At 43.8% G+C, this 54368-nt stretch overlaps 2 protein-coding genes and 2 pseudogenes across 2 annotated transcripts; all 4 read left to right on the top strand.

The window, feature by feature from the left end:
• The first annotated feature begins 11829 nt into the window (after nucleotides 1–11829).
• Nucleotides 11830–14143, top strand: LOC147984637 (uncharacterized). Its single transcript, XM_087541191.1, has 10 exons — nucleotides 11830–11896; nucleotides 12162–12209; nucleotides 12292–12453; nucleotides 12528–12644; nucleotides 12829–13023; nucleotides 13123–13341; nucleotides 13446–13505; nucleotides 13779–13844; nucleotides 13933–14010; nucleotides 14100–14143. The coding sequence occupies exons 1-10, from the start codon at nucleotides 11830–11832 to the stop codon at nucleotides 14141–14143; spliced, it is 1056 nt and encodes a 351-aa protein (XP_087397317.1).
• Nucleotides 14144–14152: 9 nt separating this feature from the next.
• On the top strand, nucleotides 14153–15497 carry LOC147984636 (uncharacterized; annotated as a pseudogene).
• Nucleotides 15498–15599: 102 nt separating this feature from the next.
• Nucleotides 15600–18852, top strand: LOC147984635 (ATP-dependent DNA helicase PIF1-like). Its single transcript, XM_087541189.1, has 4 exons — nucleotides 15600–15662; nucleotides 15754–15895; nucleotides 17210–17409; nucleotides 17881–18852. The coding sequence occupies exons 1-4, from the start codon at nucleotides 15600–15602 to the stop codon at nucleotides 18850–18852; spliced, it is 1377 nt and encodes a 458-aa protein (XP_087397315.1).
• Nucleotides 18853–22479: 3627 nt separating this feature from the next.
• LOC147984634 (uncharacterized) lies at nucleotides 22480–50782 on the top strand (annotated as a pseudogene).
• Nucleotides 50783–54368: the final 3586 nt, after the last annotated feature.

Raw genomic sequence — 54368 nt, 5'->3', positions numbered from 1 at the left:
TCTCCTCGAGGGTGCCGCCAGGCGCGTATCTTGCCTCAGCGAGATGTGTTGCTCCGTGCGTCTTGTACGTGCTGCGGGGGTTGCCTGGACGCCGCCGCCACGGGCGCGCCTCCTTCTCCCGTGCCTCTTGTCTCCTCGACGCTGCCGCCAGGGCTCGGCGAGATACCGTGCTCCCTCCTGGTGCGTCTTCTCGCGTGAAACCTGATAAACAATGAGACAAAACACAACCAGTACCATAGGAACAAGAGAGAGATGAGGGCGTGCTAGCTAGCCAATGCATCCAGCCGCAAGCACCTCCTCGTGCGTGGCTCCCGTCGTCGACGTGTGCTCCTGCTTGGGTCAGAGGGGCGCCATTGCCACGGCCGACGCTCCGACCAGGCTTACGCCATATCGTCCGCTGTCGTTTCTCGTCATCTGATCAGCCATGGCACTGCCATCTCCGGCGACGCTGCCGCCACAGGCGCTGTTTTTGACTTCATCCCCTGTGCGGGATGTGTTCTCCGGGGTGAGCTCCATCGGCCGGATCTCGTACGAAGGCCATCCTGCAAGAAAATATAACACAAGAAGGAGATATGACGTTACGCCTCTCCCAGCGCGCATGTTGCCACCGGTGCGTCCGTCCAGCCGGGCAGAGTACTACCGGGCGCTACCGCTGGACAGGGCCGAGCACGCATGTTACCCGGCGAGTCCGCCGCCACAGTCGGATGGTCCTCCCGATCTGCTGGGCGCGACCGCGCGCTGCAAGAGCGTCCTCCTTCCGTCTCCTCTGTACGTCAACGCTGCCGCCCTCAGGCGCGTCGTCCTCCTGGGTCTCCCTTCGTGTTCTTGTTGCGGTGGCTGATGGGTTCCTCGCCTCTGGTCTTTGCCTCCTCCCCTTGCGTGAGTCCTCCCCCTCTTGCGCTCTTGTGTTTATATAGGGCACGAGGAAGCCAGGTACTCACGTAGCCTCTGGCCGTCCCCATCTTCTTTACCAAGAAAACGTCTTCTTCTTTCCTTGTTTAATCTCTTCAATAGTACTTACTTTGTTCGTTGATCTTCTTGACATACACGCCAGCTCAAAGAAAGGAAAGCCACGCTCGTGCATACCATACCAGAATCTGAGCGGTAATTGCAGCAGATGGTACTTTCTTTGGCAACGACGGTGCTTGTAAAATCCCTAATCAGCCGTAAGGTTTTATTCTGAATTAATCTTTACTTGCCAAATCAAACCTTGTACGTGCTCATCAAAGTGTTACTAGCCAAAAACTCAGCCCCGTACGTGTGTAAGTGCATATTGGACCCAAGGCAACACTAGCTTTCATGTATTTCAAGTATCGTATTCATGCGGGTACTCGGAGAAGTATACACGCGCTTGCCGGCCGGCCGTAAATACTCGAACACATATTTGTACAAACTCTACGTACATGCATGTGCTGGGCTAATTTTAATTAGCCCCCCATTAGCCCATTAACAATTACATTGGGCTAGGAGTAGTTCATACATGCAGACATGCAATACAGGCGCCATCCACATGCAATATAGGCACTTCTTGCTCCATGTGTACAACTAAATAATATTGATCCAAATCACCACCATTTAGACAACTTTTATTTTGGAATTATCCTCCCTCCTTATTTTCGTATTGTAGTGCAAAAATCTCATCGAACAGACGGCGGGGCGGCGGCGGCGGCGGGCGGGCGGCTAGGGTTAGGGTTGGGCGGGGCGGCTTGGGCTATGGCGGGGGTCTCGGGGCGCTTATAAGAGGCCCGGCCAGGAGGAGTCCTGGCCGGTTACGGCCCAAGGTCGGTTCGGACCTTTTTTTTAAAATAATTACGCTCGGGAAAAAAACAAAAAAAAATACTAAACGGACTCCAAAAATCCCGAAATAAATTTTCCCCGGCTTCTAAAATCAAGCCGCACAGGATGAACATTTATTTGGGGCCTAAATGCAATTTTGAAAAACGCGCATTTTTCCTAAATTCAAATAAAATAGCAAATAAAACCAAAATAAAATCTTATTTGATTTTTTTACTAAATTATCAATATTTCTTTATTTTGGGAAAGTCATTTTATTCCCTCTCTCATATTTTTTGTAATAGAAATAATTGAAGATAAAATAAATAAAATCAAACGATCCTATTTTCAAAATTTGAGACAACTCAAATATGAAAATAACGAAATCCCCAACTCTCTCCGAGGGTCCTTGAGTTGCGTGAAATTTCTAGGATCAACCAAAATGCAATAAATATGATATGCAATGATGATCTAGTGTATAACATTCCAAATTGAAAATTTGGGATGTTACAAACCTACCCCCCTTAAGATGAATCTCGCCCTCGAGATTCGGGTTGGCTAGAAAATAGGTGAGGGTGGTCCTTCAGCATATCTTCTTCTCGCTCCCAGGTGGCTTCAACCTCCGTGTGGTGGCTCCACTGAACCTTGCAAAACTTGATAACCTTACTGCGGGTGACTCGACTGGCATACTCTAGAATCTTAACTGGTTTCTCCTCATAGGTCAAATCACTGTCCAACTGAATTGCTTCCAGTGGTACCTATCTCTCAGCGGTATATCAGCCATCTCTGCGCGGCACTTCTTCAACTGGGAAACGTGGAACACGTCGTGAACTCCCGACAATCCTTTGGACAATTCCAACTTATAGGCTACCTCTTCCATATGCTCCAAAACTTTGTATGGGCCTATAAAACATGGCGCTAACTTTCCCTTAACTCCAAAGCGCTTAACTCCTCGAAGTGGTGATACTCGAAGATAAACTCGGTCTCCGACTTCGTAAACTGTCTCATTACGTTTAGAACCTGCATAACTCTTCTGCCTGGACTGGGCTACCTTGAGCCTATCGCGAATCAATTTCACTTTCTGTTCAGACTCCTTTATCAGATCCGGTCCAAACAACTGGCGGTCTCCAACTTCATCCCAAGACAATGGGGTCCTGCACCTCCTTCCGTACAAGGCTTCAAAAGGGCCATCTTCAAACTGGATTGATAACAGTTGTTGTAAGAGAACTCTGCATATGGCAAACTCTCGTCCCAGCTAGATCCGTAATGTAGCGCACAAGCTCTCAGCATATCCTCCAAAATCTGATTGACTCTCTCGGTCTGTCCATCTGTTTGTGGATGGAAAGCTGTGCTAAACTCCAGTCTGGTACCCAAAATTTCATGCAACTGATTCCAGAACTTTGAGATAAATTGGGTTCCTCTATCTGATACTATTCTCCTTGGAACTCCATGCAGACAAACGGTTCTGGTCATATATATCTTTGCCAACTTTGCACTGGTATAGGTAGTCTTCACGAGAATGAAATGAGCTACCTTTGTCAAACGATCGACTACAACCCATATCGAGTCATAGCCTGAACGTGTTCTGGGAAATCCTGTAATAAAATCCATGCCTAGCTTATCCCACTTCCATTCGGGTATCGGCAATGGTTGTAGCAATCCTGCTGGCTTCTGATGCTCTGCCTTCACTCTCTGACATACATCACAAACTGCTACATACTCCGCAATATCCTTCTTCATTCCGGTCCACCAGAATATATCCTTCAAATCCAAATACATCTTGGTATTTCCTGGGTGAATCGAATATGGTGAATCATGGGCCTCTTTTAAGATTAACTTCCTGATCTCTGAATCATTTGGTACATAGACATGGTCTTCAAACCATAAGGTATCGTGCTCATCCTCACGAAATCCCTTAGCTTTTCCTTTGCTCATTTTCTCCTTAATAGAGGCAATTTCCTTGTCAGTCTTTTGGGCTTCTCTGATCTTATCCATCAATGTAGACTGAATCTCCAATGCTACTACATAGCCTCTTGGAACTATTTCCAAACATAGCTCTCGAAGATTTTCGGCTAACTCCCTTGGTAAATCTCCCGTCATTAAGGTGTTGACATGACTTTTATGGCTCAACGCGTCAGCTACTACGTTAGCCTTTCCGGGGTGATAATGCAATTTCATATCATAATCCTTGATGAGATCCAACCATCTCCTTTGTCTGAGGTTCAACTCCTTCTGTGTGAAAATATACTTCAAACTCTTGTGATCTGTGTACACCTCGCAATGGTTTCCAATCAGAAAATGTCTCCAAGTCTTCAATGCATGCACTACGGCTGCTAACTCCAAATCATGCGTAGCGTAATTCAACTCATGGGGCTTAAGCTGTCGTGAGGCATATGAAACAACTCTTCCTTCCTGCATAAGCACTGCTCCAAGTCCTCGACGTGAAGCGTCGCAATACACCTCATAATCCTTGGTCTGATCTGGAAAAATCAACACTGGTGATGTAACCAAACTTTTCTTCAACTCCTGGAAACTAGCCTCACATTCCTCAGTCCATATGAACTTGGTATCCTTCTTCAACAACTCCGTCATAGGCTTCGCAATTTTTGAGAAATTCTCAATAAACCTCCGGTAGTATCCTGCGAGTCTAAGAAAACTCCGGATCTCTCCAACTGTTGTTGGGGCTTCCCACTTGGTCACAGTATCAACTTTAGTGGGATCTACTGCTATACCTTTCCCGGATATAACGTGTCCGAGAAATCCAACTTCCTTCAACCAAAACTCACATTTGCTAAACTTGGCATATAGTTGACGTTCTCTGAGTTTACCAAGCACCAAACGCAAATGCTCCCTATGCTCCTCTTCATTCTTCGAGTAAACCAGGATATCATCAATGAACACTACGACGAACTTATCCAAAAACTCCATAAACACTTTGTTCATCATGTTCATAAAATATGCAGGTGCGTTAGTCAGACCAAATGACATAACGGTATACTCGTACATCCCATACCTGGTGGTAAAAGCCGTCTTAGGTATATCCTGTTCTCGAATCTTCAACTGCTGGTATCCTGATCGCAGATCGATCTTGGAAAATACCTTAGCTACTTGCAATCAATCAAACAGATCATTGATCATTGGTAGTGGGTACTTGTTCTTGATGGTTACTTCATTTAATCCTCGATAATCAACAACCATCCTTAACGATCCATCCTTCTTTTCGACTAGAAGTACTGGCGATCCCCAAGGTGAAGAACTTGGGCGAATATATCCTTTATCTAGTAACTCCTTAATCTGCTTCTTAATCTCAACCAAATCCTTTGCGGGCATCCTATATGGTCTCTTTGATATTGGCCCTGTGCCTGGCAAAAGCTCAATCAAAAACTCAATATCTCTATCCGGTGGCATGCCTGGCAATTCCTCTGGAAATACATCCGGGAAATCCTTCACCACTGGTACTTCCTCCTGCACAACTCCTGTTAAACAATTTACTTGAGTCCTCTTTGGCACATGTCGGGATACATACTTGATCCTTCTTCCTTCGGGGGTGGTAATCAAGATAGACTTACTGGCGCAATCGATGTTTCCTCCATACATCGACAACCAATCCATGTCTAATATCACATCCAATCCTTGATTCCAGCACTATTAGGTCTGAGGGAAATACGTAGTTACCAATCCTTAATGGCAACCGATCACACCATAGGCTAGCCATATATTCTGCTCCAGGCGAGGTTACTAACATGGGTGACCTAAGGGCTTGGGTTAGCAATTTATACTTATCCACAAATCCCCTTGATATGTATGAATGCGATGCACCAGTATCAAAAAGAACGAGTGCAGTAAATGACTTAACCAAAAAATTACCGATTACTGCATCCGGCTGCTCTTCAACCTCCTCCACGTTAACGTGGTTCACCTGTCCCCTATTGAAAGGGTTCGACTTCTTCCCAGAGCTTTCATTGCCATTTCCATTCTGTGATTCAGGACATTCATTGGCATAATGTCCGGTCTTCTGGCACTTAAAACAAGTGACTTGGCTCAGGTCTCTCTTGGCTGGGGTCGATAGGTTGGTACGGTTCTGGCCGTTACTTCCTCCATTCCCATTACCATTCTTGGTGCCATTGTGATTGTGTGAGCTACCTCCTCCATGGGTATGCTGAAAATGTCCTCCCAGTCTAGGGGTAAAACGTGGCTTCTGCTGAGCTCCTGAAGTGTGCTTCCCTTGTCCATACTTCCTCTTGCGATTCTCAATCTGCTGCTGCTTCCCTTCAATCATAAGAGCACGATCTACCAAGTCCTGGTAGTTGTTGAAGGTCGCTACCATCAACTGCATGCTCAACTCATCATTCAGTCCTTCCAGAAACTTCTCCTGCTTAGCTGCATCCGTAGCAACGGCATCTGGGGCATAACGTGCTAGCTTACTAAAGTCCTCCACATACTGGCCAACTATCCGTCCTCCTTGGCGCAAGTTGCGAAACTCTCGCTTCTTCATGGCCATAGCTCCTGCTGAAACATGGGCAGTTCGAAAAGCCTGCTGAAACTGGTCCCCCGTGACAGTGTCGACAGGGAAAGTGGTTGTGAAATTCTCCCACCATGATGCTGCGGGTCCTTCAAGCTGATGTGCGGCGAACTTCACCTTTTCCGCATCCGTGCATCCTGCTGTGGTCAACTCTCTAGCTGTCTTGAGGAGCCAATCATCTGCTACTATTGGCTCGGTGCTACTGGAAAACACCGGCGGATTCAGCCTAAGAAAACGGGCTAAGTGATCAACAGGTGGTGGTGGTGGGTTGTTGTTGTTGTTATTTCCCTGATTCTGATTCTGGACTAGCAACTGCGTCAATGTGTTCTACTGCTAGATCAACTGGGTGAGCTCCCGTGGGAAAGTAAACCCGGGGTCACATCTCGGAGGCATCTGAGGGTTTAGAAAAGATGAGATTTAAGAATAGAGGGGGTCTAAAGAGAAAACACTACCCATATGCACATGAGGCAAAAGCAAACAATTCACTTCATTCAATCAATCAATCAAACAAGGGCATACAATCGATCTAACTACCGCAAAAGTGCTCGGACTACTATATTTACATGGTGGACTACTACTACTGATGAGGTGGTCTCCTAAAAATATTCTTCGGTTGCCGACTCCATAATATCTGCTCCAGCTTCATCAACATAGTCATCATCGCTATCATCTGGATCCGAGTCGGTGTCGTCGATTATGATGTAGTCTTCCGGGCGAATCTCCTTGGGTTCTTCCTCTTCTTCTACTAGTGTAGGGCCTCCCATAAATATTCCGATCTTCTTGATCAGATCGTCATTCTTCTCCACTAATACTTCTATTTCCTCTTCATAATCTTCACGTGTAGCCTTGAGTTCTTCCTCCAGTTCCTTGATTCTTGTCCTTGCCTTCTTCAGATCTATCATGTCGGCGCACATCTGGTTCTCCTGACATCGAATGTGCTGGTTTAACTCCTGGATAAAAGCTGCAACTGATCTATCCTTCCTGGTGCTGATCATCTCCCAGTGCTCATCTCGGTGCCCACAAATCTGGTAGATAGTATCCTTGAGATCATTGCGGTAGACTTCTCCAATACGTCCCATGGCGATGTGAGCCGCCATGCTCTTTCTTAGACTCCGTGTTGGTGCATCAAAAGAAAACTATATGGGCTCAGTGACTGGCATGAACGTCCTTCCTGGAACTTGAACTTGAATTATCCAACGCTCTTCTTCAGGTAAAGTGGCGTTGTAGGTTCCAGTGAAGCTTGGTACTCCTATGTTCAGGTATCTAGTGACTCCCTTCAAGTGACGCCCGAAGGGTATATCTTCATCCGGTTGAGTGAACTTGTTCCTTGCATCCGCCATCCTAAAAGAGTAGAAAAGATAAGAAGTAAAAAAAGAGAGGAGAGTGAGTAGTGATCTAGGTCTTTAGCTTAGTGGTCGTGTTCTACAGTCAGCGTGTGCTCTGATACCATCTTGTAGCGACCAGACCTCAAACGGTCCAATCTCTGTGCTCAGGTGTCATCCCTGGATCAGTAATGCTGACACCACACAGTACTTGAAGGATTTATAACAGAGTAGCAATCACACAGTTATTACATCAAGAGTCTCAAAAGAGAACTTATTACAATAAATATGGCTTAAGGCCATCTAATAATGATAACAGCGGAAGGCTTGGAAGATAAGTGAGTCCATCAACTCCAACGGCATCATTGAGTATAGAACCACGACCTAAAACTCCTTAATCGTCGTCTGAAAAGTCTGCAACATTAATGTTGCAGCCCAAAACGGGTCAGCACATGGAATATGCTGGCAAAGTAACACATAGAGAGTAATGGAATGAAATATGCTATTCTATATGCATATTTGGCTGGTGGAAAGCTCTATGGTTACAGTTTTGCGTAAAGCCAATTTTTCCCTACTGCAAAGGAATAAATTTTATTTAACTATCATGGTAGTTGTTAAACATTGAGAATGGTTGACAGCATTATCAATCCCAATTAAGCATCATCATTAAACAAAACCCAACAAAATTAATTTTTTGAGTAACATGTTGAGATTCACATGATAATCTAGGTACAAGATACTCAAGATGCCCATAACCAGGGACACGGCTAATCATGATTAGTTTATACACTCTGCAGAGGTTTGCGCACTTTTCCCCACAAGACTCGATCTCCTCCGTTGGATTTCTCGCACTACAAGGTGTTTGAGAAACGGATGACCGAGACATAGTCTTTCAGAAGCGCTAGCACCTTACGAACGGGTAGACCGTACCAACCTACATCCCCTACATCTGCTAGTCTACCATTGTAAGAGTTCGCATGACTTAGTGAACTATGCTAGAGCCCATAGTAGCTTGTGGCTGCACATGGAAGTTTCTAGCATGAACAATCTCATGATCCCTTTGAGCCTGGGTGGCGGTCCATAAAGAAAAACAGGCAATCGCTGGAATACCCAGGTGCCTCAATCCACCAAATGTGTATTTAAGTTGCCACCTTAAGTAAACCATTAATTAACATCTCACATCTGTCATGGATACACTCACCCAATCCACGTCTACTATCATAGCATGGCGTAATAAGCAAACGTAGAAGTAACTCCCAAAGGTTTGATAATAACAGGTAATAGGTACTACCTCAACTACTTCCCAAACCCACAATTTAATTAGATCCTGATCATGCAATGTGTGAGGATTGATCTAATGCAATAAAAATGGGTAGAGGGAAAAACATGATCAAAGTGTTACTTGCCTTGCTGATGATCCGGGAAACCTAGCGATTCGAAGTAGCAAGCGGCGCACTCCAGGTACTCTATCGCAAACAAACAAGCATACACTAAGTACTCAATTAATGCACAAATAAAACTCAAATAAGAGATCTAACCAGAAAGTTCAACTTAAGAACTCCGGTTGGCAAAAAGAATCAAATCGAACGAAGCAACGAAAGATAAATGGTAAAAGAAACAGGCTTCATTTACTATTCTGGATCTAGGGCAATTTTTACAGTGGCAAAAACTTGTTTGAGTTGGTTAAACGGAAAGAGGGTTTCGAGACGAAACTCCAGGCGCTTGAATCGCCTGATTCCGATAAAAGAGCGAAAAGTTAGACTAAAACAAAAATCGGATCAGAAATCGCGATCAGAAAAATCGCGGATTTAATCCGAGAAAAAGAAAAACGACGAACGTTCGTTAAGACGAACGAAAGGACGAATGCTCGCTAATTAAATAAATCGGAAAAACCGATCTATTTAAAAAAACCAAAACTAAAAAAATGAACAAAACCGTCGGAAAACCGAACGGTTTTTCGAGAAAAACCGGAGGCGAAAAAAACTACCTCCGGCGAACGGCGGCGGCGGTCCGGCAACGGCGGGGCGGCGGGGCGGGCGGCGACGGTGGGGTTAGGGTTGGGCGGCCGGCTTGGGCTATGGCGGGGGTCTCGGGGCGCTTATAAGAGGCCCGGCCAGGAGGAGTCCTGGCCGGTTACGGCCCAAGGTCGGTTCAGACTTTTTTTAAAATAATTATGCTCGGGAAAAAAACAAAAGAAATACTAAACGGACTCCAAAAATCCCGAAATAAATTTTCCCCGGCTTCTAAAATCAAGCCGCACAGGATGAACATTTATTTGGGGCCTAAATGAAATTTTGAAAAACGCACATTTTTCCTAAATTCAAATAAAATAGCAAATAAAACCAAAATAAAATCTTATTTGATTTTTTATTAAATCCTCAATATTTCTTTATTTTGGGAAAGTCATTTTATTCCCTCTCTCATATTTTTTGTAATAGAAATAAATAAAATCAAACGATCCTATTTTCAAAATTTGAGACAACTCAAATATGAAAATAACGAAATCCCCAACTCTCTCCGAGGGTCCTTGAGTTGCGTGAAATTTCTAGGATCAACCAAAATGCAATAAATATGATATGCAATCATGATCTAGTGTATAACATTCCAAATTGAAAATTTGGGATGTTACAGACTGTGTCTCGGTCATCCGTTTCTCAAACATCATGTAGTGCGAGAAATCCAACGGAAGCGATCGAGTCTTGTGGGGAAAAGTGTGCAAACCTCTGCAGAGTGTATAAACTAATCATGGTTAGCTGTGTCCCTGGTTATGGACAATCTTAAGTATCTAGTACTCGGAGTATCTTAAGTATCTCATCACTCTTAATTAATATTGTTGGGTTGTTAATCACTTTAATTGGGATTGAGTTGGAGGAACCTTCTCAATAATGTTTCAACTATCATTATAGTAAAAATTAAAATCTATTCCTTTGTTGTAGGGAAAAATTGGCTTTTCGTAAAAAATGTAACCATAGAGCTTTCCACCAGCCATATATGCATGTAGTGATAGCAGTATTCTGTTCTTGCTCTACTGTGTTACTTTGCCAGCATATTCCATGTGCTGACCCGTTTTCGGGCTGCAACGTATTATGTTGCATACTTTTCAGACAAGGAGTAAGGTTCGTTAGGTCGTTGCCGTGCGGCTCAGCAATGCCGTTGGAGTTGATGGACTCACTTTATCTTCCAAGCCTTCCGCTGTTATCGTGTTAGATGGCCTTAAGCCATATTTATTGTAATCAGATCTCTTTTGAGACATCTGATGTAATAAGTGTGTGATTGCTACTCTGTTATAAATCCTTCGAGTACTGTGTGTGTCAGCATTACCGATCCAGGGATGACACTGAAGCACAGAGACTTGACCGTTTGAGGTCAGGTCGCTACAATCATTCATCTAATTGATTTACGGTGTGGCCGTGGCAATTTACAATGACTGACCCCACTCCACCATCCCATAAGCCTTCCCTCCACCTATCCAGTCCCGCGTCCCCCAACAATCACACAATTCTAATCACATACTAAGGAAGGAATTGATTCCCCTCCCCAGGAGCATCTCTGCCTTGCGTCACCATCGCGCCAACACCGTATTTTCCTGCACGGCGACCTCCCGCCACTCCACCGCGCAGTCGCCTCGCTGCACGGTTGACGTAGCGGGCGCCCAGGAGGCCGCCCCCTCGCAGGGTCGCAGAAATCCGCCGGATCGCCTATGCCCAGGAACCCACCTGGCACCCGCGTGGCCGCCTCCACACTGCACGGCCCCTGGACCAGCGGTGAGTCTTCCCTGCACTCAAGATTGGAATTGTAAGAACAGATATACTCTACTATCTATCTTCATAGAATAAGAAATCAAACATTAGGACATTAAGCATACCATTCAGATCGTAAAAGGTGCACACCATTCTAGCGTACCTATGGCACATGAAAGATACATCGCGGCAGAATTACTGATTGCACAACAGAATTATTAATTTTCCATCTGTGATTATTAATTTCTATGTAAAACATGGTTACAGTTTTCGGTACTGCAATCTTCTAACTGAATGAAACATGCATCCTACTGTAGAACTCTGTGCACATACAATATATCAACAAAAGGATACTGTAGTATTTTAACACATGCGAACCAAATACTGCTTATCTTCTGCATCTCATGTTCATATGCACAAATACATGCTTCTAATAATTTCATGCCATGAATATTCACATGAAGGCGACGGTATGTCCTCTCCCAATCGTGCGGGCCCACGCACCCCATTTCAAGATATAAGCAACAACCACACATTGGGTAACTTTCAGCAACCAATTCCTACTTTGTTCTACTATTTCTGTTGTTGCTTGTGTGCTCACTTAAGCTATGTATTTTTATGGCATGCCATGAATATTCACATGAAGGCAACAGTATGTCATGTCCCAATCATACGGGCCCACACACCCCATTTCAAGATATAAGCAACAACCACACATTGGGTAACTTTCAGCAACCAATTCCTACTTTGTTCTACTGTTTCTGTTGTTGCTTGTGTGCTTGCTTAAGCTATGTGTTTTTACAGACCCAAGCACCCCATTTCATCAGGATATAAGCAACAACCAATCATTGGGTGACTAACATCAACCAGATCCTACTTTCTGTGACTTTTTTGTTGTTGCTTGTGTTCTTACTTGCAATACTTATTAAAATAGACCCTAAAGAATTAAAGAGGCAAAGGAACAAGGAGTATTATGCACGCAATAGAGATGATATTCTTAAAAGACATCATGAAGCCCGTGAAAGGAAACATGCTTCAACGGCATTGCTTATTGATGAGCAAATTCTAGCACATACACTCCTGGCCATGACCCAGGGTAAAATACCCTTGTACTGCATGCTTGTGTATTATCTAGATAGTACATTATATGCTAAATGTATCATGTATTAGACGCTGAGGAGATCAAGAGGCAACATCAAGCCTACAGTGAGACAAAAATGGTTGTTGTTTGTGCCAATATCAATGGCCAGGAAAATGAAACACATACACCGGTGTCCATGTCCATTGGTAATGACGCTCAACAAAGTATATACAAACCATGTGTGTTACAGGACAATCCAGTGTCACCCAACTCCAAAAATTGACATGTGCAGGTACTACTGTTCTACCATAAGATTTGATTGCATCTTCTTACCTCATCAAATATGCCCATAAATGCAGGGTACTCTAATTAGTTTTATTATCTACGCAGATCCTAAGGAGTTAAGGAGGCAGAGGGACATGGAGTGGTATGCACAAAACAGAGATGAAATATTAAAACGACAACGCCTATCTCGTGACAAGAGAAAGGCTACAACTGCCATCCTGAACGACCATACCACTGTATCACACACACCAGCTACAGGACAATCCGGTGTCACCCAGCTCCAAGAATTGACATGTGCAGGTAATATTGTTCTACCATAAGATTTGATTGCATCTTCTTACCTCATCAAATATGCCCATAAATGCAGGGTACTCATGTGGTACTGCAACTCTCTTGCAGGCTTGTCGAATATACCAAACTCATCTCAGTCACGTGTATGTGTTCCCCACTACAAGGAGAACAAGGAGAACAATTTAACACATGAAGATGAATCCAGTTGGTTGCACAGGAATGATGCCTACCAGATGCAACAAATAGCAGGACGAATTAGAGCTGTTACTATACCTCTTGCCAGTAAAACCAAACCAACTGGACCCATCGTCATAGATATTGCACAAGGTATTTGAAACTGGCTTTGGTAGATAGTGTTCATGGCATTCTAACTCTAATAAGCTTTTGTATGAAATTTTTTGTGACCACATATCCAAATGTACCAATTTCAGGAGTTAGTGAACCACATTACAGCACAATACGTGACCCAGATTTCACAATTGAAGATGCAGGTTAGTTGTCGATTTAATTATGTTGCATGTGTGTCCACAATGTTTATTTGACCAGCACACTCCGGATTCTCTTTCCTTTGTTCAGTTGTACAGCCTTTTTCCAGCTCCAAACTACATGATAATTCACCATATAATGATAATATAGGCCCTACTGAATTGGACACACCTGATACTGAAAACACTCAATGTCTGCAACACACTTTTAAGCAACCTACGCCCATTAAGAATACCTATATTGCTATCCTCTACTGATCTTATGATTTTCTATGGTAGGAAACGACCAGACAGATGATCCATACGGAATTTTTGAGCCTGTTGTTGAACAAACCAATTTAGAAGGTATGTTATATATAATTGTTATTCACATATCAAGTTCTTCATCAATAAATTTTCTGCATTTATGATTGATCAAGGTATTGCCTACTAGACTACATGGAACCATTGCCTAATCTACAAGCTGCATACCATGAGCCTGATGAAGAAGCTAGAATATTTATTGATAGAGGTATGCACATTGTGTAATTTCCAATTTAGCACACTCAAGTGCACGTTTTATTACTATGAGAATTAAATGCATGTACTCTTCTCTGCTAGATGTTGCTTTCGAATTGTACCAACTTGGACGCAAAGCTACATGAGCACCACCCATGTCAAATACTGATGAATTCGTATACCAAAACCTACCTGCAAAGCACCATGTCCTAAGAAAGGTTGCAGACTGCCATCACTGTGGGGCATTGCGTTTTCCGTTCGAGGGGCCAACGTTTTGCTGTAGAAAAGGGAAAGTCAGTATATTTACTCCAGAAAGTCCAGAAGAATTGAAACGGTTGTTTACAAGTCAAGACGATGAGGATGCTAAATATTTCAGAGAGCATATACGATATTTCAACTCGCACTTCTCATTCACAAGTCTAGGAGTCACCCTTGATCGCCGAGTAAGCACTGCCGCAGGAACTGGCGTGTATACATTCCGTGCATTTGGTGGGTTGTACCACACTCTTGATAATCTGGTGCCGGCTGATAATGGCCCTCGGCATTTGCAGCTCTATATTTATGATACAGATCAAGACTTGGCTCACAGGGCTACTAGGTCTCCAGATCTTAATATAGACCTCATACAGAAGATTCTGCAAATACTAGAGCGTAACCCTTATGCGCAAACTTTCAAGAACCTTGGGTCTGTTCCCAATATAGATGAGTATAGAATCTCACTAAACACGGATAAAAACTTGGATCAACGGAGGTACAATGCCCCAACGACTTCCCAGGTGGCAGCTATATGGGTTGAAGGGAGCGACCCACAGAATTGCTTTGACAGGAGTGTAGTCATGCATGGAAAAAAAGGAGACCGGCCCCTGTATATTAAAGCATACTATGGGTGCTAAGACCCATTGTCATATCCACTATTCTTCCCATATGGAGAGACTGGTTGGAATCGTTGCATGCCATATGTTGGAGCCACGGATGACACGACCCAAAATACAGTAGATATGTCAGCAGCACAAGGAAACCAAGCCTCTGATTTATATATAGGTATGATGTTCACAATTAATTATATACCTACTATTTATGAATGATGATGAAAACTTATGTTTGCATCTTATTTTTCATCTATATCTATCACAGGAAAACTTGATTACATAAAGAGAACAAGGTGAGAATTTTGCACCGCACGAACCGGATAATCCTGCACCGCAAGTAAGCCCAGCCCCTGATTTATATACAGGTATGATGTTCACTATTAATTTATATGCTTCCTATTTTTGAATGATGATTAAAACACATGGTTTCATCATTGAAGCCCACGCCACTGATTTACCCGCGGGTCTATCGGTAAGCTTATTCTTCAATTCTTATGTTTATGTTCCAAATACTGATATTTATATTGTCAATCTTGTAGATGACAACGAGGATAACCCAGATGAGGATTTTGGTGACGATGAGGTCAATGAAACACAGTCCAGAAAATTTGTTGGTGCAAGGGAGTACTAATGCTTCAAGCTGCAGGTCAGGAAGAAGCTTTTTAACATCATCTTGTTTGGGGGTCGCCTTTTCCAACAATGGGCTATTGACATGTATATCAAGATTGAGACTATGCGGCTTGACTGGTACTCAAAGCCGGAAAATCAGAAGGTTATACGCGCTGACCTCTACCAGGTACCATGCTTGTGTTTATTTTAATACATCATAATACAACGACAAAGTGGCTATGACCCATGCTTTTCCATAACCTTGTATAGTATTGCAGGGTCTTGTTGACACCGTCGTTGCCGGCGAGTCGTGCGGTGATCGAATTGGAAAACGAATCGTGCTTCCATGTACATTTCCTGGTGGTGACCGCGACATGCAGCGGAGGTTCCTGGATGCGATGGCAATAGTGCAACGGTGGGGTAAACCGGATTACTTTGTCACAATGACTTGCAATCTCTATTGGGAGGAGATAACCGAGAAACTGTTGCCTGGACAACTCCCGCAAGACCGCCCAGACCTGGTGTCAAGAGTATACAAAGCTAAACAGCGAGATATGATGGACTTACTAACTAAGGGTAAGCATTTCGGAGAAGTCGCAGCTTATGTACATGTCACAGAGTTTCAGAAGCGAGGTCTCCTGCATGAGCATATACTCCTAATCATGAAATCAAAGAGCAAGTTAGCAACCCCAAATGACTATGATCGGGTGATATGTGCTGAGATACCTGACAAAGAGAAACACCCTGTTCTGCATGATCTGGTCGTGAAACACATGCTGCACAGACCATGTGGTGAGTTGAAAAAAAGCTGCCCTTGCATGATTGATGGACAGTGCCTGTTTCATTACCCACGAGATTTTTGTGATGCCACACAACAAGAAAAAGACTCATATCCCATCTACAGGAGGCGGGACGAGGGGTGCCGAATTAGGATCAGAGGAGCAGATTTGGACAATAGATGGGTGGTTCCTTACAACCCTTCACTACTTATGTGATACAACTGCCACATTAATGTCGATGCATGCTCCAGTATCAAGGCAGTCAAGTACTTGTTCAAATACATCTACAAAGGGCATGATCGGACATCCTTTGCATTCGAGCAGGATATCATCAATGATGGTGGAATCATCAATGAAATCCGACAATATAGGGATGCACGCTATGTATCTCCACCAGAGGCAATTTATAGGATTTTTTGGTTCAAGATGTTTGGTGTCAGTCCATCTGTGCTCCAGCTCCAGCTTCATCTGCCAAACATGCATACAGTTGCATTTAAAGCTTCTGAAAATCTGGAAGATGTTGTCGCTCAACCATCTTCTTCCAAGTCCATGCTTACAGAGTACTTTCAGATGAACAAAAAGTTTCCAGCGGCACGAAAATGGTTGTATAGATAGTTTCCAGAACATTATAGATGGATAGCTGGTAAAAAGGTGTGGCAGAATAGAAGAAATAAAAGAGCACAGATTGGAAGACTTGTGTATGCACACCCTGCTGAAGGAGAGAGGTACTACTTGCGTGTGCTCCTAAGTCATGTCCGAGGTGCCACTTCATTTGATGATTTGAAAATAGTAAATGGCAAGCCATGCGGTTCCTTCAGGGAGGCATGTGAGCACTTAGGCCTCATTGAGCACGACAGGAGTCTTGATGATTGCATGATGGAGGCTGCCACATTTCAGATGCCTTGTGCCTTGAGACGGTTATTTGCGACTATACTGGTATTCTGTGAGGCTACAGAAATCCGTCAGATGTGGGACAAACATCTGGCAGTGATGTCCGAGGACTACCGGCGTAATCAATCCAATGAGGCAATACTTGAGCAGATGGTCCTCAGAGATATCAGGGATATGTTGCAATCCATGGGAAAGGATATTACAAACTATGGACTTCCAGAATTGGTTGACACCGATGGTTCTTATGACGGTGTGTACAGAGAGGTAACGGAGGAGAGGCAAATCAGCGTGGACAAAGAACACCTAGAATTATTTACCAGTTTGAACAGTGAGCAGCTGGCTGGTTTCAATCACATAATGGATCATGTAGTCAACCAAACAAGTCAGATATTCTTTGTAGATGGTACAGGCGGCACTGGGAATACATACTTGTACAAGGCATTGCTTGCAAAGGTGTGTTCGATGGGCCAAATAGCCATCGCAACCGCTACATCAGGTATTGCGGCGTCGATAATGCCTGGAGGACGAACAACACACTCCAGGTTCAAAATACCAATCAAGCTCACTAACAACAGCATGTGTAGTTTCACAAAGCAGAGTGGTACAGCTGTGTTGCTTAAGCAAGCGTCCTTGATAATTTGGGATGAAGTTGCTATGATAAAACATCAAGTAGTTTAGACGCTTGATAGATCACTATAGGATATAATGGAAAGTCGTTTGTCGTTTGGGGGAAAGGTTGTCGTATTTGGTGGTGACTTCAGGCAGGTCCTTCCTGTTGTGACACGTGGGACAAGAGCACAGATCACGGATGCTATACTTCTGAGATCCTACCTGTGGGATAAGACACGCAAGATAAGGCTCACGTGCAACATGCGGGCACAGTCTGTTCCTTGGTTCTCCGAATACCTCCTAAGGATCGGCAATGGAACGGAAGAGACAATTGGAGATGACTATGCCCGTCTCCCTGATGACATTGTGATCGGCTATACCGAGGATGAAAAACCTATTAACACGCTCATCGAAAAGGTCTTCCCATCGTTGCATGCCAATGCTAGATCGAGAGAGTTCATGAGCGCACGTGCTATTCTTTCGACCAAGAACGATCATGTCGATGACCTGAATGACAAGATGATCTCCAGGTTTCCAGGCAAAAAAAATTTATACCATAGCTTCGACTCAATCGAGGATGACTTGCAAAATAATTACACAATTGATTTTCTAAACTTGATCACACCAAATGGCTTGCCACCGCATGTATTGAGATTAAAGGTCAACTGCCCGGTCATTCTGCTCCGGAACCTCGACCCTCATAATGGCCTATGCAATGGGACACGGCTTATGATTAGAGCCTTCCAGGATAATGCAATCGCGATTGTTGGTGGTCAGCATGCTGGAAAGAGGGTGTTCATACCTAGGATCCCTATGTTGCCCTCCGAGGACATCTCACTTCCTTTCAAACTTAAGAGAAAACAGTTCCCCATCCGCCTGAGTTTTGCGATGATAATTAACAAGGCGCAGGGTCAGACTATCCCAAACGTCGGTATTTACCTTCCCGAGCCAGTATTCTCACATGATCAGCTATATGTTGCATTGTCAAGGGGAGTGTCCAGACAGACGACACAAATTTTGGCCAAGCAAAACAAGGAGGTTGATAAATTCGTAAAAAGCAAAAAGAACATTGTCTACAGAGATGTTTTGGGGAGTTGAGGCAATTGTGTTATTTGAATATTTATTTGCAGATAACACTATGTCAATTTATCTTTAAATACTCCTAGATCTAACATTATTTGTTTTTCATTTGCAAGTTTATCGAATGAGAAGAAGTGGAAGAGGAGGTAAAGTGGATGAACACAAGAGTATCTTGTTCGATCCAGCAAAAGGTGAGAGCTTTGCTTTGCTTCTACATCTGATCCCCCTCTGATAATATAAGTATATAACATGTCACATGTGGTATGCACATGGTATGTAATGATAAGATGGGGTACGCATATATACTGATGGGGTACGCATATATAATGATCAATGGCTACGCCCTTTTCAGATAATATGGGCAAAATGTATGCAACTGTGTTCTTCTGCTAATGTTTTCAGCTGCTGCGCATCTTTTTTAGCTATCATGCAAAATATTTATCTATTGTTTGGAGAATGTGCTGTTGTGCTCACGCTCTCAAATATTTCAGGGAGCTTCAGGATGTCAGGTGAGAAACCGTGCAAAGAAAAATTAATGAACAAAAAAGAACTTATGGAAGCGGCAAAGGAAAAACTGATTGTCGAGGTACTCCGCGAGACAGAGGACAAAGAAAGGAATCGTCACATGAAGAGAGGCACCCATAGTTAAAATGTTGCAGTACTAAAAACATCAAGAATCTATCATAGTTATTGCCTTTTTCTATTCACTCGCTGACTAGACTATACTTCAGCATCAGCTAGGATTGTGCACATTTGGATTACATGGTTTCATGTTTGAGAGGACTTTGTTCTTGTTAATGTCAAGCGTTATTACTTATTATTACTATTGTGACGCCCTCGATTTGACCGTACACTAATCATACACACAAATGTGTACGATCAAGATCAAGGACTCACGGGAAGATATCACAACACAACTCTAGACACAAATTAAAATAATACAAGCTTTATATTACAAGCCAGGGGCCTCGAGGGCTCGAATACATAAGCTCGAATACACAAGAGTCAGCGGAAGCAACAATATCTGAGTACAGACATAAGTTAAACAAGTTTGCCTTAAGAAGGCTAGCACAAACTGGGATACAGATCGAAAGAGGCGCAGGCCTCCTGCCTGGGATCCTCCTAACTACTCCTAGTCATCGTCAGCGGGCTGCACGTAGTAGTAGGCACCTCCCGAGTAGTAGTAGTCGTCATCAACGGTGGCGTCTGGCTCCTGGACTCCAACGTCTGGTTGCAGCAATCGGATATAGGAAAGGGGAAAAGGGGGAGAAAAGCAACCGTGAGTACTCATTCAAAGTACTCGCAAGCAAGGAGCTACACTACGCATGTATGCATTGGTATCAAATGGAATAAGGGTATCATATGTGGACTGAACTGCAGAATGCTGGAATAAGAGGGGGATAGCTAGCCCTTTTGAAGACTACGCTTCTGATAACCTCCATCTTGCAGCAGGAGAAGAGAGTAGATGGTAAGTTCAGCAAGTAGCATCGCATAGCATAATCCTAACCGATGATCCTCCCCTCGTCGCCCTGTGAGAGAGCGACCACCGGTTGTATCTGGCACTTCGAAGGGTGTGTTTTATTAAGTATCCGGTTCTAGTTGTCATAAGGTCAAGGTACAACTCCAAGTCATCCTATTACCGAAGATCACGGCTATTCGAATAGATTAACTTCCCTGCAGGGGTGCACCACATAACCCAACACGCTCGATCCCATTTGGCCGGACACACTTTCCTGGGTCATGACCGGCCTCAGAAGATCAACACGTCGCAGCCCTACCTAGGCACAACAGAGAGGTCAGCACGCCGGTCTAAATCCTATGGCGCAGGGGTCTGGGCCCATCGCCCATTGCACACCTGCACGTTGCGTACATGGCCGGTGAGCAGACCTAGCCTCCCTTATACAAGAGTAGGCATTCCAGTCCAACCAGGCGCGCGTCGCACAGTCGCTGACGTCACGAAGGCTTCGGCTGATACCACGACGTCGAGTGCCCATAACTGTCCCCGCGTATATGGTTAGTGCGTATAGGCCAGTAGCCAGACTCAGATCAAATACCAAGATCTCGTTAAATGTGTTATCTTGAAATAACCGCGAACGCCGACCAGGGCCAGTCCCACCTCTCTCCTAGGTGGTCTCAACCTGCCCTGTCGCTTCGCCACAAAGATCCACTCAGAGGGCCGTCGGGACAAACGTCCTTTCAGACCCAATCCGTGAATCACTTTGGGTACTCCTACGAGCCGATCCGTCTTTAGTCACCGCAAGTATCATATATTATGTATATGTATATACCCATGATCAACTCCCGAGTGATCATGGCCCAATAGTATAGCATGGCAGACCAACAAGAATGTATGGCCACTGATGATAAACTAGCATCCTATACTAAGCATTAGGATTGCAGGTAAGGTATCAATAGTTGTAGCAACAATGACAGGCTATGCATCAGAATAGGATTAACGGAAAGCAGTAACAGGCTACACTACTCTCATGCAAGCAGTATAGAGGAGAGTAGGCGATATCTGGTGATCAAGGGGGGGCTTGCCTGGTTACTCTGGCAAGAAGGAGGGGTCATCGTCGATGTAGTCGATCACGGGGGTATCGGCGGCGGTCTCGAGGTCTACCGGAAAGAAGTAACAGAGGGGGAACATAGTAAATAACAGAGCAATCAAAGCATAACATGGCATTATGCGGTGCTAGAGATGACCTAACGCAGTACTAGGTGATACCGGCGAAGGGGGAAAACATCTGGGGAAGTATTCCCGATGTTTCACATTTTCGGACAGACGGACTGGAGGTGGAATGTTGCACATTCGCTATGCTAGGGATGTGTGGCTGGCGAGCGGGCTACGTATTCGGGTTCGTCTCATTGTTCTGAGCAACTTTCATGTATAAAACTTTTTCATCCGAGTTACAGATTAATTTCTATGATTTTTCGAAGTTTAAAACAATATTCTGAAATTCCTGGGTTTTATTCATCCGTGGGCGTGAAGCTGCTGCGGGCGGCGCGGGCGAGGCTCAACGGTAGCGCGAGGTGGCCGGTGGCCAGGGGCGGAGTGGAGCGGCGGCGAGGAGTAGTAGGTAGAGCGGCAGCAGAGGGTGGCGAGGCCGGGGCGAGACTAGCAGCGGCAGCAGCGCTGCGGGTGGCGAGCGGAAGGTGAGTTGCAGGCGACGGTGGCGAAGTGGAGCAGGGCCCGGGCGGGGCCACGAGTGGGCCAGGGCGCAGTTGGTGCGCGGTGGGGAGCGGCACTAGGGAGATGCGGGCACACACGCGGAGGCGTGACCGGGCGCAGGGTAGGGCTCCGGCGGCTGCGGAAGGCAACGGCGCAGGCAGACGACGCAAGCGGCGGCAGTAGAAGCAGCAGTAGGCAGCGGCAAAAGCAACAGCAGCGGCAGTGGCAACAGCTACGGGCAGAGTAGCAGCAAAGCAGCGGCTAAGCTGCGGCATAGGTGCAGCACAGCACACCACGCGTACGCGAGGTCTCAGACGAGCTTGGTGACGGCGGCTACGGCGACTAATCGACAACAGAGAAAGGGGTTTGGAAGAGCCTCTCACAGCGGTGCCGGAGACGAGGTCAGGGAGGTCGGGGGTGGACCGGAGCGACGGCATCGACGACAAGTTGGTGACGGCCGGTTGAAGAAGGCGATGATGGCGGTGGTTACACAGCTCCTCGACTCGAGCTGGTCCCCGGAACGGACAAAGCCGAGCATGGCGATCCTCCAGGACGTGCCACCGAGCGACAGCGACGACGGTGGCCATGGCAACAAGGGCGAGGCAGTGGTGACATCAAAAATATCAAGCTCGATTTCGAGCAGAAGAAGAAGGGGGCGATGGGGGAAAGAGGGGAGATGGATGCACTCGATCTAGGGTTTTCATTTGGCACAGTTATAGGACGATGGGGAGGACGTGGAGTCCATCCATGGCCAGGATGCCATGGATGCTCGACACGGAGACACTTTGTCTCCCAGTGAAGAAAACGACTGAAGAAGAGGCCCTAGGTGGGTTGGGCTCCTACTATAGCAATGGGCCAAGTGCCAAATTCCAAACCGTGTTTTTCTTTCACTAAAATAGTAAGTAGCTACTGTCTCCTAAATAGTTTAGTGATCAAAAGAATTTTGTTACTTATGAAACTTTGCACAAAAAAAGGTATGCAATAGTCTAGGGTTGCATTAATTTTTTTAGGGCATTTGCAATTATTTAAATTTGTGTTTGAATTTTAAATGGCCAACTTAAATGCTGCTGATCCACTTTATTAATCCCCAGGGGCATTTTTGGAATCCGAATGAGGTTGGTTTCATCATGAAAAATACGTATGGAATATTTGCAAAAACATGAACTATTTTTCGGACATGTTTGTGAAACATTAAATTTCACATACAATTTGAATCTTGAACTTGACTAGGGTTTCGGAGTTGAATTATTTCTTATGGTAATTTACCTATGATGATCATGATGACATGGCCATTACCATGGGATTACTGTAGCATGATTCTCGGGGTGTTACAACTATATGGGCTTTTTCTTAATGCCAAGAGTTATTACTTATTACTACTATATGAACATACGTCCAGGACAGAAGTTTGCTTTACCAGCAAAATTTAATTGCATGGGATCATTGTCATAGAGCTATAGTATGTCCTGTGTACAGGAGCAGCAATTTCATTCACAAATACCTTCTCTTGAAAATCGTGATTAAAATTCACAATTGATACCTTTTTCTTTCTGGTATTGTACCACCAAAGCAGACCCACCTTGATCATATCCTTAACGAATCCAATGACTCTTTCTCCTCGAGATAAATCATTTACCTCCATTTTCATGTATCTCGCCGGTTGGTCCTCATTCAACATCAGAAGCAGACTCACCTTCATCATGTCTGTCTTTCTCAGACTTGGTTACAACCCTATGTACTAACCCTTTAAATATCCCATTTGTCATCATCTGCACCAATAAAAAAACGCATGGTTCAGAGATGGCTACCTCCATTGTCGCATAAAGATGGGAGGAATTTACTTAAGGTTCAGAGATGGCTACCCCCATTGTAACGCCAACGTTGATCAGCAAGGTGTAGTTAGACACAGTTGGAACATTGTACCTTGTTCCATCTCTGATAAACTGCAGTCCAGCGACATCTTTGTCCATTAGAAAAACAATAAGAGCATAGTACACAACAGAGTGAGGCTTGATGCCCAATGAAAAGATCAAACCTTGGCCAAAAAGGATAGTCCTTGGTTCATTAAGCTCCAATAGCACTGGCCATTGCGTGAAGGATGTCGTCTTTGATTCTCTTGCTTCTCAATGTGTACTCATGCAGGTCGGCCCTGCAAATACCACCAAGGTAGTTCAGTTAACCCAGGTATGGCATATGGATGATGGTTTCTTTCATATAAGAAATTATTTATGAAGTTTTTCCAGGCCAGGCTATATTACTAGCGTGCATGAAATATTGCACGTTAGCAGCAATAATAGTAATAATATAACATCAGTACAAAACTCATCTTGATGGTTTAGTACAATGTTTGCGAGATTACGTCGTTTAATCTCAAAGAATTATACTTCTTTACAGAGAAAGGTAAACTTTCTTTACGAAAATAACTCCATTAATTTTGTATGCGTGAGGTATAAAAAAAGAAAAAGAAAAGCATTGGGCCTGAGATAAATCAAAGGAAAAAAGAAAAGCATTGGGCCTAAGATAAATTAAAGGAAAGTGTGCGGCCTGAGATAACGCTCACGATTCCTTTTCCTCACGCTATGGAAGTACTTCCCGTGATTTCCGCCTTCCATATTGCCTACAACAAATGATCTCTCGATCGGGAGCATGATATGTCTCCGTCGTATCTACTTTTCCAAACACTTTTGCCCATGTTTTGGACTCTAACTTGCATGATTTGAATGGAACTAACCCGGACTGACGCTGTTTTCAGCAGAATTACCATGGTGCTATTTATGTGCAGAAACAAATGTTCTCGGAATGACCTAAAACTTCACGGAGCAACTTTTTGGAAAATATAAAAAATACCTGCAAAAGATGAAGTCCATGGGGCCCACCGCCTCTCCACGAGGGTGGGGGGCGCGCCTGCCCCCCTGTAACACCCTCGATGCGACTATAGCTCCCACGTGTCGAGGCACGACTTAGAGACATAATCGCATTGAAGGCATATGTCGCAAGTTAGGCAATCTTCACAACACCCCATGTAATATAATAATGAAAGGGGAGATAACATAGTTGGCTTACACTCGCCACGTCAATCAAGTACATAAATAACATTACATCATCCAAACACTCATGGCCCGACTACGGCGCCAAAATAAAAGAGAACCCAACATGCGACACGGTCCCAATCACCCCCAACTGGGCACCACTACTGATCATCGGGAAAGGAAACGTAGTAACGTTGAGAGTCTTCGTCGAACTCCCACTTGAGCTCATACGCGTCTCCTAAAGCGGAATCATCAGGCCCTGCATCTGGTGTAATAGTAATCTGTGAGCCACAGGGACTCAGCAATCTCGCACCCTTGCGATCAAGACTATTTAAGCTTATAGGTATGGCAAGGTAAATATAAGTGGAGCTGCAGCAAGCGACTAGCAAGTATGGTGGCTAACTTATTCGCAAAAGAGGGTGAGAAGAGAAGGCAAAGCGCGAGCGAGAAACTAGAGAGCAACCTGCGCAAACATTACTCCAACACCGTGTCCACTTCCCGGACTCCGCCGAGAAGAGGCCATCACGGTAACACACTCAGTTGATTCATTTTAATTAAATTAAGGTTCAAGTTATCTATAACCGGACATTAACAAATTCCCATCTGCCCATAATCGCGGGCACGGCTTTCGAAAGTTCAAATCCCTGCAGGGGTGTCCCAACTTAGCCCATGACAAGCTCTCACGGTCAACGAAGGAATAGACCTCCTCCCAAGACGTTCCGATCAGACTCGGTATCTCGGTAATTCAAGACACTTCGACAAGTTAAAACAAGACCAGCAACACCGCCCGAATGTGCCGACAAATCCCGATAGGAGATGCACATATCTCATTCTCAGGGCACACTCAGATGAGCCAGACGTCGGGTAGGCCAGCCCAGAGTTGCCCCTGGTAGCCCCGGACATCGCTCGGTTGGACCAACACTCAGAGGAGCACTGGCCCGGGGGGTAAAATAAGATGACCCTTGAGTCTGCAGAACCCAAGGGAAAGAAAAGGCTAGGTGGCGAATGGTAAGACCAATGTTGGGCATTTCTGGAAAAGCTTTAATCAAGGCGAACTATCAAGGGGTTCCCATTATAACCCAACCGTGTAAGGAACGTAAAATCCGTGAACATAACACCGATATGACGGAAACTAGGGAGGCAAGATTGGAACAAAACACTAGGCGAGATGCCGAGCCTTCCACCCTTTACCAAGTATATAGATGCATTAAGATAACATAGCAATATAATGATATCCCAACAAGTAAGTAAAAGATGTTCCAACAAGGAACGGCCTCCAATCTTCACCTGCAACTAGCAACGCTATAAGAGGAGCTGAGCAAAGCGGTAACATAGCCAATCAACGGTTTGCTAGGACAAGGTGGGTTAGAGGTTTGACATGGCAATTTGGGAGGCTTGCAAGCAAGTGGTAGGCATCGTAGCAATGCCATAGCAAAAGAGCGAGCAAACTAGCATAGCAGAGATAGTAGTGATTTCGAGGGTATGATCATCTTGCCTGCACAGTTGTCAGAGTTGACTGGATCCTTGAAAGCAAACTCAACGGGCTCCTCGTTAGCGAACTCGTCTCCCAGATCTACCCAAACAAGACAAACAAGCAACAAGGATACAATCAACCACGTGCAAGACCAAGCAATATGATGAAATGATGATATGCTATGCGGAATGCGATGCGGGATGCAAAATGCAAGATATGACAGGAAATGCATGAACCTGGCCTCAACTTGGAAAACCAAGTGTGCCACTGGAAAGATGAGACAAAATCGCTTGAAAACGATATAAAGAACGCCGGAATCGGAGTTACGGTTTGGAAATGGCAAGCGATTCAAATATGACACTGGTCTGCGATTTACAACAAGTAGGCATCTAAATGCAATGAGATGAACATGCTACAACACCCAAACATGACAACAAAATACATGGCAGGGATGCACACAAGATTCTTAACAAAAGTCTAGCACTGAGCTATGGCCAATTCATCCATTAACAGGTTCAAACAAGCATGGCAAAAATGCATATGGCAAACATATCTCATACTTAGTGAAATCAACACTTGTCTGGAATTTCAGATCAGGTAGCCCTCTTCGGAGCAACAAAACTACATGCTACAGGATCTGAACATGGAAAAGTAAAGCATGGCATGAAGCTACTCAAAGAGCTTAACAAAAGTCCCTTAGTGACCTTGAGCCAAAAAGGAGCAGAAAATACAATTGCAAGCATGTGAACATAGCAAAAACATAATCAGTTTTCATACTTAGTGAAAACTGGAGCAAGCGGAAATATAGCTCAAGTAGGCATGTTTACGAGCTCGATGCACTCACTACGGTGCAAGTCATGGCAAGGCAAGCATACATCTATCAAGAAGGCACAAAATTCAAGCTAGACATGGCAAGAACAATAGCATAGCATGCACGGATCAACTACAACATCACCAGCAAAATTGCAAACAAGTTGACAATCTGCCCAGATTCACAAAGTAGCAAAAGTAGAGCTCGATTGACTCAAGCTAGGGTGCTCCATAATTGCAAATAAAGACAAGGATGGATAGAGCACTACAAGATTAACAAAACTCCCTTACTGATCATCCTCAAAAGAGGCACAGATCACTAGAAAACAACATGAACATATGGCATCATGAGATAAACAGCTCCAGGACTTGGTGAAATTACTAAGTCCCTGAAAACCGAATTAGCAAGTGCACCACTTTGTAAGCTTGCACTAGTCACTACACACATCCTAAAAATACATGGGTTGCACCTCTGGAGAGATGACAAAGCCCTTAACAAAACATATGTAGAACTCACGGGCATATCATGGACACAATAATCATGGCAAAAATGACAAAAGTGCTAAACGGAGTAACAGATCTGACAATTAACTCAAGTAGCCCTCTTCTAACAGCATTTCGGGTATCAAGATGAACTCAAATGAAAATGATGCAATGGAATGAAATGATGTACTCTCTGAGATGAACATTTTTATATGCCATATGCATGAATCGGAGCTACGAATGCAAAGTTACGGGGCCACGAACATGGCAACTTGCATCTGGAATTCTAGGACTTAGACGAAATTTCAACCTCTTTCAGATCTAGGGTTTCACGGAACCCGAGGCGGCGACGGATTACTGTAGCACGGCGGGGACGAGGACGACGGCCGGCGACGGCGCGAGGTCACTGGTAGCCGGGGAGCCGGGGGCGGCGGCGCAGGGGCCCGCGGCGGCCGGATCTTGGCGCTGCGGCGGCTCGGCGGCGCGCGGCGGCGGCAGGGCAGCGAGGCGGCGCAGCGGCGGCGGAGCGGCGCGGTGGCGGCGGGGCGGGCGAGCGGCCGGGTGGGCGAGGCGGCGCAGCCGGGCGGGCGAGGCGGCTCGGATGGCGCGGGAGAGGGCCTGCCTCGGGCCTGGGCGGGCCGGCGGGAGTGGCGGCGGCGGTGGTGACGTGTCACGCGCCCATTGGCTGCGGGTGGCGGCGCAAAGACGTCCGGCGGATGGCGGACATGTCCGGAGACGGCGGGAGCGATTTTTAGGGTTTCGAGGAGGAAGGAGATCCGAAAATGGAGGTGATCTATTTATAGTCATAGAGGGAGCTAGGAGAGTCCAAATGAGGTGCGGTTTTTTGCAAAGTTTGAAGGAAGCTCGAGTTGATAGGCGAGGTCGCCTCTCTTGCTGACAATCTTGAAAGGTCCCACGTATCTGGGGGCAAGCTTCCCTTTGATACCGAAGCGACGAGTACCTTTCATAGGAGAGACGCGGAGGTAAACATGATCTCCGATCTCGAAAGCCAAATCATGGTGCTTACTATCATAGTAGCTCTTCTGGCGGGATTGGGCTGCTTTGAGGTTATCACGAATGACTTTGCACATTTCTTCTGCCTCTGTGATTAAGTCATTACCCAAAAGCTGACGTTCACCGGTTTCAGACTAGTTGAGAGGGGTACGGCACTTCCTGCCATACAGAATTTCAAATGGGGCCTTGCCCGAACTTGCTTGAAAACTGTTGTTGTAGGAGAATTCAGCATAAGGAAGACAATCCTCCCACTTCATGCCAAAGGAGATCACACAAGCCCTGAGCATATCTTCAAGAATCTGGTTGACACGCTCGACTTGACCGCTAGTTTGAGGATGGAAAGTTGTGCTGAAACGGATGTTGGTGCCCATGGCCTTCTGAAAAGAATCCCAAAACTTTGAGGTAAAGATGTTGCCACGGTCTGAAGGGATCACTTATGGAATACCGTGCAGAGAGACAATACGAGAGGTATAGAGTTCCGCCAATTGAGCTGCAGTGATCGACTCTTTGATAGGCAGAAAGTGAGCCACTTTGGTGAGTTTGTCGATGACAACGAATATAGCATCATTGCCACGGTTGGACTTTGGAAACCCAGTCACGAAGTCCATTTCAATGTGGTCAAACTTCCATTCTGGAATGGCAAGAGGTTGGAGGAGACCTGCTGGCCTTTGGTGTTCTGCCTTCAATCTTCTGCAGACATCACATTCATTCACGAATTGAGCGATTTCACGCTTCATTCGAGTCCACCAATAAGCTTGCTTGAGGTCCTGATACATCTTCGTGCTCCCAGGGTGGATGGAGAGGAGAGAATTGTGAGCCTCGTTCATGATCACTTTACGGAGGTCACCTTTGGGCACAACAATACAATCCTCGAAGAAGAGAGTGTCCTTGTCATCAAGGCGGTAGCACTTGTACTTGGGTTGACTCTTGGCAATCCCAATCTTCACCTTTTTCACCATAGCATCAAGAAGCTGGGCTTGGCGAATCTGGTCTTCTAAGGTAGGAGAGACTTGAAGGTTGGCGAGGAAACCTTGAGGAACAACTTGCAGATTAAGTTTGCGGAAAGCTTCACAAAGCTCGGGTTGATAAGGCTTAAGAATCAGACTGTTGCAGTAGGTCTTTCTGCTCAAAGCATCAGCAATCACATTGGACTTGCCTGGAGTATACTCGATACTCGGATTATACTCTTGAATCATTTCGACCCATCGAGGTTGCCTGAGGTTGAGATTAGGCTGAGTGAAGATGTACTTGAGACTCTTGTGATTAGTGAAAATGTCCACTTTTCTTCCCAATAGAAGATGTCTCCAAGTCAAAAGAGCATGCACAACTGCTGCCAGCTCGAGATCATGAGTGGGGTAGTTCTTCTCATTAGGCTTCAACTGGCGAGAGGTATAAGCAACAACTTTCTTCTCTTGCATCAATACCGCGCCAAGACCTTGGAGAGAGGCATCACAAAAGACCTCGGACAGCTTGGATTCATCAGGCGGAGTCAGAACTGGAGCAGTGATCAATTTCTCTTTCAAAGTGTTGAAAGCAATGTCACACTCTGGAGACCAAACGTACTTGACGTGCTTCTGGAGAAGATTAGAGAGAGGCTTCGCGATCTTAGAAAAGTTTTCAACGAATCTTCGGCAATAGCTTGCGAGACCGAGGAAGCTACGGAGTTGCTTCACGTTCTGAGGAGGTTCCCAATTCACAATTGCAGACACCTTCTCAGGATTCACGGCAATGCCCTTGGCAGAGATGGTATGACCAAGATAAAGAACCTCATCAAGCCAAAATTCACACTTGGAGAACTTGGCGTAGAACTGATGTTCTCTGAGCTTATCAAGAACCAAACGCAAGTGTTTGGCATGGTCTTCCTTGTTCTTGGAGAAAACCAGAATGTCGTCGAGATAGACCAAAACGAAGTCATTGGTGTAGGCATTGAAGATGAAGTTCATCATACGAGAGAACGTCGGAGGAGCGTTGACGCGGCCGAAAGACATGACAGTGTATTCATATGAACCAAAGCTTGTCCTGAAGGCCGTCTTGGGAATATCTTGCTCACGGATTCAAATCTGATGATAACCCATGCGGAGATCAAGCTTGGAGAATACTTGGGCACCTTTGAGTTGTTCGAACAGCTCATTGATGTTGGGAAGTGGGTATTTGTTCTTGATGGTCTTCTTGTTCACTGGACGGTAATCAACACAAAGTCGGTCCATTCCATCCTTCTTCTTCACAAAAAGAACACCACAACCCCACGGAGAAGAACTAGGCCGGATGAGACCCATTTTCTCTTGAATATCGAGTTGCTTCTTCAGCTCCTTCAACTCTTCGGGTCCGAGCTTGTAAGGACGTTTGCACACAGGTTCCGTACCAGGCTCAAGATCAATAACGAATTCAACTGGCCAGTGTGGAGGCATTCCTGGAAGCTCTTCTGGAAAGACGTCTTGATATTCGCAAACGACTGGAATTTGAGAGATTGCATCCAATTCACCCTTCTCATTGAGAGAAAACAGACGGATTGTATTATCCCGAGCGGCAAAGACAATTACATCCTCAGATGAATGAGTCAATTGAATTTGCCTGGCTGCACAATCAAGATGCGCCTTGTGCTTAGAAAGCCAATCCATTCCGAGAATAAGATCAATATCCGAGTTACCAAGAACCACCGGAGAAGAGAGAAACTTGTAATCACCCAATGTGATAGAAACATCCGGGGCAATAGCACTTGCATTCATGAATTTACCCAGAGAAACAACAGATAACTGTCTAGGCAAATCTTGTAAAGACAACTCATGCTTAGAAACAAATGGCCTCAAGATGAAACAATGCGATGCACCCGTGTCAAAAAGAACTTTTGTAGGAATATCATTAACAGGAAGGTTACCCATGATGACATCTGATGAGTCCTCTGCCTGAGCTGCATTCATCAAGTTGACCTTGGCGGACTTGGGGTTATGCTTGACCACAGCTGTACTTGCCGATCTGACAGGAGGAGGAGGAGGAAGACGCCTCTGGTTGAAACACTTGTTGGCATAGTGACCCTTCTGTTGGCACTTGTTGCACGTGACCTCTGAAAGTGGACGGTGATACGGAGCACTCGATCTTGGAGCTTGAGATGAAGTCTTGTTCTGAAAGCCAGGGTTGGGTGGGTGGGAAGAACCACTGCCACCTTTGCTCTTCTGCTAATACGGCTGACGGAACGGAGGAGGAAGCCAAAACTTCTGCTGCTTGGCCACTTGAGTAGAGGAAGAAGGAGTAACATCTCTGACTTGCTTCTTGGAAGCATCACACCTGAACTGAGCAGCCTCTTGCTTCAGTGCCATGTTGTAGAACTCATCGTATCTCAAGGGCTCAAAGAGAACAAGAGCTAGCTGAATTTCTTCTCTGAGACCACCCCTGAACTGGTATATCATGCTCTTCTCATCAGGGACATCCTGCTTGGCAAAGCGGGCGAGCTTCTGGAACAACTTGTTGTAGTCATAGATAGACAAAGAGCCTTGCTTCAGATTGCGGAATTCCTCACGCTTGCTTTCAACCACGCTCTGGGGAATATGATGAGCCCTGAAATCTCGACGGAAATCATCCCAAGTGATAACACGTCCGCCTCTGGAGTCCTTGTACTGCTGGAACCATTCTGCAGCTTGATCTTTGAGTTGGAAGGGAGCGAACTTAACAAAGTCCTCAGGCCTGACGTTACTGCACTCGAAATGCTTACACAGATCCACAAGCCAATCGTCAGCATTGGTTGCCTCAACACAATTGCTGAAAGTCTTTGGCCCGTTAGCAAGGAACTGGTTGAGTGTAGCAAAGTGACTCTGATTGCTGCCTTGATTCCCTTGGTTGCCTTGATTGCGCTCTTGAAGAATTTGCATCATCAACTGTGTGTTTGCATTTGTTGCGGCCATCACAGCTTGCCATGCCTCCAAAGGAGGGGGAGGTGGTGGCGGATCAGGATTCGGAGTCGTGCGCGTTGGAGGATCCATCCTGAAGAGGTTGACCACCATTAGCACATTGATAGAAAAATATTGAAGCTGAATCCAACGGAATGAAAATTGCAACATATAGTCTTCACATCCGAACAAAATGAACGAATGCATTTCTCTTGAAATGGTCACATATCCATAAATTGAGAAGCCACGTAGAATTAAGGTAGAGAAATACATCAACAAGGTACGGATCAAGAACGAATAATCGGTAAGAAAACCCAATCTCAAACTAATATCCGTGGAAGAAGAACTAGAGCTACTAGAATTCCCACCTATGAAACTCCCGAACCTTTCTGATTATGCAATCAGGTGTTGGGGATACAGGGGAAGCATAATATCTCACCCAAACTAGCAAATCCTACATCCAGCTATATCCATCCTTCAACACATAACCAAGAAACCTTCGGAAACCATCTACCTCAACCTTCGAAAAGCATCAGTTATACAAGTTATGGCGATACTCCCGAACTCCCGCCCCAGTACTGGGTGGCGTTGAGGTTATCTCACCAACGAACTACATAAAAGAGATTTTCGATGTTGGCGTACTAGACTCAGGTATTCCAGAACTGCAACGATAAAATTATGATGACAACACCTCAGAGCTCAACTCCCTGGGACACTTCCACTAAACCCCTGACAGGAGGCACCAAGACAATGTTCTCATCATAAAACCATCGGAACGATTCCAAAATACCCGCGTGATCCTAAATTTTTTTTAGTGAAATTTGAGGAGAGAAGAGTCAAAACTCTACGTCAGGATGCCTTACCAGAGCGATGAGGAGACTGGGAAGTAAAAAGAATTCCTAAACTCTCTGATATATAATTCCTAAAAGACTCAAAACATTTTTCTAGACACAACTCGGCCGCTAAAAACGATCAAGCAATGGGGCTCCTAAGGTCGGGGAAGGCTCTGATCACCAACTTGTAACACCCTTGATGCGACTATAGCTCCCACGTGTCGAGGCACGACTTAGAGACATAATCGCATTGAAGGCATATGTCGCAAGTTAGGCAATCTTCACAACACCCCATGTAATATAATAATGAAAGGGGAGATAACATAGTTGGCTTACACTCGCCACGTCAATCAAGTACATAAATAACATTACATCATCCAAACACTCATGGCCCGACTATGGCGCCAAAATAAAAGAGAACCCAACATGCGACACGGTCCCAATCACCCCCAACTGGGCACCACTACTGATCATCGGGAAAGGAAACGTAGTAACGTTGAGAGTCTTCGTCGAACTCCCACTTGAGCTCATACGCGTCTCCTGGAGCGGAATCATCAGGCCCTGCATCTGGTGTAATAGTAATTTGTGAGCCACATGGACTCAGCAATCTCGCACCCTCGCGATCAAGACTATTTAAGCTTATAGGTATGGCAAGGTAAATATAAGTGGAGCTGCAGCAAGCGACTAGCAAGTATGGTGGCTAACTTATTCGCAAAAGAGGGCGAGAAGAGAAGGCAAAGCGCGAGCGAGAAACTAGAGAGCAACCTGCGCAAACATTACTCCAACACCGTGTCCACTTCCCGGACTCCGCCGAGAAGAGGCCATCACGGTAACACACTCAGTTGATTCATTTTAATTAAATTAAGGTTCAAGTTATCTACAACCGGACATTAACAAATTCCCATCTGCCCATAACCGCGGGCACGGCTTTCGAAAGTTCAAATCCCTGTAGGGGAGTCCCAACTTAGCCCATGACAAGCTCTCACGGTCAACAAAGGAATAGACCTCCTCCCAAGACGTTCCGATCAGACTCGGTATCTCGGTAATTCAAGACACTTCGACAAGTTAAAACAAGACCAGCAACACCGCCCGAATGTGCCGACAAATCCCGATAGGAGCTGCACATATCTCGTTCTCAGGGCACACTCAGATGAGCCAGACGTCGGGTAGGCCAGCCCAGAGTTGCCCCTGGTAGCCCCGGACATCGCTCGGTTGGACCAACACTTAGAGGAGCACTGGCCCGGGGGGGTAAAATAAGATGACCCTTGAGTTTGCAGAACCCAAGGGAAAGAAAAGGCTAGGTGGCGAATGGTAAGACCAATGTTGGGCATTGCTGGAAAAGATTTAATCAAGGCGAACTATCAAGGGGTTCCCATTATAACCCAACCGCGTAAGGAACGCAAAATCCGGGAACATAACACCGATATGACGGAAACTAGGGCGGCAAGAGTGGAAAAAAACACTAGGCGAGATGCCGAGCCTTCCACCCTTTACCAAGTATATAGACGCCTTAAGATAACATAGCAATATAATGATATCCCAACAAGTAAGTAAAAGATGTTCCAACAAGGAACGGCCTCCAATCTTCACCTACAACTAGCAACGCTATAAGAGGGGTTGAGCAAAGCGGTAACGTAGCCAATCAACGGTTTGCTAGGACAAGGTGGGTTAGAGGTTTGACATGGCAATTTGGGAGGCTTTCAAGCAAGTGGTAGGCATCGTAGCAATGGCATAGCAAAAGAGCGAGCAAACTAGCATAGCAAAGATAGTAGTGATTTCGAGGGTATGATCATCTTGCCTGCACAATTGTCAGAGTTGACTGGATCCTCGAAAGCAAACTCAACGGGCTCCTCGTTAGCGAACTCGTCTCCCGGCTCTACCCAAACAAGACAAACAAGCAACAAGGATACAATCAACCACGTGCAAGACCAAGCAATATGATGAAATGATGATATGCTATGCGGAATGCGATGCGGGATGCAAAATGCAAGATATGACAGGAAATGCATGAACCTGGACTCAACATGGAAAACCAAGTGTGCCACTGGAAATATGAGATGAAATCTCTTGAAAACAATATAAAGAACGCCGGAATCGGAGTTACGGTTTGGAAATGGCAAGCGATTCAAATATGACACTGGTCTGCGATTTACAGCAAGTAGGCATATAAATGCAATGAGATGAACATGCTACAGCACCCAAACATGACAACAAAATACATGGCAGGGATGCACACAAGATTCTTAACAAAATTCTAGCACTGAGCTACGGCCAATTCATCCATTAAGAGGTTCAAACAAGCATGGCAAAAATGCATATGGCAAACATATCTCATACTTAGTGAAATCAACACTTGTCTGGAATTTCAGATCAGGTAGCCCTCTTCGGAGCAACAAAACTACATGCTACAGGATCTGAACATGGAAAAGTAAAGCATGGCATGGAGCTACTCAAAAAGCTTAACAAAAGTCCCTTAGTGACCTTGAGCCAAAAAGGAGCAGAAAATACAATTGCAAGCATGTGAACATAGCAAAAACATAATCAGTTTTCATACTTAGTGAAAACCGGAGCAAGCGGAAATATTGCTCAAGTAGGCATGTTTACGAGCTCGATGCACTCACTACGGTGAAAGTCATGGCAAGGCAAGCATACATCTATCAAGAAGGCACAAAATTCAAGCTAGACATGGCAAGAACAATAGTATAGCATGCACGGATCAACTACAACATCACCGGCAAAATTGCAAACAAGTTGACAATCTGCACAGATTCACAAAGTAGCAAAAGTAGAGCTCGATTGACTCAAGCTAGGGTGCTCCATAATTGCAAACAAAGACAAGGATGGATAGAGCACTACAAGATTAACAAAACTCCCTAACTGATCATCCTCAAAAGAGGCACGGATAACTAGGAAACAACATGAACATATGGCATCATGAGATAAACAGCTCCAGGACTTGGTGAAATTACTAAGTCCCTGAAAACCGAATTAGCAATTGCACCACTTTGCAAGCTTGCACTAGTCACTACACACATCCTAAAAATACATGGGTTGCACCTCTAGAGAGACGACAAAGCCCTTAACGAAACATATGTAGAACTCACGGGCATATCATGCACACAATAATCATGGCAAAAATGACAAAAGTGCTAAACGGAGTAACAGATCTGACAATTAACTCAAGTAGCCCTCTTCTAACAGCATTTCAGGCATCAAGATGAACTCAAATGAAAATGATGCAATGGAATGAAATGATGTACTCTCTGAGATGAACATTTTGATATGCTATATGCATGAGTCGGAGCTACGGATGCAAAGTTATGGGGCCACGAACATGGCAACTTGGATCTGGAATTCTAGGACTTAGACGAAATTTCAACCTCTTTCAGATCTAGGGTTTCACGGAACCCGAGGCGGCGACGGATTACTGTAGCACGGCGGGGACGAGGACGACGGCCGGCGACGGCGCGAGGTCACTGGTAGCCGGGGAGCCGGGGGCGGCGGCGCAGGGGCCCGCAGCGGCCGGATCTTGGCGCTGAGGTGGCTCGGCGGCGCGCGGCGGCTGCGGAGCGGCGCGGTGGCGGCGGGGCGGCGCGGTGGCGGCGGAGCGGGCGAGCGGCCGGGCGGGCGAGGCGGCGCAGCCGGGCGGGCAAGGCGGCCCGGATGGCGCGGGAGAGGGCCCGCCTCGGGCCTGGGCGGGCCGGCGGGAGTGGCGACGATGGTGGTGACGTGTCACGCGCCCATTGGCTGCGGGTGGCGGCGCAAAGACGTCCGGCGGACGGCGGACATGTCCGGAGACGGCGGGAGCGATTTTTAGGGTTTCGAGGAGGAAGGAGATCCGAAAACGGAGGGGATCTATTTATAGTCATAGAGGAAGCTAGGAGAGTCCAAATGAGGTGCGGTTTTTGGCCACGCGATCGTGATAGAACGCTCTAGATGATGGAGCAGAGTTAGGTGGGTTTTTGGCCAAATTGGAGGGGTGTTGGGCTGCAACACACACGAGGCCTTATCGGTCCCTCGGTTAACCGTTGGAGTATCAAACGAAGTCCAAATGGTACGAAACTTGACAGGTGGTCTACCGGTAGTAAACCAAGGCCGCTTGGCAAGTCTCGGTCCAATCCGGAAATGTTTAATCCCCACACACGAAAGAAAGCTAGAAATGACCACCGGAGGAGAAGAAGCGCCGGAATGCAAAACGGACAACGGGGAAAAAGCTCGAATGCAAGAGACGAACACGTATGCAGATGCAATGCACATGATGACAAGATATGAGATGCATGACAACGACAACAACACACGGAGACAAAACCCGAAGCCGAGGAAATAAATATAACTTAACGCCGGAGACGGCAAGAGTTGGAGTACAAATTGGGAAAGTTACATCCGGGGTGTTACACCCCCCCAAGGGCGCCCCCTACCTCATGGGCCCCCTGGTGCCTCTCCGACTCTAACTCCATATATTGTGTTTCGGGGAGAAAAAATCAGAGAGAAGAATTCATCGCGTTTTACGATATGGAGCCGCCGCCAAGCCCTAAAACCTCTCAGGAGGGCTGATCTGGAGTCCGTTCGGGGCTCCGGAGAGGGGAATCCATCGCCATTGTCATCATCCACCATCCTCCATCACCAATTTCATGATGCTCACTGACGTGCATGAGTAATTCCATCAACGCTTGCTGGACGGTGATGGGTTGAATGGGATCTATCATGTAATCGATTCATGTTGCTATGACTTTGCTATGACGGTGATGGGTTGAATGGGTTGAATGGGAGGATTTGTTAGGGTTTGATCCCTAGTATCCACTATGTTCTGAGATTCATGTTGCTATGACTTTGCTATGCTTAATGCTTGTCACTAGGGCCCGAGTGCCATGATTTCAGCTCTGGACCTATTATGTTTTCATCAATATATGAGTGTTCTTGATCCTATCTTGCAAGTTTATAGTCACCTATTATGTGTTATGATCCGTTAACCCCGAAGCCACAATAATCGGGATACATACCGGTGATGACTGTAGTTTGAGGAGTTAATGTATTCACTATGTGTTAATGCTTTGTTCCGGTTCTCTATTAAAAGGAGGCCTTAATATCCCTTAGTTTCCTTAAGGACCCCGCTGCCACGTGAGGGTAGGACAAAAGATGTCATGCAAGTTCTTTTCCATAAGCACGTATGACTATATTCGGAATACATGACTACATTATATCAATGAACTGGAGCTAGTTTTGTGTCACCCTAGGTTATGATTGTTACATGATGAACCTCATCCCGCATAATTCTTCATCACCGATCCATTGCCTACGAGCTTTCCACATATTGTTCTTCGCTTATTTACTTTTCTGTTGCTATTGCTATCATCACTACAAAATACCAAAAACATTACTTTTACTACTGTTACCTTTTGATACCATTACCACTACTATCATAGTACTTTGCTACTAAATACTTTGCTGCAGATATTAAGTTTCCAGGTGTGGTTGAATTGACAACTCAGCTGCTAATACTTGAGAGTATTCTTTGGCTCCCCTTGTGTCGAATCAATAAATTTGGGTTGAATACTTTACCCTCGAAAACTGTTGTGATCCCCTATACTTGTGGGTTATCAAGACCATTTTCTGGCGCCATTGCCGGGGAGCATAGCTCTATTCTTTGAGTCACTTAGGATTTATATCTACTTATCATTATGAGAACTTGAAAGATCCAAGAACCAAGATTTATCCCTCAACTACGAGGGGAGGTAGGGAACTGCCATCTAGCTCTGCACTTGATTCACCTTCTGTTTTGAGTAAGCTTGCGACACCTATACCTGCTTCTGCTATTCGTTCGTATATGTCGCATGTTATTGATGATGCCACTTCTGCTATGCATGATACTTATAATGAAACTACTTCTATGCTTGATACTACTGTGCCACTTGGTAAATTTCTTGATGAACAAATTGCTAGGGCTAGAGAGATTGAAAATATTGAATCTGATAATACTGATGAAAGTGATGATGAAGAATCACTTGTTATTCCTAAGGGTTATGTTTTTTTATCAAGAAGCTTCTTTAGCTATTTTAGCTTGCAAGGATAGAAATGAACTTAAGAGGTTATTAGCTAAATGGAACAAGCAATCTCTAAATGCTAGAATGAAACCTGACCCTGCTTTTCCTACTTCACCTATGTGTGTTACTGATAAGGATTATGAATTCTCTATTGATCCTGGTATAATTACTTTGGTTGAGTCTGGTCCTTTTCATGGCTATGAATCTGAAACTGGTGTGGCACATCTTACTAAATTAAATGATATAGCCACCCTGTTCACTAAAGATGAGAGAACTCGTTACTTTTATATCCTTAAAATATTTCCGTTCTCATTAAAGGATGATGCTAAGATATGGTTTAATTCTCTTGATCCTGGTTGTGTGCGTAGTCCCCAGGATATGATTTATTACTTCTCTGCTAAATATTTCCCTGCTCATAAAAAAAGCTGCTTTAAGGGATATATATAATTTTGTGCAAATTGAAGAAGAGAGTCTCCCACAAGCTTGGGGGAGGCTTCTCCAATTACTTAATGCTTTGCCTGATCATCCTCTTAAGAAAAATGAAATACTTGATATCTTTTATAATGGACTAACCGACGCCTCCAGAGATTACCTAGATAGTTGTGCTGGTTCTGTTTTCAGGGAAAGAACACCGGATGAAGCTGAAATTTTATTGAATAATATGTTGACCAATGAAAATAATTGGACACCTCCGGAGCCAATTCCTGAGCCTATTCCTAAACCAACTCCGAACAAGAGGGGTATTCTATTTCTCAGTGCTGAAGATATGCAAGAGGCAAAGAAATCTATGAAAGAAAAAGGTATTAAACCCGAAGATGTTAAGAATTTACCTCCTATTGAAGAAATACACGGTCTTAATTAACCGCCTATTGAAGAAACATATGATATTAATCCATTACCTATTGAGGAAACTCATGGTCTTGATAACCCGACACATGTAGTAAAGGTAAATTCTCTATATAGATATGATAAAGGTGAAATCCCATTTACTAAGTTTGCTAGCCCATGCTTAGATGAGTTTGATAAATTTATGGCTAAGCAAGAAGATTTTAATGCTTATTTTGGTAGACAATTGAAATACAATTCAAATATGCTTGAACACTTGGGTGATTATATGGCTAATGTCAAAGGTGAACTTAAACTTATTAGTAAACATGCTTCTATGGTTACCACTCAAGTAGAACAAGTACTTAAAGCTCAAAATGATTTTCTCAATGAATTGAATAGTAAGAATAATGATAATGATGTTAGAGTTATGACTAGAGGTGGTAAAATGACTCAGGAACCTTTGTATCCTGAAGGCCACCCTAAGAGAATTGAGCAAGATTCTCAGAGAAATAATATAGATGCACCTAGTCCTTCTAAAAGGAAGAAAAAGAAAAATGATAGAACTTTGCATGCTTCTAGTGATCCTATTACTGAAACACCTGGGAATCCAAATGATATTTCTATTTCCGATGCTAAAACACAATCTGGTAATGAACCTAAAACTAGTGGTAATGTTAATGATAATGTTCATGATGATGCTCAACCTAGCAATGATAATGATATAGAAATTGAACGTGCTATTGATCTTGATAACCCACAATCAAAGAACCAACGTTATGATAAGAAAGACTTTGTTGCTAGGAAACACGGTAAAGAAAGAGAACCATGGGTTCAGAAACCCATGCCTTTTCCTCCCAAACCATCCAAGAAAAAGGATGATGAGGATTTTGAGCGTTTTGCTGAAATGATTAGACCTATCTTTTTGCGTATGCGATTAACTGGTATGCTCAAAATGAACCATTATGCTAAGTATATGAAAGATATTGTTACAAATAAGAGAAAGATACCGAAAGCTGAAATTTCCACCATGCTTGCTAATTATACTTTTAAGGGTGGAATACCAAAGAAACTTGGAGATCCCGGTGTACCAACTATACCATGCTCCATTAAAAGAAACTATGTTAAAACTGCTTTATGTGATCTTGGAGCCGGTGTTAGTGTTATGCCTCTCTCTTTATATTGTAGACTTGATTTGAATAAGTTGACACCTACTGAAATATCTTTGCAAATGGCTGATAAATCAACTGCTATACCTGTCGGTATTTGTGAGGATGTGCCTGTTGTAGTTGCAAACGTTACTATTTTAACAGACTTTGTTATTCTTGATATTCCCGAGGATGATAGTATGTCTATTATCCTTGGAAGACCCTTTTTGAATACTGCAGGGGCTGATATTGATTGCACTAAAGGCAATGTCACTTTTCATGTTAATGGTAATGAGCATACGGTACACTTTTTGAGGAAACAACCTCAAGTTCACAGTATCAATTCTATTGGAAAAATTCCATCGATTATATTTGGAGGTTTTGAATTTCCTCTTCCTACTGTTAAGAAGAAATATGATATTCTTATTATTGGGGATGTGCATATCCACATTGAGGTAACATAGTATTATTCGAAATTTCTCCGGTTCCATGTTATTCGGAATGAGTTCGTTAACAAGACTTGATCAACCTTGTTAGTGGATTCCTTTTTATGAGCATGAGATGGATGAAACTAGAAGGCACAACCTTCTGTACCCTCCTTTTACTTTCTGTTATTTATATTAACTAAAATAAAAATAATATTTTTCTATCTGTTATCTGATTATCTGTGCAATATAAAAATACCCCGAAAATAAAAGTTCTCCAAATTCCCTGAAATTTAAATATGATTTTTTCCAGAATATTTGAGAATATTTGGCACTGAGAACACAGTAGTGGGGTCAACCACCTGCCCACGAGGGTGGAGGGCGCGCCCCTGCCTCGTGGGCCCATGGTGGCCCTCCTCCACTTATTCCTGCACCCATACACTTCTTCTTCCTCCCATAAAAACGAATATCCATCTCAAGCACAAGTTCTAGCTCATCTTGTTGCCATTTTCGATTTCCTTGCTCAAAGCACCTCTCACAAAACTGTTTGGGGAGATTTTTCCTTGGTATGTGACTCCTTCATTGGTCAATTAGCTTTTCTTCTAGTGCTTTATTCATTGCAATTTTTGCTGCTTAGGTGACCCTGTTCTTGAGCTTGCATGTCAAATTTATATGCTCAAAAGTAGTTTTGATGCATGATATAGGCCCTAGGCACTTGTAGGAGTAGTTTCTATCAATATTACTGAGTTTGGTTTACTTTTATTTTGAAGTTACTAAAAATTTCAGAATTTTTCAGAAAATGATGAGGAGACTTTTGAGGGGCTCATCGAGCCAAAGCTTGAAGGAAAAGGCACCGAAGCCTAAGTATAATCTGCCTCGCACCGCGGAGGTTCGGGCGTGTGAATGGCCTTCCGGTGATTTCTTGAGAGCAGCCGGGATTTATGAAGATTTTCATGAATTGGCTAAGAATGCAGGCCTCACCGCTTTCCTCCATGACCAATGTGATCAGTATCTCTTAATCACAGATATCTTTATGCAAAACTTTCATTTCCATTCTAGGAGCTCACCACCTATGGTGGAGTTTTATTTATATGATGAGCATAAGGAGATGTCACTTTATGATTTTCGTCGGGTTTGTTTAGTCCCTTTTGAGGGCAAGACAGAAGAACCACATCGCGATGATGTGGAGGGGTTTATTGATACTATCACTGTAGGGGAAACAAGGAAGATTTCCGATGCACGAATCACTAGCATACATTTTCCTGTTTTACGTTATTTTGCATTATTTGCTAGTCGTTGTTTAATTGGTCGTGGAAACTGTGGAAACCTTAGTATCCCTGATATTATTATTTTGCTCCACGTTTTATACAGTGATAACTCTGTTAGTATGGGCGGCATCATTGTCAAACGGTCAAGTCTGAACCGTACCAAGGGGCCCATCTTTGGAAGCATCTATGCTTCACGCCTAGCTGCACATTTTAACATACCTATTAGGCATTATGAGAAGGAAGAAAAAGTGTTTCCTCGTGTTTATCTAGATTATAAAAGTATGGTGGCACATGATTTTATTGTTAAGAATAGGGAAGGAGAGCTTAAATACCAATTGTTCTTTAATAAACATCATCTTGAGACTATTACCCTGCCTGCTCCTTCTTTGTTTGGTTTATCTGCAGGCCAGTACCTTGTTCCGTTAAAGGATATTCACGCCTACCGGAACCCTGCACCAGCCATGGAGCCAGATCCGGAACCACAAGTTGATCCTTCATGACAGTCTAATTACCAGTGGGATCCGGAGATGATTGTCAGCCAGTGGCAATCGGAGTCTTCCTCTTCTTCATCCCAGTACGACCCCAACTATTATTATAGATATCCACCAGGCCAGCCGTGGCCATAGACCAACTTAGGCCAAAAGCCTAAGCTTGGGGGAGTACGTATTTCTCACCGACATTACATTTATGTTCACACACTCATTGCCAGATGTCGGTGCTCATACTTTTTCATTATATCATCCATGCTAGTTTATTTCCCTTTTGATGCTTTCTTCTTGTGTGTTTGATAAACCTTAAGGAAAACCAAAAAATTAATTGTAGCTTTTAATTAGTTTACTTTCCATGCTTGTAGTAGTAATTAAAAAGAAAACCCAAAAAAATTTCATGTTCTTCTTTTGCTTGTTGGGAGCTTTCCTGTGTAAATAGTTTTATTTATTTTCTTTCTTTGGGGGTCGATAGGAGAAGACCATAATTAAATTGTTGAAGTGGCTCTTATATGCATTATTGTTGATCTGACAAAAGAGCCCACATTGCCTTGTCTTCTCCTGTTTATTGAATGCTTGCAGATTCCAGCTTAGTCCAATGCACGTGCACTATTATTATTATTCACATCGTTCGGTCGTGCAAGTGAAAGGCAATTATGACAATATATGATGGACTGACTGAGATGAGAAAAGCTGGTATGAACTCGACCTCTTTTGTTTTTGTAAATATGATTAGTTCATCATTCCTGATTCAGCCTATTATGAATAAACATGTTTGCAATGACAACTAGAGATCATAGTTTCTTGTGTCATGCTTGATTAGCTATGAGTTATAATGGTTTACCTTGCATGCCAACATGCTATTAAAATGGTTATGATGTGGTATGATAGGGTGGTATCCTCCTCTGACTGATTTAAGTGACTTGACTTGGCGCATGTTCACGCATGTAGTTGAAACAAAATCAACATAGCCTTCACGATATTTATGTTCATGGTGGATTATATCCTACTCATGCTTGCATTCAGTGTTGATTAATTTTAATGCATGTTCATGACTATTGTCGCTCTCTAGCTGGTCGCTTCCCAGTCTTTTGCTAGCCTTCACCTGTACTAAGCGGGAATACTGCTTGTGCATCCAATCCCTTAAACCCCAAAGTTATTCCACATGAGTCCACTATACCTACCTATATACGGTATCTACCTGTCATTCCAAGTAAATTTGTATGTGCCAAACTCTAAACCTTCAAATAAATATCCTATTTTGTATGCTCGAATAGCTCATGTATCAACTAGGGATGTTTGTATCTTCCATGTTAGGCGAGTTATTCTCAAGAGGAGTGGACTCCGCTCCTCACTCAAGAGATAAATGGCTGGTCACCGGGATGCCCAGTCCCATGCTTTATGCAAACTAAATCAAAATAATTGCAAACAAAACTCCCCCTGGGACTCTTGTTAGTTGGAGGCACTCGTTGTTTCAAGCAAGCCATGGATTGATGCTTGTTGGTGGAAGGGGGAGTATAAACTTTACCATTCTGTTTGGGAACCGTCTATAATGTGTGTAGCATGGAAGACATCTCCATCTCTTGGTTGTTATGTTGACAATGAAAGTATACCGCTCAAAATATTATTCACCTTTGTTTCAAAACCAAGCTCTGGCACCTCTATAAATCCCTGCTTCCCTCTGCGAAGGGCCTATCTATTTACTTTTATGCTGAGTCATCATCCTCTTATTGAAAAGCACCAGTTGGAGAGCACCGCTGTCATTTGCATTCATTACTGTTAATTTACATTGAGTATCACTTGATTGGATCTCTTTTACCATGAATTACAATGTCAAGTCAGTCCTTGGTCTTTAAAGGTGCTCTGCATTTATGTTTTGCGGTCTCAGAAAGGGCTAGCGAGATACCATCTTGTTATATCATATTATGATTGTTTTGAGAAAGTGTTGTCATCCGAGATTTATTATTATTGCTCGCTAGTTGATTATGCTATTGATATGAGTAAACTTGAGACCTAAGCGTAATTGCGAATGTGGTTAGTTATAATCTTTGCTGAAAACTTGAATGTTGGCTTTACATATTTACAACAACAAGAGCAAATAGAGTTTGTAAAAAAAAATCTTTATCACTTTCAGTTTGTCAACTGAATTGCTTGAGGACAATCAAAGGTTTAAGCTTGGGGGAGTTGATACGTCGCCGTCGTATCTACTTTTCCAAACACTTTTGCCCTTGTTTTGGACTCTAACTTGCATGATTTGAATGGAACTAACCCGGACTGACGCTGTTTTTAGCAGAATTACCATGGTGTTATTTATGTGCAAAAAAAATTCTCGGAATGACCTGAAACTTCACGGAGCAAATTTTTGGAAAATATAAAAAATACCTGCAAAATATGAAGGCCAGGGGGCCCATCGCCTCTCCACGAGGGTGGGGGGCGCGCCTGCCCCCCTAGGGCGCGGCCCCCCTACCTCGTGGGCCCCCTGGTGCCTCTCCGACTCCAACTCCAACTCCATATATTGTGTTTCGGGGAGAAAAAATCAGAGAGAAGAATTCATCACGTTTTACGATACGGAGCCGCCGCCAAGCCCTAAAACCTCTCGGGAGGGCTGATCTGGAGTCCGTTCGGGGCTCCGGAGAGGGGAATCCGTCGCCATCGTCATCATCCACCATCCTCCATCACCAATTTCATGATGCTCACCGCCGTGCGTGAGTAATTCCATCGTAGGCTTGCTGGACGGTGATGGGTTGGATGGGATCTATCATGTAATCGAGTTAGTTTTGTTAGGGTTTGATCCCTAGTATCCACTATGTTCTGAGATTGATGTTGCTATGACTTTGCTATGCTTAATGCTTGTCACTAGGGCCCGAGTGCCATGATTTCAGATCTTAACCTATTATGTTGTCATCAATATATGAGTGTTCTTGATCCTATCTTGCAAGTTTATAGTCACCTATTATGTGTTATGATCCGTTAACCCCAAAGTGACAATAATCGGGATACTTACCGGTGATGACCATAGTTTGAGGAGTTCATGTATTCACTATGTGTTAATGCTTTGTTCCGGTTCTCTATTAAAAGGAGGCCTTAATATCTCTTAGTTTCCGTAAGGACCCCGCTGCCACGGGAGGGTAGGACAAAAGATGTCATGGAAGTTCTTTTCCATAAGCACGTATGACTATATTCGGAATACATGCCTACATTATATCAATGAACTGGAGCTAGTTCTGTGTCACCCTAGGTTATGACTGTTACATAATGAACCGCATCCGGCATAATTCTCCATCACCGATCCATTGCCTACGAGCTTTCCATATATTGTTCTTCCCTTATTTACTTTTCCATTGCTATTGCTATCATCACTACAAAATACCAAAAACATTACTTTTACTACTGTTAACTTTTGTTACCGTTACCACTACTATCATAGTACTTTTCTACTAAATACTTTGCTGCAGATATTAAGTTTCCAGCTGTGGTTGAATTGACAACTCAGCTGCTAATACTTGAGAGTATTCTTTGGCTCCCCTTGTGTCGAATCAATAAATTTGGGTTGAATACTTTACCCTCGAAAACTGTTGCGATCCCCTATACTTGTGGGTTATCAAGACCATTTTCTGGCGCCATTGCCGGGGAGCATAGCTCTATTCTTTGAGTCACTTGGGATTTATATCTGCGAAGGAGAATTTGTTGGCAACGAAGTAAGTATATGTAGCTTTATGATAAGACGATGTTTTTAACATGAGTTCATGTTATCTCCTAACCAAGGTGTGCACTTGATATTGTAGATCATAGACGCATACATACATTGCATAAGTGCTAAAGAGCATCTACAGATGAGGTCATGTGGAAGTGTGTTCTTAGAGAATGCATGCATCTCTAAGATGATAAAGGAATTTAGCTCCATACGGGATGACGCGCCAAGATGGGTATTACAGAGAGCTAAAACTTATTTGGAACATGATATGGTGAGTCTCAGTTCCGTACATATTACTATGAATTCAATAGAGGACAAATGTTTGTATACATGGGACCTAAACTAACAAAAAACCTATTTTCAGATATTCGTTCCAGTTAACATTGAAGAGTTTCATTGGCGCCTAGCAGTTATAAATACCGGGAAGCAATGTATTGAGGTGCTCGACTCGGTAGGCCCGGGAATGAACCGCAAAGACCACAATGCTATGGTTAGTTATTAGCCCCACTGCACCATCTTTTGATAAAACAATTTTCTGTTATTCTTTGGTTGTGATGCTAATACCTTGCCATTTATTCATGCAACAGCTGAAAGGACTGGAAAATGTATTCCAATATGCTAAGCTTCAAATGGAACTAAAATCTGATAAGTGGAAAGACTTAAACATTAGTGCATGGCCAAGGGAAGAGTGTATTAAGAGCATACTGCAGATAGATGGGTATACCTTCTAACTCAAAGCAATCAACATTATGTGTTTTTTGTATGTCCCCGTTAGTTGCATCACAAAAGAAATTTCTCCACAATAAGAATAAAGTATACAAGCTGAAAGGATACAAACTGCAGAATAAAATGAGGCTATGCGCCGATTTGACGGGGACAAGCAGGGGCTGGAGAGACTGAACTGGACACGAACTAGCGATGAGAAGCATAGGGAGGGTCCCGAGCAGCAGCACAGCAGGCAGAGGTCTTCGTGGTCATCCATGGAAGGAAGGAACTATAGATCGCGAGCTCCTGCTCCGGACCGAATCGAACAGCCAAATAAAGTTGTGGTCAGAGAGCAGAGCATCCGGATCGAGGGGGTAAGAGTAGAAACCGGACCTTGCTGGCGTCCCGAGAAAGGGGGGAGGGAAGTTCATGGTGCGCGGGAGAAGCTGGAGACGCTCATGGAAGCGACGGCGAGTGCGTCAGGAGGAGGGAGGGCCCCGGCGTCACCGGCGCGCATGCCGAGCTCGAGCGCCTCCTCGAGTACCTTAGCGACCTTATACGAAGGAGCGGGGCAGATCAAGGGCCTGCCCGTCGGCAGTGGTGACGAAGGGGAGGGGCGGGGCACATCACAGGCCTCCGCAGCCGCCGGCAGTGGTGACGAAGGGAAGGGACGGGGCGCATCAGGGGCCTCCGCGGTAGCTGCCAGTGAGGGAGGGATGGGGAATCTGACATCCGCCTATGAAGGAGGGAGTGAGGGGGCGGTTTCACTAACTAAGTTTTTTTGCGAGAACACTAACTGAGTTTTACTTTACTAATCTCTAGTGTTAAGCACGTTTCGAAGAGGGATTATTGATGAGTGTGAGGTTGTCCCAACCAAAATATATTAACTTTTACATTATTTTTCATACATTCTGCAGAGGGATTATGAGTGAGCGCGGGATTTTCTTTATCATCACTTCTTTCTTACAGTCATGATAATTTGATGATTTTAAAAGTCTTCTTATATAAATATCTATAAAATTGATAAAAAATAGACTATTGAATATATTTAACTTTTGTAATCATGCAGGTCATCTTATGGTTTATGGATGGTAAATTTTATGGAGTACTTCATAGGAGAAATTTTGTCTGACTCTCCTACACAGGTATTTTCCGATGTGTATCATTATACTTACATTCTATGGTGTATCACTATTTAACTATGAGTTCTATCTTAATAGGATCATATCACAGATTTTAGAATGAAACTAGCCGTCATTTTAGTGGACTCGGAATTGAATGATGATAATACAAGAAATTGAGACATTGAAGATGATGAAGGCAACACAAATCCCACGGATTGTATGATTCTGGAAACAACCCGTGAGAACCTCAAACCATCGAATACATCGTCAGAAGTTGAGCTCATCTCGCAATCATTTATCCTTTCGCCCTCTCTCACTCCAACAAATGATGACTTAATAGATAAACTTTGTTTGTTCATCGGTATGGTTGATGATGTCGCTCTACTAGAGTAAGCCATATATTTTTAGTTCATTTTGTATTTTAATAAATTGCTCTGATTTTATTATAATTGACAGAATTTCAATTTTACAGAAGCGAATGGGTGAAAGCTCTGATCCTTATCCCATTAGTTTGAATTTTAGATAAATTAAAAAAACATATTAAATAATGATGAATGCATGGATGTTGATTGCTTCAATATGGCTGTACGGATACTACCGCGCCACGAAGTCCAGCTTTTTAGAGACATTCCATGTCACTACATGGATCTCAATTTTTGTGTAAGTCATTATAATCATGTATTACATTTTGCCTCGTGAAACTAATATTTTCTTTTTCTTATTTTAGTCCATGTCCTACTATGCACGAGACTTACGTCATCGTGAAAATATGGACATTGCTATGTTGAAATGGATGTTTGATAGCTGGCCAGACAGTAATGAGTATCATATTTCACAGTGTGATACAGTAAGTTTTAAAATTTTAATTTATAATAATGGTTTGTCATGTCTTAACTAATGTTTTCTAAATTTTAAAACGTATGCACCGTTGCAGATTTTATTGCCTTGGGATATTTCTATTGTTTGTTCTCGATCAAAATAGAAAAGTTGTCTCACTTATGGATCCGATACCAATACCTATTTTGGGAAAAATTGTACTTAAGATTGTGGTCAACAACCTAAACAGTGCGCTTGAAGTTGCAAACCCTACATTCAAAGACGACATCTCTAAATGGGAATGCAAAGTTCCTGTAGTTCCAACAAACTCACATGGGTATGAATCTTTTGAGTGCATCACAAGATTAATTGATTTATTCAATAGATAATGTAATATTTTATAAATGCAGTGCCTTGTCGGGTTATTTGGTGTTTAATATCATGCACTCATTGTGCGATGGACAACTATATTTTCCAATACCATAGGTTAGTATTTACACCATGCTTATTTGTATACACATTGCACATTATTTTGTTATAACAATGTTGTATAATGCATATGTAGGATGATTTTGAACTGAGAACGCAATTTTTGGTGCATATTTTGAAGTATGAAGAGAATGAAGCTCAAAACAATATCCCATCAATTGAACGAAGCATCATAGATCGCATCAATAGATGGACCTTCATTGCTTCAAAAGATGGACCTTCAAGAGATGCATAGACGTGGTTTCTAAAATATCTTTTTGTAACAAATTATAATACAATTATTATGTCATCGTGCATTTTATGTGAAGACATGTTTCTAGATCATGTGTTACACGCGCGCTCATATCGCTGGCATAAGACATGATGATAAATACAGTTGGCTCGGTAATAAAAACTCACTAACATAAAAAATAGATTCATAATAAATGTTTTTATTACTGATAATGATTCATGCGTTGGATCACAAAATATGTCACTCTTTTGAAAATATATTTTAATATTATATTATATCAACTCATTTTGTTTGAGACGTGTGTTGCACGTGCATGCTTACTAGTCTAATTGATTTACGGTGTGGCCTTGGCAATTTACAATGACTGACCGCACTCCACCATCCCATAAGCCTTTCCTCCACCTATCCAGTCCCGCGTCCCCCAACAATCACGCAATTCTAATCGCATACTAAGGAAGGAATTGGTTCCCCTCCCCAGGAGCATATATGCCTTGCGTCACCATCGCGCCAACACCGTCTTCTCCTGCACGGCGACCTCACGCCACTCCACCGCGCAGTCGCCTCACTGCACGATTGACGTAGCGGGTGCCGAGGAGGCCGCCCCCTCGTAGCGTCATAGAAATCCACCGGATCGCCCATGCCCAGGAACCCACCCGACACCTGCGTGGCCGCCTCCACACTGCACGGCCCCTGGACTAGCGGTGAGTATTCCCTGCACTCAAGATTGGAATTGTCAGAACAAATATACTCTACTATCTATCTTCATAGAACGAGAAATCAAACATTACGACATTAAGCATACCATTTAGATCGTAAAGGTGCACACCATTCTAGCATACCTACGGCACAGGAAAGATACATCGCGGCAGAATTACTGATTGCACAACAGAATTATTAATTTTCCATCTGTGATTACTAATTTCTATGTAAAACATGGTTACAGTTTTTGGAACTGCAATCTTCTAACTGAATGAAACATGCATCCTGCTGTAGAACTCTGTGCACACACAATATATCAACAAAAGGATATTGTAGTATTTTAACACATGCGAACCAAATACTGCTTATCTTCTGCATCTCATGTTCATATGCACAAATACATGCTTCTAATAATTTCATGCCATGAATATTCACATGAAGGCGACGGTATGTCCTCTCCCAATTGTGTGGGCCCGCGCACCCCATTTCAAGATATAAGCAACAACCACACATTGGGTAACTTTCAGCAACCAATTCCTACTTTATTCTACTGTTTCTGTTGTTGCTTGTGTGCTCACTTAAGCTATGTATTTCATGCCATGAATATTCACATGAAGGCGACGGTATGTCCTCTCCCAATCGTGTGGGCCTGCGCACCCCATTTCAAGATATAAGCAATGATACGTCTCCGTCGTATCTACTTTTCCAAACACTTTTGCCCTTGTTTTGGACTCTAACTTGTATGATTTGAATGGAACTAACCCGGACTGACGCTATTTTCAGCAGAATTGCCATGGTGTTGTTTTATGTGCAGAAAACAAATATTCTCGGAATTACCTGAAACTCCACGGAACATCTTAGAAAAAATAATAAAAAATCCTCGCCAAAGATGAAGACCAGGGGGCCCACCCCCTGTCCACGAGGGTGGGGGGCACGCCCCCCCTCTAGGGCGCGCCCCCTACCTCATGGGCCCCCTGGATGCCCTCCGACGCCAACTCCAAATCTATATATTTGCTTTCGGAGAGAAAAAATCAGGGAGAAGAAATCATCGTGTTTTACGATACGGAGCCGCCGCCAAGCACTAAAACCTCTCGGGAGGGCTGATCTGGAGTCCGTTCGGGGCTCCGGAGAGGGGGATTCGTCGCCGTCGTCATCATCAACCATCCTCCATCACCAACTTCATGATGCTCACCGCCGTGCGTGAGTAATTCCATCGTAGGCTTGCTGGACGGTGATGGGTTGGATGAGATTTATCATGTAATCGAGTTAGTTTTGTTAGGGTTTGATCCCTAGTATCCACTATGTTCTGAGATTGATGTTGCTATGACTTTGCTATGCTTAATGCTTGTCACTAGGGCCCGAGTGCCATGATTTCAGATCTGAACCTATTATGTTTTCATGAATATATGTGAGTCCTTGATCCTATCTTGCAAGTCTATAGTCACCTACTATGTGTTATGATCCGGCAACCCCGAAGTGACAATAATCGGGACCACTCCCGGTGATGACCATAGTTTGAGGAGTTCATGTATTCACTATGTGCTAATGCTTTGTTCCGGTTCTCTATTAAAAGGAGGCCTTAATATCCCTTAGTTTCCAATAGGACCCCACTGCCACGGGAGGGTAGGACAGAAGATGTCATGCAAGTTCTTTTCCATAAGCACGTATGACTATATACGGAATACATGCCTACATTACATTAATGAATTGGAGCTAGTTCTGTGTCACCTTATGTTATGACTGATACATGATGAACCGCATCCAGCATAATTATCCATCACTGATCCGGTGCCTACGAGTTTTCCATATACTGGTTTACGCTTATTTACTTTCCTGCTGCTACTGTTACAATCACTACAAAATACCAAAAACATTACTTTTGCTGTCTTTACTTTTGTTGCCGCTACCACCACTATCATATTACTTTGCTACTGAACACTTTGTTGCAGATACTAAGTTTCCAGGTGTGGTTGAATTGACAACTCAGCTGCTAATACTTGAGAATATTCTTTGGCTCCCCTTGTGTCGAATCAATAAATTTGGGTTGAATACTCTACCCTCGAAAGCTGTTGCGATCCCCTATACTTGTGGGTTATCAAGCAACAACCACACATTGGGTAACTTTCAGCAACCAATTCCTACATTGTTCTACTATTTATATTGTTCCTTGTGTGCTCACTTAAGCTATGTATTTTTATGGAATGCCATGGATATTCACATGAAGGCAACGATATGTCGTCTCCCAATCGTGCGGGCCCGCGCACCCCATTTCAAGATATAAGCAACAACCACACATTGGGTAACTTTCAGCAACCAATTCCTACTTTGTTCTATTGTTTCTGTTGTTGCTTGTGTGCTCGCTTAAGCTATGTATTTTTACAGACCCAAGCACCCCATTTCATCAGGATATAAGCAACAGCCAATCATTGGGTGACTAACATCAACCAGATCCTACTTTTTGTGACTTTTTTGTTGTTCCTTCTGTTCTAACTTGCAGTACTTATTAAAATAGACCCTAAAGAATTAAACAGGAAAAGGAACAAGGAGTATTATGCACGCAATAGAGATGATATTCTTAAAAGACGTCGTGAATCCCGTGAAAGGAAACATGCTTCAACGACACTGCTTATTGATGTGCAAATTCTAGCACATACACCCCTGGCCATGACCCAGGGTAACATACCCTTGTACTGCATGCTTGTGTATTATCTAGATAGTACATTATATGCTAAATGTATCATGTATTAGACGCTGAGGAGATCAAGAGGCAACATCAAGCCTAAAGTGAGACAAAAATGGTTGTTGTTTCTGCCGATATCAATGGCCAGGAAAATGAAACACATACACCGGTGTCCATGTCCATTGGTAATGACGCTCAACAAAGTATATA

The sequence above is a fragment of the Triticum urartu genome, chromosome 2A, assembly GCF_056163025.1.
Source record: "Triticum urartu cultivar PI428250 chromosome 2A, HENAU_Tu73, whole genome shotgun sequence".
Taxonomy (NCBI): domain Eukaryota; kingdom Viridiplantae; phylum Streptophyta; class Magnoliopsida; order Poales; family Poaceae; genus Triticum; species Triticum urartu.
This window is presented reverse-complemented; position numbering and strand designations above follow the sequence as displayed.

What these genes read in the sequence shown, in the direction of transcription:
- LOC147984637 (XM_087541191.1), top strand. Translation starts at nt 11,830, where the DNA reads ATGTCCTCTCCCAATCGTGCGGGCCCACGCACCCCATTTCAAGATATA. An exon ending in CCAAGAATTGACATGTGCAG is followed by an intron (nt 13,024 to 13,122) that starts GTAATATTGTTC and finishes ACTCTCTTGCAG; the next exon opens with GCTTGTCGAATATACCAAAC. An exon ending in TGAACAAACCAATTTAGAAG is followed by an intron (nt 13,845 to 13,932) that starts GTATGTTATATA and finishes ATTGCCTACTAG; the next exon opens with ACTACATGGAACCATTGCCT.
- LOC147984635 (XM_087541189.1), top strand. Translation starts at nt 15,600, where the DNA reads ATGCGGCTTGACTGGTACTCAAAGCCGGAAAATCAGAAGGTTATACGC. An exon ending in TACGCGCTGACCTCTACCAG is followed by an intron (nt 15,663 to 15,753) that starts GTACCATGCTTG and finishes ATAGTATTGCAG; the next exon opens with GGTCTTGTTGACACCGTCGT. An exon ending in GGCAATAGTGCAACGGTGGG is followed by an intron (nt 15,896 to 17,209) that starts GTAAACCGGATT and finishes GTGAGGCTACAG; the next exon opens with AAATCCGTCAGATGTGGGAC.